The sequence below is a fragment of the Amblyomma mixtum genome, chromosome 10 (genome assembly GCF_055824585.1).
Source record: "Amblyomma mixtum isolate Tamu chromosome 10, ASM5582458v1, whole genome shotgun sequence".
Taxonomy (NCBI): Eukaryota; Metazoa; Arthropoda; class Arachnida; order Ixodida; family Ixodidae; genus Amblyomma; species Amblyomma mixtum.
Window position 1 is genome coordinate 100,185,171 of NC_143021.1, and position 71,287 is coordinate 100,256,457.

The 71,287-nt window shown below is 47.8% G+C and overlaps 3 protein-coding genes and 1 long non-coding RNA gene across 5 annotated transcripts in view; 2 read left to right on the forward strand and 2 right to left on the reverse strand.

The window, feature by feature from the left end:
* Positions 1–36,077: 36,077 nt before the first annotated feature.
* LOC149326532 (uncharacterized) lies at positions 36,078–46,243 on the reverse strand. 2 transcript variants are annotated; one of them, XM_089563959.1, is made up of 5 exons: positions 46,193–46,243; positions 45,689–45,781; positions 38,662–39,457; positions 37,459–37,618; positions 36,078–36,631 (listed from the first exon to the last, which is right to left on the reverse strand). In XM_089563959.1, exons 3-5 carry the CDS (start codon positions 38,914–38,916, stop codon positions 36,228–36,230), a joined length of 819 nt encoding a protein of 272 aa, XP_089420085.1. In that variant the 5' UTR covers positions 38,917–39,457; positions 45,689–45,781; positions 46,193–46,243; the 3' UTR covers positions 36,078–36,227. The 2 variants fall into 2 exon arrangements, 1 of the variants encoding a protein (XP_089420085.1); XR_016286442.1 differs by lacking the exons at positions 36,078–36,631; positions 37,459–37,618 and having other exon boundaries at positions 38,767–38,903.
* Positions 46,244–50,153: 3,910 nt separating this feature from the next.
* Positions 50,154–53,880, reverse strand: LOC149326533 (uncharacterized). The gene is made up of 2 exons (XM_089564606.1): positions 53,673–53,880; positions 50,154–50,236 (listed from the first exon to the last, which is right to left on the reverse strand). The coding sequence occupies exons 1-2, from the start codon at positions 53,878–53,880 to the stop codon at positions 50,154–50,156; spliced, it is 291 nt and encodes a 96-aa protein (XP_089420732.1).
* A 3,017-nt stretch (positions 53,881–56,897) lies between these two features.
* LOC149326534 (uncharacterized) lies at positions 56,898–58,980 on the forward strand. Its single transcript, XM_089562695.1, has one exon. The coding sequence runs from the start codon at positions 56,945–56,947 to the stop codon at positions 58,931–58,933; it is 1,989 nt and encodes a 662-aa protein (XP_089418821.1). The 5' UTR covers positions 56,898–56,944; the 3' UTR covers positions 58,934–58,980.
* Positions 58,981–70,715: 11,735 nt separating this feature from the next.
* Positions 70,716–71,287, forward strand: part of LOC149326535 (uncharacterized) — a 3,884-nt gene continuing 3,312 nt past the window's right edge. Inside the window, exon 1 of the long non-coding RNA XR_016286415.1 lies at positions 70,716–70,913. This is a non-coding gene — a long non-coding RNA (uncharacterized LOC149326535). The remainder of the gene's footprint in view (positions 70,914–71,287) is intronic.

Below are 71,287 nucleotides of genomic sequence, written 5' to 3' on the forward strand. Positions count from 1 at the left end.
CTCTTTGAGGCCAGCATCTTCTTTCCTTTTTTCGGATAATATTCATCGCACAGCCGCCCTTGTAACACGAGAGATAGTAGTGGTGAAGAACACAGAAATCATAAGACAGGACCTAAAAGTATCTTCCTACACCATGATCAAAATTCCACCTACTCTGAATGTGCAGTACCAGTCGCCTAAAGTGTACCTTGATTGAATGAGCAGCGCAACAAAAAGAACCCTACTCAATACTAAGGAAGAAACCAGCAGGTATTTCTCGAAACCCGATAAGTTGGAGAAAATCAAATTAGTTGAAAGTATTTTGTCGTGTAACATATATTGAATACGTTACTTGCAAAAACTGCACCTTGTGGTGTTTAACTTCCTGAAACCACACCTAGGCGGCGGGAAGCCGAGAGGAGGCGTCTAGATTACTTTAGAACGCCGGACCTTTTTAAAATGGGGTAACATTGAAATTTACGCTGGTGTTGTCGTATTTAGCCTCGACGGAAATGCGACCGCAGCAGCTTGTATCGAGCCCTGACTTGGTAACATGTTCCTTCTTACGGCGTTTTTAAGGGCGTTATTGTAATCACTATTTCCTAGTCTAATTATGCAGAGTGACAATGAGCAATTATGTCTGAGTGCCGGCATATAACGCCTGCACAACAATCGGGCACTGGCCTCACGATAGCGTCCGTGCGAGAATCTGGGACAACTGCCAAACTCTGAGAGAGGAAGGGTCGTTCGCCTTTGGGACGTTGCTGAGATGAGTGTGTTTTCGGGATACGGCGGCCAACCCATAAGGCGGTTTGCAGGCGATCAAGATGAGGAGCAGTCTGGGCTGCAGCCCAGACTTCATTTTTGGTGCAGTAGGTGCACCATGGAACATTTTGTGTTATATGGGGCTGAAATCACATCGCCGCGGCACAGAATGAGAAGTGCCGGGCTCCTTGGGCCTACAAACAGATTAAAGCCGCGGAGTGCTGCCGAAGCGAAGCGAGACGACAAAAGCATTCAAGGGAGCAAGACGGAGTTCGACTAAACAACACTGTGTGGAGCCTGTAGAAATTCTTTGAGTAAAGTTCGAAGCTCAGAGCAACCTGAAGAAGGATTGGCGTCAACTGCATGCCCACCAGTGGCTACAAAGCGAAGTTTAGTTCTGAATCCAAGAGTGCACTGTGACGATAATGCGTATTTTGACTACGCCAGGATGGCACGAAGCCTCAGCGAACAAACAGGGGGCCGGATCGGACACGAAAACCGATGCAACAAAAGCAGACACCTCCGTGTAAGCTACGCTAAGAGCGATCACTTGGCTGCTGTGGAAATTAGGGTCGGCACGGCGCGGTATAAAACAAAATTAGTATTCACAGATTCAAAAATGCCTATCACTGCCTACCCCACCCTTGGATACAATCTCTGCAGTTCTGGAAGGAAAGCCATAATAACACGATACTAACCGCCCAATACTCCTCTGCACTTTATTAGTGGGTCCTGGCATCAACCGTATCCTCCAGTGTTGAGTTTAGACTGCATCTGATACTGCAGAGGGGAAGGCACCTTGTTGTGAACGCCGCACACAGCTGTCAGCAGTTTGTAGCCCGAGGGAGCAGTAGCGCCTACACCTAGTTGGCCGCGCTTTATGAAATGCAATTTTTTCTATTTGGAAATCTTTTAATTACATCCATGCAAAGCAGTGGTGGATACCAGCAAGACCCATATACGTCTGCCCTTTGAATGCACTGCTCGACTGAGCGTCCTGACAATGCGGGTACTGCTCTTTCAGACGTATGGGTTGTACCATATGGTCCGTAAATTCTATACATTATTCAGCGACGAAGTACGCACGGATGGTGCAGTAAATAGAAATCTGGTGGAAATCATTTGTGGTAGAGCCGATTTGCACGAAGGCAATAATAATAATTAGTATCTACACAAATGCAGCCTGGCGGCTTGAAAGGACAGTAATACAAGTGCTCCAGAACCATCATAATCGAAGGGAACGGCGTCCTCTTCGAGCGACCAAACCTAGGGCAATCGCTGTACCGACTAGGATAACCTGGGCACCTAGAGGCGTTACAACGGAAGGAGTTGATCGAAAATTGGAAGTGGGAAAAGTCCTTGTTCAAATCGACAGTGGGCTACTTGCAAGGTGGTGTACACTATTGTAAACCCCATTTCAGCATCGATCTCATTTTAAAGCCCTAATCGACAGCATTGGCATCAATATTTCTTTTTGCAGCTCTCCTTTGTCAGGATTGTTTAAAACTAGAAATAAATCCGCAGAGACAAGCATTTAAACAGGCCGTAGAAGAAAGGGGCTGCAAATTTGTGTCTCTTAATTATCCGACCTGCGCGCGCTTCTTTTTGGAATGAAGTATGCAGTGTAATTTAAGCCTATTATTTTCCACCTTTGTGAGTCAGCGTTCGTTCGGCATTGCTGCGCAGCGTTGCTATCGCGTTGCATTGCACGTGTGGCATATGACTAAGTATAAAGGCGTCGCCAAAGCTGCACGGCGGCCGAGCAGGGGGGGGGGGGGGGGGGATAGTACATGGGGATAGTGGGATAGTGCAAACTGTGCTGCTCCAGCGAGTTCTTTGGCCGCATATTTCGTTTCCGTGCATGTGGTCTGCGCTTTGCAGTTGCGTTAACCTGGCTGCAGTCCCTTACTCGCCCACTTGAGGCACAACTTATGGAAGGGGTCAATAAAAATCTCCGATAGTGCTGCCACTACGTGTCGCTGCTAGCTGTCATGGGGCCCGAAAATGTAGCGGGGCAAAACTGCACACGCCGTATCAATTAGCGACGTTTAAAATTCCGTCACTCGAAATTTCGGATTCTTCGGAAGTGAAATGCTGTACCGTTCTTAATTTGCTGCACTAGACATCGCGTGCACAAAAATAACAAATTCTGACACAGCTTTCAAAGCGAGATTTGCCGCGACGCTTTGAAGCAGGATTCTCTGCGCACCATGCTTTTGCGCGTCAAGAGCATATATCTTCTTGAGCCACCTTAAGCTTACTAGTAAGTATTCTGATTTTATGCTACACTAGACGACATCTTTTAATGAAAAGGCATTTAGACTTCAACAATTCTTACTTAAATTCAGTAATACCATTTGATCACATTCACGGCGTATAGGATATTATGCACATAGTATGAAATGAGGTGCAGATGCAGTGTGCATTTTAATGGAACCTTCGAACCGTTTTTATAATTTGAAGAGAGAGATGAGTCGGATGGTTGGTTCATGTTGAATGGTACGACGAAAGAGCACTGACGGACGGGACGGAAGAGGAACAGGCAGACACATGCGCTCTTCTCCCGTCCCATCCGTCAGCGCCGTTTCGTCATACCATTTTATAATAAAAAATGATAGTAACTTGATTCTTTCCGTGAACTCCTTTTTTTCTGAAATACTGCAAACATGTTGTATGCCAGACCTAGAGAGGGCAAAACTGTATGGTATGATTAAAGGTATAAATTTTTGTGGCAATGGGTCGCTTAAGCAGCGTCGGGTGCTTTGGCTATTACATCGCTTAGCAGGCACAGGCATTGTACTTTGTTTCAGCATCACATATCGATTAACCTACCCCTAAGAATACAATGCCACACCACTAGAGAATCTACCACGCAAGGTACTGCTTTTCTGTCGTTTATGTCCTGTTCACATGACCAAATATGCTCGTCTGGTCCCTAAACTTTACGTTCATATACCACAAAACATCCTCCTCCCTTCTCCCTCTCCTGGCGCCCCCTTGCAATGAAGAAGAGCAAGGGCCTATGCCTGAATGCCTTATTTACGGCAGTAACCCACAAGGACAACTGACCTTTTAAAGCAAATGATCGTGGATCGTGGAAGCAACCCATAAGGTAGCATCTCTGATTTTCGATCTCTTTGCTCAGCATACAACACCCTTGCCTGGTAAAGAAACCAGAAGTGTCCTGAGGTAGCTAGTTGTCCAGAAGAAGTAATTGCCTTTTCAATCGCCATCAAAGACCCTTATTAAACGCTGCGACATACTGCTTAGTTTGAGATGGTAAGAGAAGTCATCAATTACATGGGAACAACATGTGCACAGAACGACTGCGAAATAAATGCTATTAGAGTCCTTGAGTTGCTGGCCCTCTGTCAGCGTTCTACCTTTGTAGAAATAATGATGACCTGTACATCCAACGACGAGGAGATTCATCGGTTCCTGCGTTGCACCAATTTTTAGTCACCTTCTACTAGCTCGTCGCGACCGTATACTGGAACAATCACCAAAACTTCTTTTTGGGATAGCAGGTGCATTTTGAACCTAAGAAAAGCAGTAGCGCTGAAGCATGTAACCACAGAAGAATGAAGAATAAGATCGAAGTGCTGACTGTCAACTGAATGGTATTGATGGAAGGCACAGACCTTTGGCATGTGCAACCAAACTTTCGAGGGATTTTTTGAAACGCGGCGTGTCGACAGTGGTGTGTCGGACAGCCGAGCGCCCTGCGTACCAGCCCCGCGTTGCGCGTGTGCGCGTGTGCGCGTGCGAATGGTGTGTGCGAGGCAGGCACGAGGAGCGGAGAGCTGACCTATCAGTAAACCGAGGTGTAGAGGAAGACACCGCAGCAGAAGTCTGGTCATTCAAGCGTGGAAGTGGAAGCTGTGGACGTTGGGTCTGTGTTGTCGGCGACTTCCCTTGAATCATCGAAAAAGACCATTGAGTCCCATTCAAGCGTGGAGGTGGCAGCGGTCGGACTTCGGGTCCGTGCTGCAGTGGACTTTGCTTGAATCAACGACGCAGGCCTACTGCGTCCCTTTCGAGTTTGGAAGCGGCAGCAGATGGATTGTTGGTCCTTGCTGCCGAGGCTTCCATGGATAGGCTGCATATGCCTACGGTGTTTTGAAACACCGTCGACGGTACCTGGCTACGGGTTTCCTGCTGCAGCTGCCCAGTTCTTGGGGGCGGCTGGTAGGAGTTTATCACCGTCTACCGTGTCCATCTCCGCTCCTCACCTCCTGGCTCTCTACCACTGCTTCCCTGGACGCAAAGCCACTGACGCATTGCAAGTCATCAACCCGCGTCTGTGCTGCCTGCAAGACATTCCCGTTTCACCCATGGGACGCTTTGTAGCCGGTGAACTCTTTCCTTTTATCCGTAGTGTTGTACGCGTGTCTAGTGCGTTTTTTTCTTCGTGTTTTCGTTTTTTCTATCGGCTCCTTTCCTTTAAAGTATAAGCACGGCTTCGTTTTGTTTTGTTTGATTCGTTTGCTTTCTTCTTCGAACCTGCACGCAAAAGCGCTCCCCTTCAGCACAATGGGACGCGTCACCCAATTCGCGACTACCTTAAATAAGGCGAGGAATAGGGGTGGAAAGGGGGAGACCAAACTATCGCTAATGATAACAGCACGCGCAAGAAAGCAACCAGAAACACAAAAACTCAAACTTCAGCTGCTTCTAAAAAGTAGACCTCTGCTGCGAAGAGTTATAATGACAGAGAGCTGAGGCAGCTGCTGCTTATGTTTCCGGGTTGGCATGCGTAGTTTTGTCGCTACTCTTACCTAGACTCCTAGTTTCACCCATCCGAGACACGCAATCTCTAAACTTACCTGCGCACCGAGATGTGCGTACTTGTTCTTTAATTGACTTAATCTCGGGCGTGTTCCCCCAGGCGCTCGTTGATGCAACGCCTGGTTTCACCGTGATGAAGCTTCCCGCACGTTACGGGAACGGCTTAGACCACTGCTGCTGAACACCTCACGAACGGAGTGTCATGTCGTATCTGACATCCAAGTTTTTTGGAGCCGCTTTTTTTTGGGTGCATTTTTGGACACGACATGACACTTTGTTCGTGAAGTGTTCAACAGGAGTACTATATGTCATTCCCATGATGTGCGTGCAGTTTATGCAGGCGAAACTGGGTGTTGCATCAGCGAACTATTGGGGGACATTTTCATTGGACCGGGGTTCGACTCGATATCACCAAGCAGTAGCAAACGTCGCCACAGGCAGAAAGCGGCAGTAAGACAGCGCTTGCAACAATCGGGGCCCACTAAACTACAGCAAGACAGACATTGCTATCACGAAAGCGTGCGACAGTGCGACAGGTCCAGTGCAGTCCTCGGAAGACGTTCTCTCTACCTGTTTGGATACTGCACTTTCACCTTCCTCATTGGCAAAGGCCTCCTCGCTGCTCGAGGATTCACTGGGAACGGCATACTGGTTTTCACTGTGTATGCTCTCCTCAGATACAGTTACATTGGAGATTTCACACTCAGTGCCACTTGGCCACTCTTTCTTGTGATCTGCACTGCAACGTTCAGATGTGTTGCACTGGGACTTCTCTATAGAGGTCCGAACTGCTTCTTCGTCCTCAGGCGGCTTCCTTACTGCACACTCTCACTGAAGCGTCAGGTTGGCCTTCTCTTCCGTGCATACTACCTTGATAGTAGCTACACTTTCACTTTCCTGAAGAAGCGACACTCCGGTCTGGCCTTCACTCTCTGTAATCTAAGCTGCAGGAGCGGGCTGTTGCAGAACCAAGCTCTGACCTGTAGAGCAAGCTACAACCTCTTCTGTGGTTGTTAGAGAATCGGTCTCTCCGCTCTTCCTCCCGACGTCTACGGTGGAAAGCTCCACTGCCTCCCTGACGTCCTTCAAACGCCGAACTTCAGCAAAGCTTCCTCGAAATGATTGCTTTCTTTTTTTCAAAAGCTCTTTCGGCCGCTTCTTCTGTCTTTTTCCGTTTCCTTTCTTCTTCTTCCCGTTTTATTTGCCTCCCCTTCTAAGCGGCTTCTCTAGCACGCTGTCTTTCTCTCGCAGCGGCTTCTCGAGCGCGTTGTCTTTCTTGTTGTTTCCTCTGCCGTTCTCTCTCTCTCTTTCTTCTTGTCTCCTTTGCCATTCTCTTTCTTCCTCTTCTAGAACCTCTTTCCATTTCTGCTACACCCACTGAACAAGTTCCGCTTTCTTTAGACCTCCTAACTCAACTATCTCCTTCAGATTCATTTTGAGCTGAACTATTCAAATCCAGCACATAACCTCGGCTCTGTGAGCCTGTTCTAACCGCTTCAGCGTGGCACTTCACAATATCGCTCTGCTGCTAACGCTCGTTTATGACCTCTTCGAAAACTCCTTCCGACTCTTTCTCCGTTCTCTGTGCTTACAAAGCACCAAACGTCCTGTCCGCGGACACCAGTATAAATGTAACCAGTTCGCGCACTTTAGCATGCGTTCTCAGACACCCTTAGAGCGCGTGGGGGGTAGCGGTCTCGGACACAAAAAAGATGCCTTCGACTCAGCGTTGCAAGCTAAGCAGAGACCAGCTACCAATTGACAAGAGGTTTGGTCGTTTGGTGCCCAGCTTTCGCCGGCCGCAGGCCAGAGAATGAGTCGGAGCGAAAGGTTCACAAACAAAACAAACTTCGTTCAGGAAGAGGGCACAGTAGCTGAGAGAATAAACACAAGTTAAAGACATCCTAGTCCAAATCAGGAGGAAGAAATGGGCTTGGGCAGGGCATGTCAAGCTAAGGCAAGATAAGCGCTGCTCTTTAAAGGTAACGGAGTGGATTCTAAGATCAGGCAATCGTAGCAGTTGGCGGTATAAAGTTAGGGGGGCGGGGGAGATCAAGAAGTTTGCACGGATACGGGGGTCGCACCTGGCTAAGGGCATGATTAATTGGAGAGACATGGGACAGGCCTTTGATCTCCAGTCTTTGATCTCCACGCTGATGATGATGAGGCTTAACGCCCCAAAGCAACTTAGGCTATGAGGGACACCGTGGTGGAGGGCTCTGGATAATTTCTGCCACCTCGGACTTTCTAGCCTGCAATTACATTAAAAAATACACGGTCATTATCATGTTGCCTCCACCGAGACGCTAGCGCCGCATCCGGGATCGTACTCGGGCCTTTAGGCTCAGGAGTACTCAGCCACCAGGCCATCTTTTAAGTCCAATCAAATGTTACGTATACCGTATTTACACGTATATAATGCTAGAGCAAGTATAACGATGAGGCAGATTGAGACCTTGAGAAAAGGAAAATATATCCATATTCCCCTTAAAATGCGATAGCAGTTTCTTCAATACAGTTATAGCCGAGGCGGCGAAAGGGGCTTGCAAAAATGGCGAGTCAACTGACACGGCCATATTATTGCAGAGGCAGAAGCTCACAAGGCTGCGCAACATCTTCCATCGGAGCAAAGCATCTGACTCATTAATGCACGAGGACCACCATGCATTAGCAACCGCCTTTATGCCCGCGCCACCGCTGTTAGAAGTTTATTGCTGCCCACTACTGTGCCTTTTTGGCCTTTGTTCATTTTCCAAAACCACTTAGCTGTTGCTCTAACTTCTCTTTCTCAAAGTCCCGCGACGCATTCGTTATGCGTTCATGACCACTTCCTATTTAGCCGAAATGCGCCCGCTGGCACGCCGCGCGGCTGCAAATGTGTAGAAAAGTGGGCAAATAGCAGCTGCCGACACTCATTTGCAAGGTCGCTGTAGGCTTATTAACTTTCCAACCTACTACTTCTACTTTCCAGCCCAAAGTTTAAAAAAAAATAATGAGCCATAATGCTTCCTCTACTCACAGTGGCATAAAATATGTAAAGCTTAATATTTCAAGCTCTGACGTTTACCCATCGGAATACACAGTCTATCGCAACAACTTTCCTAACCGAATACACACTAGGCCTCTAGATTGTGTTGATGCCTGCTCAGAGTCAATTTGGTGCGTGCATGCTCAGCTCAGTTCTCCTTTGGAGACAACGCGTTCGATCGTACTAGAGCATTCAGAGAGAGAGAGAGAGAGAAAAGGACGGAAAGGCAGGGAGGTTAACCAGGCGATGCCCAGTTGGCTACCCTACACTTGGGGAGGGGAACAAAGGGGAAAAAAGGAAAAAGAGCGGCAAGGAAATGAGTCTTCTAAGTGACCAGCGACCACTATGTCACAGGGACAGAGGGCGCGCACTGAAAACTTAAAGATTATAGGCGGGAATGCAACCCCGAGTCCCTTAGGAAATTCAGGAGCGCTTTCACCGCTTTCCGTTGTCTGGAAGGTTGTGTCCAAGGCCCCAGAACGTTAGACTCTGTTAAAGGACGCGAGTCCAAGCGGAGCAGAGAAGCAACTAGGCAACCGCGCTCTCGCTCAAAACGAGGGCAGTCACAGAGGAGGTGGCTGATCGTCTCGTCACAACCACACTGGTCACACGCAGGAGAGTCAGCCATTGAGATGAGATGGGAATAGGCGTTTGTGAACGCCACTCCCAGCCACAGGCGGCACAACAGCGTAGTATCACTGCGGGGGAGGCAGAATGGTATATGGTGTTGGAGCAAGAGGTTGAAGTGATGCGAGCGGGGTGTCCAACCTCCAGGGGCAGACCACAACGTTACAGTCAGGTTTCGGGCGAGCAGTTGAAGGTGCCTTGCTGCGTCAGCTCTTGTCAGTGGTATGCGGACAGTGTTGGTTGTCTCGTTGGCCGATCGAGCAGCATCGTTAGCTAAGGCGTTACCAACAATGCCGCTATGGCCTGGTACCCACTGGAAGATGATTTCATGGTCTTGTTCGATTGCCTGGTGATGCAGATATCGTATCTCCGCTCTAAGTTGCTCATGGTCGCTATGTCTCAAGGCAAATTGAAGACATTGTAGGGCAGCTTTTGAATCGCATAAAACAGCCCATTTTTGAGGTGATTGTTGTGAGATATACTGTACCGCCGCAAGAAGTGCGGCCAACTCTGCTCCAGTAGAGGTAGTCCGATGCGAAATTTGTTGGTGAAGCGGCTTTACAGAAGCTAGGGTCTTGTCCGGCTCAATCTGTTGGCATCCGGACGGTTTCAACCGTCCCGTTCATAGATTAGAGTTTGGATTACATACTAATCTCCCGTCTCTTAGCTGTCTACGCATGGTTTATAATCTGCGCAGCACAGGTTTTTTCATACGATTCCAATGGGTGCCCTCTCATGTAGGTGTCATGGGCAACGAGATGGCTGACAGCCTAGCCCATAAAGCGCTGTCAGGTAATGCATGAAGAAAACCTCCTCAAGATGCCAAGAGGCTTCTAGAAACTGTGGTCTGTCATTTCAGTACCCTGTGGAGCTCGCCCAAGCAGCGATTTGTGACCAAGGGGCTAAAAATAGTGCAATCGCATTAGCTGGGGCTCCGCTTGCACCTCTGCGCGGATGTGTAAGACGGGCCTGTCATCGCCTCTTCTGTGTTGCACATTTGGTGTGTGCGGCGAATAGAACATTATCTTATGGGCTGTCAAGTGTACAGCACGGAAGGGTGTTTGTTCGTTGCTCTCAAGAAGACAAGAGCCCCTCCCAGTTCTCTTCAGGGCATTATCTACCCGCGCGGAAAACAATCATTTAGGAAGGAGTGTGCACGCCCTCTTTTCAAGTTCCTGCATGACTTGGATCTGGACTCCAGATGGTGACAGCAGGAGTTGACTTTTCACTTTTATTAGTGATTTTGTTTAGAGGAATGCCGATGAGTCATAAGTCAGGTATGTTCCTGATTTGGGGAACTCATTTAACATTTTAGTGTCGCTACGATGGAGCAATTGCGAGCAGAATCCGGAAGGCTAACCCTCCTACACCTTGCACCAACCTGATTTTCAGTTTCGTGCCAATTGCCCCGCCGGGGTGGGTCAGTGGTTACGGCGCTCGGCTGCTGACACGAATGAGTCGGGTTCGATCCCTGTCGCGGCGGTCGAATTTCGATGAAGGCGAAATTCTAGAGGTCCGTGCACTGTGCGATATCAGTGCTCGTTAAAGAACCCCAGGTGGTCGAAATTTCCGCAACCCTTCACTACGGCGTCCCCACAGCCTTAGTTGCTTTGGGACGTTAAACCCCAATAAACCAAACCAACCAGTTTCGTGACAATTAAAAACGTTAGAGATCACTGCGGCACCAGCATTAGAGAAATGCGTAAGCATTGGCGATACCTTATCGATACCACAATTGAATGTCTTACATAATCTTCAGCATCTGCCCATCAGAATTTTTAAACTTCGCGCCACGCTTCGTTTTCAAATTTGGCTCCACGTGTTAGCTCCGCCCACACTTCTGGTCACGTGTGGCACACTTCCGGTGTTTTCAAATTTGGCGCCACTTTTGCTCCACCTCGCCCACTTTTTGTACATTTTTGGCTTTAACTAATTAACTTAATAGCCTATCTCACCCCCCCCCCCCCCCGATTTCCCGCACTAGATTTTTCGATGCTCTCTCCTGTGGTACCAATCTTTTTGGCATAAACCCGTTCGTTCGGACGTATCGTGCGCAGAAGCTCCGCCCACTTTTTGGACATATTTGACTCTAATAATTAACTAATTAACCCGACTCAACCCCCCCACCCAATTTCCCATACGAGATTTTTTGATTGCCTATCGGATGGTACATTTTTTTCGCATAAACCCATTCGTTCGGACGTACTCGTGCCTACAAGCTCGTGATGACACGAGAGAGAGAGAGAGACTCTTTAATGAAATGCAGAGAATTTAGCCGGCGTTTAAAAATCGCTGGCAGGCTACTATGCGTAGGAAGGGGAATTTGGGAGAAAAAGACAGAAGGAGAGCAGCGTGGAAGAGGTAAAAAAAAAAACCCGAAGATAAAATGCGGCCATGAAATGGGTACTAAGGATGCAATGGCGAGTATTGATGTAACCTATGGAATGATGGAGCGCATAGTCCGACAAATGGGCTGACGAAGTTCACTGCATGAAGAATGCATGAAGGTAACGTGCAAGTGTCTTTAGAGCTTATCAAGATGTCCAATGTCTTTTAAATATGTAAAAAGAAAGTTCATTGCAAGTCTCTGTTGCCTGAAGCAGGCTAAGGGACCTAAAACTTTGTCTATTGTTAGGGGCACTGGGCAGAGCTTCTGCATGCAATGTTCATAGTACGCACGCTCGTTAGCATACGCAGGGCACACAAGTAATATATGTTCCACAGTTTCTATAGAGGCACAATTGTCACAATGCGGACTGTTCGTTTGTCCAAAACGGTATCGCAAGCCGTTTTTATATGCAGAATTCAGACGAAGTCGGTGATAAAGTGTTTCCAGTTGTCGAGGAATTCTGGGTGAGAGTCTTGATCTAAGATGTGGGTCGATTGAGTGAAGAAATTGGTACTGATGATGGCACGAAACCGCAAACTTAGCCATACAATGCTTACGCATTATTAATTTTGAGTGGAAACAGCCTTACTGTGGGCTCGTTTTAAGGCCGGCTACGTTCACTAGTAAACATCCTGAGCTTGTCCCGTTAACTGTCCACTCTGGCTTTCGAAAAATCTCATTACAAGGCGGCTTTAATTTTCCAGAGATTACAAGAAACCACCACTATCAAGATGAAGGTAGTCGTGCCGCACTTCATCTGCTCGTGTGAACTTGCAAATGATTAAATGCTGCTGCATTGTGGATTTTCCAACGAGTTTTGGGTCAAATGACTGTCATACTTTAACTCTGTTCTTTTGTAATCCAAATGATCTAGTAGAGAACGTAGTAGCCACGCCCACGTCTCTAATTAGTGATCACGTAGAGAAGTAGAATTGCCGAAGAAATGTCCCAGGAAAGGTGATATGTAAGAAAAGGGCAAATGCGACGCCGTAATTAGGGCGGTATATTCATTTTTTCCTGTTTTCATAGATCGTTCAAATTTCTGTCATGCAGGCGAGATGTGGAAAACGTTGTCTCTGGAAGTGCAGGTTGCCTCGGGGATGCTTATGTCGTCAAGCAAACACCCGGATAAACCATGGAACAATAAAAGGCTGCTCGAGTCAGAAAGATAGCTGTAGTTTACAAAAAAAGCTGCAAAATAAACAACCTGACTGTGCACTCACGCCTGAAGATCTCCACTACAAACCATAAGAGGGAATTAAACGCGACAAAGAGCTTGCACCTAACCTATCTGGCAGACAAGCTAAAACCCACACAAGCAAAGTGTGGCTCTTTATCAAAATTAACAAAAAATATGTTTTTAGACGAGCTGTTAAGAACGGCGAAAATTTACTGAAAAACGACACAACACTAGTTAGTGTTTCGCTGTATATTTTCGTTCCGTCTTCTCCGTTTCATGCTCGGATGCAGTCACAAAGCAGCGGGGCATTACCAGATATAGTTCTAACCCAACAGGACGTCACAGCGCAGCTGCTTCGTGATCTAAATACGCATGCACTACTAGGCCCCGACGGCATATCCAACCTTATATTGAAGCGTTGTTGGGATCACAGTAGTCATTTTTGGTAACATTATTCAAAAAGTCACTACAGCCCGAGAAATTCCCTATGGATTGGAAAATGTCCAATACACACTCCTTTACAGAAACGTTACAGATCCCTGTGGCGATCCGCACTGGGGGAATGCGAAAGCATGGACGCCTGTTCCACACTTGTCGCCTCTCTTTGCTTCACTTGACACAGACGCCACGTCTATGAGCGCATACGCGTAAACGCGCACGCAGTGACGCAACGATATTCCGTACCATTCGACTCATAGCAAAGGAAAGCGCGCAGTTGACGGAACAAGGCAACGACTGACGCAAAGCAGAAGCGCCCGAAGCAACTTTCCCGAAGCCCGAACGAACTTTCTAAAAGGTTCATCCATCGTGCCACCGTTCACCCCACCCCACCACGCCACCGCCATCTCCTCTGACGTCACGGTGACCCCATTTCAACGATACGGCATCACCTCACGCGTTACCATGAGAAACAAGTTTTTTCGCCGCCACCGCCTTTGCAGTCATTGTATCACTTTTTTTTTTCGGAAAATTCATTAATCGCCTCCAATCACTCCACATCAACCAAAGTTTTCCATTTCATTAACTAAGTTAAATAATCACTTTATGACTATTTCAAATCTTCATACGGCCTGGCTGTGTATTTTTGCACAATTCTGACGTCCACGGCTGTTTTGACGGTCACCACTCTCTCGATGTGCGGGACTATTTCGACGTTTAATTGACTTCTTCGTCTCTAATTGATTAATTAGTAACTCCACATGAAGAAAAATAGACTTGCAGCCACATTTTTTCATCCTCTATCACATGCGATTCTTTTAGTCATATGTCATCCGCGAAAGACGCAAGGCCTGCGGGCATGTTTTCTGTCCACTTTCTGCGCACTAGAAACCCCAGATTTTGCCAAGTAATTCTTTCGCATTAAGAACTGTGATCGCAGCGAAGGGTGCAGTTACCGACCCATATGACTGACTTCAGGTTAGCCGCGATACACTCGACCACATAATCTACTCTGCACTTACAAAGCATCTTCATATTAAGTTCTTACACCAGCGCAGCACTGTTTTGGAACAGGGTTGTGTTCAATGCAGCAGAGTTTATTCACGTCAATGCCTTGGGTATTGACAATTGTTTCCAAATGGACGGAATTTTGCTGGATTTTAAGAAGGCCTTTGAGGTTGTGCCGCACCACGTTCTGCAGAAGTTACCCTTTCTTGGTCTTCCAGACTGCTTATTTGGCTGGTTAAAAGATAACTTAAGCGGACATCAGCAGCAGGTGGCTATAAATGGTCGTCACGCCATAAATGCTGCGTATGTTTTATCTGGAGTGCCAAGGTTTCTCTGCTCGGATTCCATCCATATTCATCAATGATTTACCAGTCGGTCTCAGGTTCATTATATCAGACTATATGCTCACTGCGTTTGGTATTTCTTTGTCATGTGGCTAGTTTATTTGATTTGGTGAAAAACTGACCTTGATAAGGTTGCTGACTGCTGCTTTAAGTGGGGAAGGATATTAAATGTATCCAAGTGTTATCATGTGATGTTTACTAAGAAACAGAAAAAATATTGGATTGTACGTGTTAAACCATGAAACTATCCAAAGTTTAAAAAAGGTAGAACATCTTGGAGTCATGTTAACACCAAACCAAGACTGCACAGCCTTCATTGACATGATAAATCTGAAAGCGTTCCGTATTTGTTTTTAAGCATGAAATGCTTTTAGCTCCCGTTGGCGGCTGTGTGGTGACGTCACGCCGAGACCGAGAGCCATCATCCGGGCACTGAAATCCACTCATCCGGGCGTTGAATTCCACTCACCCGGGCTCTGAAACGAGAACATCCGGGCACCGTACGAGATTCAACGAGATTCAACGAGACTCTCTAAGCCCTCCTACGGGACCGGCATACAAGCGCCGGTTGCTCTCCAAACGAGTCACAAAAAATAACTGCTGCCAGTGTCTTCTCAATGTTTATCAAGATATCAGTCGAGCTGTGCATTTGATAATGCACGGAATTATAATTTCCGATTTCTAATAACACGTGCAAAAAGCACATACATGCCACAATACACTTAGTTGTCATACGTGATCTGTTAGGGGCTTTGAGAGAAGGCCGCTTAGAGAAAGAGGGGAGCTCCAGGGCGAGAAGGGCTTTCGGCTGAAAAACTGCTTTCGCGCGCTCCCCAAGGATGGCGCTGCGGTCCAACACTCACGCATGTAAAAGACCGGCCGCAGGGCCTTCACGCCTTTTCCCCCTAAGGCAGATGTCTACACGCTCGCGGAGTATTTGAACGCGCTGCATATACATACTTGTCAGGCCTGCGTCTCGTCGTGTCCGCGCACGCTTCTGCATCGTCCTGGATTTCAATGCCGCCACCGTCACAGCTGCTTAAGCCGAGCAACGGAGCCTGTGTTAGGCCCGTAAACATTTCATGCTTACTCTACTCTAGGTTACGGGAGAGGCATTTTTTTTTCAGAAGAAATTTAAAAGTTCTTTTCGGGAACTGAAAATTGCATGGGAGAAATGTCAGGCAAGTGTTGGAATATGCTTGCGCAGCTTTAGTCCCTTTCACCGGTACTCCGATTGGCAAGTTGGAAAGGGTACGAAACGCGCGCAAGGTGTATGGCCAAGAAGTATATCTTTGGTATAAAGAGCTAAGAAATTGGCGACAGTATTGGGTGGAAGACTGTCTATCCGGAAAAAAATCTGCAGGCGAAAGTTTTGCATAGTATATACAATGATTGCACCAGTAATAATGAAAGCCGCTATCTAAACCAGCCACACTACATATCAGAGAGAGTAGAGAAGCAAAAATGATTTACAGCAATCAATTCTGTATTGTTGTCTTCAAGAATTCGTTTCGCCTAACACAATTCTTTAGAGGAATTATCTTCCAAATGATGCTGTTTGCGCACCTAATTTTCAAAAACTACTTGAAGGTGGAACTTGATGAATCTTATATTACGTTACCGTTGATACTAACTAGTTGTGAATCATTCCTTGTTTTCTTATCTTGTGCTACTTGATGACATCTTCCTAATGATGACATCTTCCTAATGATGCTACTTGATGACATCTTGTTAAATATGTGCAATTCATTCAGCTTATCCCAATTAGTGCTGCAGCCAACCCGTGGCAACAACGTTTTGGATTTATTATTCACTAACCAACCATCGGCAGCTTGTTCTACCCTTGTAGTGCCCGGTATCAGTGATCACAGTTGTGTTTTAGCGGAAATGAACTTTCAGTATGTTAAACTTGAAGACTGTGGCACTCGGCGCATTTACAGTTACCGAAAGGCAAACTTCCCCGAGATAGCCCGCGCACTTGAATCCTATGTCGATGTGTACGAAACATTGTCTGATTCACTCAGCGTTGATGAGCTGTGGCGCACACTGACAGCCAAACTTTTTGATTTGCGTGAGCAGCATGTGCCGTCATGGGTGATGACGAAACGTCGCAGCAAAAGCAAGCCATGGTTCACAAAAGCGCTGCGCAGAGTCGTTGAAAAGAGGCAACAACTATATGCGCGCTTCAAAAGAAATCCGTCGGAAGATAACATGGATCAGTTAAAAAAGATTACAAAGGATATGAATGCTTCGGTCAAAGAGGCTAAATTTACCTACTTTCAGTCTTTCGACATGCGTATCCAGGATCGCCCTAAAGAATTTTGGCAGTACATAAAAAAAAACAGAAAGGATGAATTGTCTATCCCGCCACTCGATCACAACGGAAGTATCGTTCATGATAATCTGGAGAAAGCCAAGTGCTTTAACACGTTTTTCAGCTCAGTTTTTTCTGCTGAGGACAGCAATAGTCCTGCCGATTTTCGCCTTGCCTTGAACTGTACGGAACCCATGGAGAACATTGAATTTGATCAGCGAGGAATTGTGTCGCTCTTAGAACGCTTAAAAGATAACAGTGCCACCGGTCCGGACGGCTTACCCACGATCCTGCTCTCTTCTTGCGCTTTTGCGTTGTCAAGGTACCTTCAAATTCTTTTCACAAAGTCATTACAGGAAGGCTCCTTGCCTGATGAATGGAGGCTTGCTAATGTTGTACCTATACATAAATCGGGACCTAGGAATGTTGTTTCAAATTATCGACCAGTGTCCTTGACCAGTGTATTATGCAAAGTTTTAGAGCATGTGTTTTATACTAGTATTATGAATCATCTTAGTATACATTCATTATTAAATACTAATCAACATGGCTTTCGCAGTGGTTACTCGTGTGTCACCCAGCTTACCGAATTTGTACATGACCTGTCAAGTGCTTTAGATAAGGGATATTCTGTTGACTGTATTTTTCTAGATTTTAAGAAGGCCTTTGACGTTGTATCACATTCCTTATTAATACAAAAATTATACTGGTACAACATAAATGAGAACGTTATTAGGTGGATAAAGGAATATTTGAGCGTTAGGCGTCAATGTGTTGTTGTCAACGGGAAACAATCGCATGAGGTGGCTGTAACATCAGGGGTGCCTCAGGGATCCGTCTTGGGCCCATTACTGTTCATAATTTACATGAATGACATCTTTTCAGGTATTTCTTCATACATGCGTCTTTTTGCGGACGATTGTGTATTGTATAGAATTATTAACGATAAAAGTGACTGCGATGCATTACAACAGGATTTGTGTAAAGTGGCCCAGTGGTGTGAGAACTGGAGAATGCATATTAACTTACAAAAATCTGTACATATGTGTTTCACTAAAAAGAAGGTTCCCCATATTTTCACTTATAACATAAATAATAGCAGACTGCTTTCAGTGTTGGAATTTAAATATCTTGGTGTATATTTAACAAGTTCAATGTCTTGGCATCGTCACGTGCATTTCGTTACTGCCAAAGCCTGTCGTGTTTTAGGTTTCCTGCGACGTAATGCTAAACTTTTCCCTTTAAAGACTAAAGAACTGCTGTATAATTCAAACGTTAGAAGCATACTTGAGTATGCTTGCACAGTCTGGGATCCGAAAACCTTGCTTGACGTTCAAAAGCTAGAAAGAGTTCAGAATTTGGCCGTTCGTTTTGTTTTCAATAACTATGGGCGATATTTTAGTGTAACGAGCGCGAAAAAATCATTGGGTTGGGACTCACTTCAAAAACGTAGGAAAGTACTGCGTTTAAAATTATTTCATAATATATTTCATTCTAGAACTGGAATAGACAGAACCAAATATATAGCCAACCCTGATTACGTGTCTTTACGTAGAGATAATTCACTTAAAGTTAAAGAATACAGGTGCCGGACTGACCTTTTTAAAATGTCTTTTTTCCCCAAAACGGTTTCGGAATGGAACAAGCTGCCTGAGGAAGTAGTGTCCATATTATCAAATGATTCATTTTCTTCCATGCTGTGACATTTTTTTGTGTATAATAATTCCGTGTTCTTTCTATCATTGTTATCTTTTTTTTGTAACCACCTGCACGCGGTGGCATTTGTGTACTTTTTCTTCTACCCCCCCACTGTAATGCCAGCCAATGGCGCTGTGGGTATGATGATAAATAAATAAATAAATAAATAAATACCTTCATTACGTGTGACATTATATGCAGTAAATCTCTAAAAAAAATACCTAAAGGGCACTGTACGTACTTTGAACAAATAAATAAATAATTTGCTTCAGGGAAATCGTAGTAAGTTTTATGAATGAGCCCTGGCAATTAAAATTATTGTCGAACTTCATTCCCGAGGTAAAGATGAAACTGGCGCAAAAATATGCTTTGAGGCAAGGGAACTAATTTTACTCGCAACTTACATTTGGTGCTGACGCGTGACACACAAGAGCGTTCGAAGCACACATTTGGTTTACACGAGCTTAGCTACGACACTTCGAGTTGCCTTCCAGGGCACAAATTTGCCTGCCACTCTCTCATAACTTCAGCAAGTTGGGCTAAGGTGCCGTCGGCAGGTCAGACAGCGTCAACCCGACAGCGGGGTGGGTTGACTCAATCCCGGGTCTTCTTCGGAAACGACAGTTCTTATCTTTTATCCCTGGGATTCCGTATTTGCATGCCGAAGGCACCAGAACATGCCCTCGGGATTCGCCGATTTCGTATACCTGCAGGTATGATTGCTTTCCTGTCGCACATTCGAAAATAAATTCCCGCAATATTTATAGAAAAATAAACCTTCCCCACAAGTTACACTCGCTTGAATTGTCAAGATGGGTGGAAAACGAGGTCTCAAGTAAAGATTTATGAACAAAACATTTCCTTTTTCAGGCGAGAAATATCCCTTAAACAATAGAGAAATTCAAGAAAACTTGCGTAGATTAACACGAGGCGGAGGGAGAAACACGCACACACACACGAGCGCAAGGCATCGGTAGCCCTTCTCATAAAAGAACTTGATTTCCTTCGCATTCGATAACCCCCTTCCGTGTTCCTGGCTTCTGGGCATTTCCGCTTAGTTCCGGTATGAACTGTCATGTGCCTATTACTGATGCTATACTTTCTGCACCGATGTGCTCCCACACGTGTTGCACTAGATATTGTACGCTTGCGCCCTTCCTGCTTCATAAGGGGTTGTATCGTTTTCGAGCATACAGTTGCAGGTTTGCGTTCGTGTGTGTGTGCGCGTTTCTCCCTCCACCTCGTGTTAATATGCGCAAGTTTTCCTGAATATGTCACTACACCAACTGGCGTAACGTTCTCCTCTACAATAGAGAAACATCGTACCTCAATGTGAGTCAAAAATAAATTGCTATGAGAAAACATTTTTATTTTAGAGCGCGAGCTCCACTGTGCCAAGTTTCGTCGAGGTCATCGGGTGTTGCAGTTTGACCTTCAGCAGGAGGAGAGCTGGAGGTCAGGCTATGACGTCAGATCACGTGATTCGCCGCAGCTGCAGGCACCACGCCACTGCCCCAACCGCGGACAGCCGACCACAGCTTCACCAGATGTGGTCTTGTAAATATTGCAAGTGGCTTTGCGTTCGCTTAAAGAAGGTGAAGGCGCTCTCGAATGCAGTTTCGCCACAGATGAGAGCGCGGCTGGCAGTGTGCGTGAAACGCCTGCGAGGACTTTGTACTGCAGACAGTAGGCTATGTCTGATCTTCCGGCTAAAATGTTACTACGTGCTGCTTCGTTACAGAGAAGACGAGAAGCTAAGCGTGCTAAGCCAGAAGCCTAAACTGAGGAAGAGCGTGGGAAACGACTCGCTAATTGGCTGTTTTAAATCGTGAGAGGAATCAGTGGAGAGCCCAAGCTGCTGCGTCGGCGAGGAATTGTGTAACATTGCATGACAATCCAGTCTAACCAAGCGTCTCCAAGTGTAATGGAGCTTTCGCTCTCTCTTATTAGTTTAGGGGAGTCAAACCACTGCTATTTTTTCATTTCAAAACTTCTGCGCAAAAAGTTGTGTTAGTTGTTTTCGGAAAGCGTTGGCGACATTCGTGCTTCCTTAGCTTATTGAACTATGCACTGTATCAAACATTTTTTGAACCCGAATAGGACAGCTTAAGGAAATGAAAAACCAATTCTGAAGCTGCAGGATTTTGTGCGTATTAAGGCGTAAATTGTATGCTGACACGGTTGAAGTGAAAATCCAAACTACTGCTCGTGGAATATCTAGCATGATTGTAATTACGCTCAGTGGTTTTCATGAGACCTGTTTTCCGTTTAGGCGAGAAAGTAAAATGGTGTTGAAGGCCATCACCACCGGTGATTGAAGTCCCGTAATGCCAGCTACACAACATAGCAGTGGCTCTGCTCAAAATCCTAATCTGCTTAGTGCTCATTGCTTCAGGGCTTCATGTCCAGCATACTTTGATAAAAGTTTGAATGCTGGAATATTTTACAGTACTGTTATATGTATATTGAAGATAATGGCCTATTCTTCCGACGCGTATCAAAATCTTTCTTCTAAAGTTTTTCCATCGCTCGGACCGAGAAGTTAAAACTGCCATAGCCAGCAGCCAACGATTTTGCTCAGATGAAAGACGTCAATAGTAATAAAGTTCAAATACTCTATAGGGAGATATGCGGATATGTTGATGTTGCAGCGAAATCCTTCAATATAAAAAAAAATCTGTTCATAATCTTTCTCGCTGACAAATAATTTTGTCCTCAATTGTTCGATGTAATCCTCAGACGACCTGATCGTAGGCGGCGCCGGCGCTTCTAATATTTCTTCGGGCTGCGGAAAATCTAACGCTAGTTCGCCTAATTCAGTAAGTGCAATACATCCCCGTTACTCCATATACAGAACAATGCTTTTTGCCGTGCCAGTGAAGCATAGAGAGGAGTCAGGTGCGCAGGCATGCTGTTCTAGTGAAGGTGCTCTACCAGAATTTCTTAGATTCTATACGTTGCCGCAGTAAATATAAAAATGTGTTAAACATCTTGAGTCGATAGACAATATTAATGCAGAAAGTTTAGACTGAGTCGATAGATAATACTGCAGAAAGTTTAGTGCAAGTTCTTTGTTTTTCACTAAAAATTGAAATTAAATCCACTTCATGAAGCAACCTGCTACTCGGCGACTACAGGTGTGCACACAAGTAGCGCTTCCGCTGTTTAATGCGACGGCTGTGAAGGCATGTGAAATATCTTCCTGAATAGTCAATGTAGGAAGCCTATGATAGCCAACATGTAGCCACTATCATATAACTCTAGGGAGACTGCTGCCTATCTCGCAGTTTGCCCACACAGCTTTGATTCCAAGATTACCTCACTTCTACTTTTTACCTTTACTCTTGGCTCGATTTTAGTCCACTGCGACACGTTTACTGAGCTGATGCGAGGGTCGACAAAACTGCATCCATCATTCTCTGAAATGTTGCTGGAGCCGGCCACAAACCGAAAGAAAGGACCTTGAACTCATATAGGCCATCCGGCGTCACGAACGCTCTCTTCTCGCGATCCCGCTCGCCAACTTCGATCTGCCAGTAACCGCTTTTTAAGTCCAGCGAAGAAAAGTAGTGCGCGTGCCGAAGCCAGTCAAGGGAGTAATCAATGCGTGGTAGCGGGCAGACGTCTTTCTTTGTAACCTGGTTAAGCTTCCGGTAGTCAACGCAAAATCGCAGACTACCATCCTTTTTCTTAACCAAAACCACAGACGAAGCCCACGGGCTCCTGATGGCTGAATAACACCATCCTGCAGCATCGCTTGGACTTGTTCAGTTATGGCTTCACGCTCCCGCAATGAGACATGGTATGGGTTTATGGGTTTTGTCGAATTCGTCGGGTACTGTAGTCTGTTATGATGCGGTGCTTAGTGAGAGGCGTCTGTTTGACTGCCGACGGAGACGAGAAACAGTCTCGAAACCGATGCGGATGGCCGACTAGGCTTTTCCTATCGGTTGGGGATAAGCCTGGGTTCACGTCGAGGATCAAGTGAGGTGTGCGACAAGTGGACGTTTCGCTCCGGAGGGCAAGGCAGTCATTAATTCCAGCAGTGCCCTCGAAGTATGCGACCGCAGTGCCCTTGACGATGTGTTGCCGTTCTGTCCCGAAATTCGTTAGAAGGACAACTGGCAGGCCATTCCGTAGCGTGACGATTCCTCTCTTGAGGCAGACCCCATGAGAGAGCACAAGCGCAGTGTTCTGTTCTGTTATGCCGTCAGCACTGCACCGGTCGGCACAGATGACGGTAGCGAGGGCACGGGATCACGGAGGCACGGTCACATCTGCGACGATTATGCGTGGTTCGGTGTCAGCTGAAATGCTCTGTACCATGTGACACCACCATCGCGCAAGAAGTCCATTCAAAGGATCAGGTCTTTGCAGCAGTGCGGCAGAACAACAAAAGTGCCAACAAAAGCAGAGTTGGCAATGGCGACTCGAGCAGTGCACCTTCCGACAGGCGTCATGACGTCACCGCCAGCAGTACGAATTTGAGGTCCATCCCATTCTGTATTTACCTTGCTGAGGCGATCCGCGAGGTGCTTGCTTATTATCGAAGAGTCTGCGCCTGTATCGACTAAAGCAGTCACTGGGTGCCCGTCAACGTGAAGGCGGAGGTCGGCGCTAAAAAGTGCACCGGTTTCAGGAAAATTCGGTAGCACAGGATCAGGCTGCGGCGGCATCGGGATCTCGGCATCGCGCTCCAGCGGCATTCAGGGGTCTTCGTTTATATCTGCTGTCAGCAAACTTCCCCCTGAGGTCGCCGCTTTCAGTTTCCCCGGCGCGGGCATGGAGACCGGCACCACAATTCATCTGAGAAAGCCTGGCGGCTAGGCGACGTGATGCGTGCGGGAGACGGGGATCGCGGTCGGTTGGTAGAGGTGGTGCCGTGGGCAGCAAGGTATTCCTGTATTCCGTGGGGTCGCTCACCGAAACGGGTACAGGGAGCGTCACGTTGGAAACCCTGGAGTCCGATTTCACGGTAGCGGCCACGGCGATACAGGTGGCCGCTTCCAGGCAATGGTAACAGAACGGCTGCTGGTCAGAAGTGCGCCAAGCAGCCGCCTTCCGGGCTGGATGACGCATGGCAGGTCTTCGTTCGGGCCGCTGGTAGAATGACGGTGGCGGAGCGGTTGGCGGCGGCGGGTGGTACGGCAAACGTTGCACAAGTGGCAACTCGGAACGGAGAGCCGCGGCGTAGCTCATGGGGCGTGGCTCCGGCATGAGTGGAGGAGGCGGTGAAAATGCTCCGCGAATCTCGCCGCGCACAACTTCGGTAAGATCCGCCGCCGTCGGATCAGACGAGGCAAGGGTCAGTTCCTGGAGCTCTTCAGGGACCACCGCGCGTATGAGCTCACGCAGCGATGAATTGCCGCTGGACATGCTCAAAGAAGCTGAACTGGCGCTTCGCTCACCGCACAAGGAGTCATTTCGGCGGCAGCGCTGCTGCAAGGCCCGCTCAATGGTGGTCGCCACTTTGATGAAGTCGACTACAGTCTGCGGGAGATTTCGGATCAAACCAGCGATGAATTGGTCCTTCACATCTTGCATCAGGTGGCGGAGCTTCGTGGATTCAGCCATATCTGGGTCAGCGCGCCAACAAACGGGTCACGTCCTCGGAGATCATGGCAACCCTCTCATAAGACTTTTGTACACGAGCGTCCAGAAGGGGCCGCGCACTATCCCGGCGGTCCTTGCTACCAAAGGCGTCCCGGACCTGCTAGCGGAAGGTATCCCAGATTTGGATATCGACCTCCCTGTTTTCGAACCATGTATTGGCTCCGTCTTCGAGGGCGAAATACACGTTCCGCAGATTCTGCGCAGGGCTCCACTGGTTGAAATCGGCGACCCGCTCAAAACTGGTCAAGCCAGTCTTCAACGTCTTCGAAAGTGACGCCATGGAAGCTGGCTGGCACGCGGGGTTGCGGAAGCCTCAAGTGTGAAGCGCTAGCCTGCGCCATGGTGGTATGCTCACCAGGTCGATGAGTGCGGGCCTCTTTGTGGAGGAGACAAAACTCTGGGACCACTCCCAGGAGGCGGCGGCTGCTGTGGTGAACGGGTGTGCAGACAAGCGGTAGCTGGTCGGGTCTCGATGACCGGCTGTTTGGAGGGGTCCTGGGCATGGGACGTCGAGCCCGCAACCTCCACCGGTGTCACGTAGCAGTTGCTACAGGTAGAGCCGCGTATAGACGGCGGCAGAGGAACGCCAACACCGAGAAGATGCGATAGCACACCGAGACGGCCAGGGTGGAACGTCCAGTTTCGTCTTCTTCAGCAGCGAACAGCGCGGCGCACGAGCTGCGTGCCGAACAGCCGCCGAGCGGCTAATGTTGTAGACGCGGCAATATTAAGCAAGCGCAGAGCGCCCATGGATGGCAGCACAGAGAGAATCTGCACAAGAAGGCAGCGTTGGATACTAAAATGCGGTCTCTCTTTTCTTGCACCGCAGTGCGGCGTCTTCGTTGCATAAAGGATAATAAAGTGGCTGTTGCCAAGCCAATATTGGTTCTGGGGAGCGGTTTATTGGCACGTTCGAGCGCCGGTGACGAAGACCCTGGCGCAAGAAGTCTAGGAAACAGTGAGGCGAGAGACCGGCACACAAGCGGCTTCTCCAGCACCAGCCTTCGACGGGCCGCGCTAGCGCTTCGTCGTCGTTGGTGGCGGTGCTGAATCATCTTCTTCATTCTAACTGCCCCGGCGGAAAGAATGAGCCATCCTTGCGACTCAAGGCAAGGAGACGACGAGAGGGCTGTAATAAGGCTTCAAGCGCCTGACATGAACGACGTCGCGACCACGGCGGCGATGGTCCAAAGAAGGTGTCACTGGTTCGATGATATAGTTCACTGGTGACGTACACTCTAATATGCGGTAAGGAACAATGTGCTTGGCCGAAAATATGGACGCAGCCGGAACAGAGAGCCAGACCAATGATCCAGTGGAGAAGTGTGTAGCGGGCGTGTCTTGATCGGACTCATGTTTGCGGAGTCCTTGACGTTCGGCGGTGAAGGAGCGAGCCAACTGGCGGCACTGCTCAGCATGGCTGGTAATGTCAAAAAGGGAAGTATATTCTGAGCTGTCGGGGTTGTAGGGACGGATTGTGTCCAGCATACAGGAAGGCACGCGCCCGAATAAAAGAAAGAATCGGGAAAAGCCGGTGGTTGCTTGAGATGCGGTGTTATATGCATATGTCACGAACGGAAGGACTTGATCCCAATTAGAAACTGTCGGAGCTACTGTACATACATGCATACATGCATACATACATACATACATACATACATACATACATACATACATACATACATACATACATACATACATACATACATACATACATACATACATACATACATACATACATACATACATACATACATACATACATACATACATACATACATACATACATACATACATACATACATACATACATACATACATACATACATACATACATACATACATACATACATACATACATACATACATACAAGTTTTATTCTCCACAAAGAAGTGGAAGGAGGCGGAGGGAAAAGCCGTACATTTGCGGCTTGAAAAATCCTCCGCCCCCTTACAGTGTATACAGCAGCAGAGTGGGGCAATAAACAGTCGAACAATAAACAGTCGAACCATAAACAGTCGAACATAAACAATTGAACATAAGGATAGATCTGTGCGTTCATTCACACAAAAAAAAGAAAAGTATGAGTAGCAAAATATTTATACATATTTGGAAGAGACATATTGGATACATCAGCGGCTTTTTTTTCTGCAGCATTCAATAATCGCGGAAGATTATACCGGAGTGTTTGTTGTCCATAGGCAGTGCGACATTTTGGAATTTTCCATCGTTCTGGAGTTCTGGTCCTGTAGGTGGGATAATTGGGCCTTAATTCTGCCATTTCAGTAAAAACTGTACTCTTTCGTTGGACGCTTAAACGGTACTGCCTGCATAATTTGTATTCGTATATATTTCTTACTTTTAATAAATTAAGCGAAGCAAAGATATGTGAAGAAGGTGCTGTGTATTCAACGTTTTCAATTATTCGTACTATTTTTTTCTGTAGCCTTTCAAGCTTCAACAGATTAGTTTTCGTTGTTGTTCCCCAAACTAAATGAGAGTAGTTTAGGTGGGAGACAAAGAGAGCGTTATAGACCATTAGTTTAACTTTTTTTGGAAGAGTATAGCGGTTGCGATTTAAAATTCCAGTTATGCAGCTCAGTTTGCTGATTATACTATTTACATGATTATTCCATTGTAAAGTTGAATTAAAATATACCCCTAACACCTTGACAGTATCTACCACATCAATGGCTGCGGATCTAAACATTACGGTTCCTTGTAACGAAATTTGTTTACTTTTTGGTCGAAAAATTACCGCCTTTGTTTTGTTTGCGTTAAGTTTTAAATTATTGCTGGAAGTCCACGAGTCCAATTTGCGCAGAACATTATTTGCTTTCGTTATTCCTTCAGCTTCAGAACGTGATGGCACCAAAGCACTCGTATCGTCGGCATATATAACGAACTTGGTATCTGAGCAGATGTGTACAATATCATTAATGTACAAATTAAATAGGACAGGGCCTAAAATGCTACCCTGTGGGACTCCTGAAATTATTTTTTTGCTGTGAGAAATGAGACCATTTATGTCGACATATTGAAATCTATTTGATAGGTAACTTTTGAGCAGAGCCAAAACATGTCCCCGTATACCATAATGATGCAATTTTTCAAAAAGGATAATGTGACTAATATTGTCACGTCGGTTTAAGACGCGCTAACGCTCAAGGCAGTTTGGAAGGCTCCCAGGAACGTCCGGTGCCGAGTCCGACGGTGGCGAACTTCGTCCTTTTCACTTAATGTCCTCACGTCGTCGTCTTCAGTAGCGCTGGCGTCATTAGCCCCCCCGTTCGAAAAGCATCGTCCCGATGCTAAAAGGAAACCAGCGTCAGAGGGAGTGTCACGGTGTCCTTGCGTGATACGGTTTCAGGCGAACGACGTGGACCACCTCGGGGCGCGCGTCGCTTCGTGAGCGTGGCGTTGGATCAGGAATGACTTCATAGTTGAGATCGCCGATGCGCCGCAGGACTTGGTAGGGGCCGAAGTAACGACGTAAGAGCTTGTCGCTGAGTCCGCGACGTCGGATTTGGGACCAAACCCAGACAAGGTCGCCTGGGAAATATTCGACCGCCCGTCTCCGCAGGTTGTACCGTCGGGCATCTTGGTCCTGCTGAGCGCGAATTCGCACCCGGGCTAGTTGACGAGCATCCTCGGCACGCTGTAAAAAGTGGGCAACGTCGGCATTTGGGTGGTCGTCGACGTGGGGAAGCATAGCGTCGAGTGTTGTGGTCACCTGTCGTCCATAGACGAGACTGAACGGTGTCATGTTGGTTGTTTCCTGGACGGCGGTATTATAGGCGAACGTGACATAAGGCAGGACTTCATCCCACGTTTTGTGCTCCACGTCAACGTACATCGAAAGCATATCCGCGAGAGTCTTGTTCAGACGTTCGGTCAGGCCGTTCGTCTGGGGGTGGTATGAGGTCGACCTGCGGTGGCTCGTGTGGCTGAATGCAAGGATATGCTGCATGAGCTCAGCAGTAAAGGCAGCTCCTCGGTCAGTAATGAGAACCCGGGGTGCGCCGTGGCGCAGGACGATCTGAAGCACAAAAAATTTGGCCACCTCGATAGCGGTTCCACTCGAAAGAGCGGCTGTCTCCGCGTAACGCGTGAGATAGTCTGTGGCGACTATTATCCACCGCTTTCCGGAGTTTGATATGGGAAATGGGCCAAGCAAGTCCATCCCGATTTGTTGGAATGGTCGGGACGGCGGGTCAATGGGCTTGAGGAAGCCGGCGGGCTTGGCAGGAGGAACCTTGCGGCGCTGACAGTCACGGCAAGAGCGAACGTAATGCGTAACGTCGTGTCCAAGGCGAGGCCAGTAGTATTTTTCGCGAATCTTGGCTTGCGTTCTAGTGACGCCAAGGTGGCCGGACGCAGGTTCGTCGTGGCAGGCATTCAAAATTTCGAGGCGTAGGTTCTCGGGCACGACGAGCAAGTACTCGCGACTGTTAGAAGAAAAGTTCTTTTTGTAGAGTACGCCGTCACGCAGGCAGAGGGAAGACGAAGCTCGCCGGAAGGCGGCAGGTACTCTGCCACTGGCACCTTCAAGATAATCAATGACGTCTCGAAGGTCCGGGTCGGCGCGTTGTTGGTCAGCAAAGTCGGTAGAGTTTAGGGCGGTCACAAAGGCGTCGTCGTCCGCAACGTCGTCAGGAGCTGGTTGTGCAGGGGCACGGGAAAGGCAGTCGGCGTCCAAGTGCTTGTGGCCGGATTTGTAGGTTACAGAAATGTCGTATTCCTGCAGTCGGAGACTCCATCGTGCAAGGCGCCCTGAAGGATCCTTTATGTTGGCCAGCCAACAAAGTGCGTGATGGTCGGTCACTACTTTGAAAGGTCGACCGTAAAGGTATGGTCGAAACTTGGAAATTGCCCACACGATGGCGAGGCATTCTTTTTCGGTGGCAGAGTAGTTTGCTTCGGCCTTAGACAGTGCACGACTTGCGTAGGCAATTACACGATGTTGATTTTTCTGGGCCTGAACTAGGACTGCACCCAAACCAACATTGCTAGCGTCGGTGTGTACCTCAGTGTCAGCATATTCATCAAAGTGCGCCAGAATGGGTGGTGACTATATAATCGAAGGCTTGGCTAAAATCAACAAAAATACCCATAACAATACATTTCTCTTCAAACTGTTTTAGAATATATTCCTTATGGTCCAACAGCGCCAGCTCTGTAGACCTGTCCCTTCTAAAACCATATTACGAAGTAGTTATAATATTATGCTTGCTGCAGAAGCGCGATATTCTATCTAGGATGATTTTCTCTAGACCTTTCGAGAAGGCAGAAAGGCAGGACATGACGATCATGTCGCCAAGAGTCCGGTTGAATCGTTCGGTAAGGCCGTTGGTTTGGGAGTGGTGAGCAGTAGTGGTACGGTGGACTGAGTGGCACGCATCGAGAAGCTGGACAACAACTTTATACAAGAAAACAAGGCCGCGGTCACTGAGAAGTTCTCGCGGAGCGCCGTGACGCAGGACGAAGTGATGAAGAAGGAAGAAGGCGACGTCGCGTGCAGTAGCCGCAGGTAGGGCAGCGGTCTCAGCATACCGATTGAGGTGGTCCACGGCGACTATAATCCACCGACTCCCGGCGGTCGTGAACGGGAGCGGCCCATATAGGTCGATGCCCACATGATCGAAAGGGTGAGCCGGGCACGGTAATGGCTGCAACGGGGCAGTCGGGGGTCGAGGTGGCGACTTCCGCTGCTGACAGGCTGTGCAGGAGTGAATGTAGCGACGAGCGAAGTTGTACATGCCCCGCCAGTAGTACCTCTGGCGTAGTCGTTCGTAGGTTTTTAACGATCCGGCGTGAGCGCTCTGAGGGTCGGCATGGTAGTGTGCACAGATCACAGACCGAGGATGTCGGGGAATCACGAGGAGCCAGCTTCGGCCGTCCGGACGATAGTTGCGGCGGTACAGGAGATCATCGCGGATGGCAAAATGGGAAGCTTGGCGACGAAGGGCCCGAGGAAAGGAGAATATAGAGTATGCACGAAGGACATCGAGCAAGGATGAAATCCATGGGTCCTGGCGTTGTTGATTGGGCATGTCCAAAGTAGTGAGCGCTGCGAGTAGGGAATCATATATGGGGGAAGAGGGCGCAGGAGAGGGCAGTGGCGAGCGTGACAAGGCGTCGGCGTCGGAGTGCTTGCGGCTCGACCGGTAGACTACGGTAATATCAAATTCCTGAAGATCGAGCGCCCAGCGGCCAAGGCGTCCTGAAGGATCTTTGACGGAGTCCAACCAGCACAAGGCGTGCTGATCAGTAACGACGGTGGATGGGCGGCCCTATAAATATGGGCGGAATTTCGTGAGAGCCCACACTACGGCCAGGCACACCTTTTCAGTTACTGTTTAGTTCGACTCTGCTTTGGTGAGAGCACGGCTGGCGTACGCAACAACGTATTCAGAAAATTCGGGCTTGCGCTGGGCCAGGACAGCACCGAGGCCTATTCCGCTTGCATCGGTGTGCATCACAGTAGGAGCACTGGGGCCATGGTGCCGAAGAATAGGGGGTGAAGTAAGAAGACGACTGAGCGCAGCAAAAGCTCCATCGCAAGCACAGTCCCACGTAGACAGGTCCGCGGGACCATTGAGGAGTTTCGTAAGGGGCGCGACGATTACAGGCGAAATTACGGACAATGCGCCGAAAATAGGAGCAGAGGCCCACAAAATCGGCGCACCTGTTTCGTAGAGGTCGGTTTAGGGAAGTCAGCCACAGCACGGAGTTTGTCAGGATCAGGTAGAACGCCATCATTCGATACGAGGTGGCCGATTATTGTCAGTTGCCGAGCGCCAAAGTGACATTTCTTGAGTTTAAGTTGAAGGCCAGCGCGGGTGAGGCAGCTCCATATCTGGCGCAAGCCCTGGAGATGCGTCGGAAAATCGGGCGAAAACACAACAACATCACCTAAATAGCAGAGACAAATGCTCCACTTGAGGCTGCGCAAGATGTTGTCCATCATTCATTCGAACGTGGCGGGAGCGTTACAGAGACCGAATGGCACTACGGTGAATTCATATACACCGTCAGGGGTAACGAATGCCGTTTTAGGACGGTCGGACTAAGACATCGGGACTTGGCAATAGCCGGAACGGAGATCCAGAGAGGAGAACTCGGCGCCTTGCAAGCAGTCAAGGGCGTCGTCCATACGGAGTAGCGGGTAGACATCTTTGCGCGGAATTTTGTTGAGCCGGAGATAGTCCGCGCAAAATCGTATTGTGCCATCCTTCTTTTTCACCAGGGTAACTGGGGATGACCAAGGACTGGCAGATGGCTGAATAATGCCGCGTTGCAGCATGTCGTCCACATGCTCAGCGATGAGGCGGCGCTCGGGAAGTGACACACGGTAGGGGCGCTGGCGGAGAGGAGTATGAATACCGGTTTCAATGTGGTGCTGGACAGTGGTCGCACGGCCCAAAGAAGAGGACTCGTGGTCAAACGATGGGCGAAATTGGTTAAGCAGGGCAAGAAGCTGCGCGTGTTGAGCTGTGTCGAGGGCGGGGTCAACAGAGCGGTCTAAAATGTCCGAAGGCAGTGGGTGATCGCGAGTAGGGCTACTTGGGGTGAGGGCAGCGATGTTGGGACTGGAGGAGGTCACATCGGTGTCCAAGGAAAAGATAAAGTCCGCGGTTTCAAAATGACCAACGCACTCGCGCCACAGAGCAGGGGGAACGCAGAGAATGAGGTGTTAGAGACGAGGATTGCGGCAGCACCGTGGTGAATGTCGATGACGGCGAACGGAAGAGAGAGAAGTCGGCGAGAGGCAAGGAGGGGGGAATCCTCTAAGAGAACGGTGGCGTCAGAAACAGAGGCGGCGCACACAGGGACGAGCACATCACTCGCAGTGGGAATATCGGTGTCCTCGGCAACAACAAGCTAAGCACCAAAGCGAATCGGAGGTTCATCGAGCGGAGAAAAGACATCCGCACGGGCGCAGTAAATGACGGCGCTGTGGCGGGATAGACAATCCCAGCTAAGGATGACGTCATGGGAGCTTGCGCGGAGGACTAAAAATCCGACATCACATAAAACATCGGCGATGACGACGCGTGCTGTGCAAGCGGCATAAGGGTGAACAAGCTCGGCGCTAGCTGTACGGAGAGAGAGTCCAGAAGATGGGGTGGTAACTTTTCGAAGCGAACGGCAGAAGTTTTCGTTCATTACAGAAACGGTGGCCCCAGTGTCCACAAGCGCAGGTGTCGGGACGCCGTCTACAAACACGTCAAGAAGATTCGGCGGTGAAAGGCGAGGACTTAAGCAGGGCGATGAGAGCTCAGTTCGTGCCCCAGCAACTGCGGCTGCTAGTTTTCCGAATCGGCAGGTACGGTGAGACGCCTCATGGGCGACAAGGGGCGGCGGCGAGGGGAGCGCGAGCGGTGGGAAACGTAGGGCTGTCGACCAAGCGCGCGGTCAGGTGAGGTGCCCCGATGGGGTGGTTCGAATGGTGGGCGAAAGGTGCGATTCGTAGCGGGGTAGTCCGGCAGGGGGTGCAGAGGCGCAGGCAGAGTACGTCGACAGAGGCGCGCGACGTGGCCTGGAATACCGCAGGCGTAGCAGATAGGTCTGTTGTAAGCCGTGCGCCAAGGATTGCAGGCAGCGGGCGCGAAACGGTGTCGGCGAGCAGCAGTCGCGGGCACCGCCGGAGGAGCGTATGCATAGGCCTGCGGCCGCGGTGGCCTTCCGACAGCGTCGGCGTAGGTGAGAGGCACGGGTGCGCGCGCAGGCGGCACGGTTACTGGAGGATCGTAGCTCAACGGGGCTGCAACAGGGATGGGTTGGATCGGGAAAATACCGGCCTGGGGAGCCAAAGTAGCCGGTTGCCGAAGACAAGGAAGTGCATCGGCGACCTCCTGCGTGATGGCATGCCGGATCTCAGGACTGGGGACGGGTGGTGACGGATGTTGGCGGCATAGGAGCGAGAGTAGCCTGGCGACCTCGTCCCGCACGAAGTCTTTGATGGTAGCGAGTAAGTCATGCTTGATACCCAGTCCGGAGATGGAGTCGGCAGCAGGTGGGGGGGGGGGGGGGGGGGGCGACGAGCGCAAAGGCGTTGTTTCCGCAACTCGTCGAAACTGGCACAGGGTATACACCGAGACAACGATGGTGGGGCTCTTCGCCAACAACATCTGAAAAGGGTCATCGCCGATGCCTTTCATGATGTGCTTGATCTTGTCAGCCTCGGTCATAGCCGGGTCAACACGCTTGCAAAGTCAACTACATCTTCAATGTAGCTGGTGAAAGTCTAATCCGTGTGCTGAGCTCGGACACGCGGGCTTTGCTCAGCGCGCAGTTTCCGCACGGCGGGACGGCCGAAAACCTCCGCAAGTGTGCTCATTAGAACGGCCCAGGTGGGAATGTCGGCCTCGTGGTTCCGGAACCACAGGTTCGCGCCGTCGTTCAGGTAAAATATCACATTGGTGAGTTCGACGCGGTCGTTCTAGTTGTTATGGCGGCTCACCCGTTCATACGATTCCAGCCAACCTTCCACATCTTGGTCACTGTGGCCGCTGAAAACAGCGGGGTCCCGCTGCAGGACGGCACCGGAGCAGACGACTGGCTCCGACGGGGGGGGGGGGGGGGGGGGGGGGGGGGCTGTTGACTGGGGGGCTGCTGACTTGCCTTGGACATCGGGATGGTGCGACCGCGAAGGTCCACGGTGATGGGGAAAGGTGAACGCAGCAACCTCGACCAAATGTAGAGCGGTTTATTGGCACGTTGAAGTACCGACGACAAAGACCCTGGCGCAAGAAGTCTAGGAACCAGCGAGGAGAGAGACCGGCACACAAGCAGCAGTTCTCCAGCACAAGCCTTCGACGGGCGGCGCTAGCGCTTCGTCGTCGTTGGTGGCGGTGCTGAATCATCTTCATTCCAGCTTCTAAGTTGAGCCCAGTCTTCTCAAAAAGGCAAGGTTTCTACCGTAGATAACAGACCTGATATCTAAACATGAGGTTTGAGCGTGCGTCTGTTAAGCAACAATATTAACAGGCTTCTGAAGGCGGTAACTTCGGTTTTTTTTAGTGAAAACGAGATCCATGGAATGAGCAGTTTTTTATGGCATTTAATCTGGCCTGCCCAAGTGAAAAAAATGTCTTTGACTGCTCGCGAAAACCAAAAGAAATCTGCGAGGTTAATAATCTCAAAACTTCTTTTGAGCACATCGCTTGCAACAGAGATGTCGACACCTAGGAGAGCTACCCGTACCCTAATATGTAAGCTTCTGGCACGTATATCAGGGAAAAGCATAAGGTCAGTAGAAATCTATGTCTTAAAGCCTTTCTATGGTGCGCTTAAGGGGGAAGAGTTAATTGCTGCCAACCTCAAATAGGCGCCGTTCAAAGCGAAGAAACTCTGCCCAGAAGGAAGAGTGCATGTGAATGAAGATGCAAACTGTGCGTACTTTGTATTGTGAGCCTCCGCTTCGATGAACGTTTTTAGTCTAGGACAGCCTGGCCCTAAGTACGCGGTCCTAATAAATGCGAGCGACGATGGCGATGGTGAGTACATACATGTGAAAGAAGTAGAAGTTCGCACATCGCGCTCACACAAATTCCACCGGCAGTAAAGCGGCCGGCCTAGCCGCAGATATGGTAAAGGGGCGACAGGCGTATGGTATGGCTTCTTGCGTGACAGGTGAACAACCTTTTCAAAGCGTCGGCGACGATCGGCACTGGCGTGGGAAGCGGAAACATGGTAGTTGACGGGTGACATTGGATGTAATACCGTGTTAGGCCCAATGAAGCGATGAAGAAACTTCTCGCGCAAGCCAGGGGTGCACTCAGGTCAGGTGTCCAAAAGAGAGCTTCACCACCGGGTTCAAAGGAGACAGTACGATGGTGCTGGTCGTAGAGGTGTATTCGTTCTTGATGGGCGACTTCAGTGTTGACGCGCGCAAGATGACGACAGTGGGCCATACGAGAAGAAAACTGTTCGCCCAGTGACGTGGACGGATAGACTGCGGCGGAGAAGCTGGTGTCGAATACAAGAGAAGGCTGGCAGCCGTAAACCAGGAATAAAGCGCTGTAGCCTGTGGTGCGCTGAATAGCAAAATTATATACAATGGTGACGAAGGACGGTAGTGGTGTGGACGGGGTTGTCAGTGTTGTGTAGTTGACTTGCCATGTTTGACGAGGTACCCAGGCAGCACAACAACATTGGTCGAACGTCGGGCAACTGTTGGCAAAAATTGGCACGAACATCGGTCCTACACTGGCATTTGGGCCGAGCGCTACCACTTCACACATTGGCCCTACTTTAATGCCAGTTTTGGGCCAACGTTCAGCCAATCAAGCGGTCAACGCAAGACCAATGTTCGTTCTGCAGCATGGGCCAGCAAAGGTGTCATACTGGTATCCAACTTTCAAACATTGGTAGCCAGCTTTCAAACATTGGTAGCCAACTTTCAAACATTGGTAGCCAGCTTTCGAATAATGACATCCAGCTTTTGAACGCTGGCGCATGCAAACCCAGCCGCTGGCTACTGACCAGCATTTTCGATCGTCTTCGAAAGTAACCAGGCTGCGTGGCTGGCTTCTTGCATGGATTAACAAATATATGTAGGGTAAGAACCCTAGGATCTCCTCACCGTCCAGAACTCAAGGTTAGGGAATTAAGGATTCCCTTATACAACTGTGATGCAAACTATGCACCCTGGTTACTTTTCGAAAATATGGTACAATTCCACCTACCAACCCACAGGAAGGTAAGCAAGAAATGAGGCAACCAAAAGTATTCACAAAATAAGATCTTTATTTTTTCAACACGATAGCTAGGCGGGCGAGTTGGTGATACATTTCAAAAATAGCAGCGCGAGAAACGGGGACGAGGGGTAGAAAAACATAGGACAAGCACTGATCAGGACAGTGCTTGTCCTGTGTTTTTCTACCCTTCATCCCCGTTTTTCGCGCTGTTATTTTTGAAAATCTTTTTGAAACGTGAGGTGCGCTAGGCAGGGAGGGCTAGGGGTTCGGAAGGGGACAGGACTTTGGATGGAGTGCCGGGCTCGTGGTGAAGTGGGGTGCCAGGCTTGCGGTAGGGTGCTGTGCAGGGTTCATGGTGGGGTGCTGGGCAGGGCTAGTGGTGGGGTACTGTGCTTGGGTGCGAGGCAGGGGTGGGGTACGTGGCAGGGCAAGGGTGCGGGACAGGACTGGTGTGCGCGGCAGGGCTTGGATGGGGGCAAGGACTGGGTGGGAGGCAGGACTTTGGGTGGGATGCTCGATTTGGGGTAGGGTGCCAGGCAGGGCCTGGGGTGGGGTGCAGGGCAGGGCGAGCGAGCAGGGGAAGAGCCAGCGCTGGGCTGGGTGGCTGCCGAGACGGCAGGTTGGAGGGGTTGCCTAAACTCCTCGGCATACCTCCTCTTCCTGCCGCCTCCTCGGTCAACTGACCCCGGCAGCCACCTTCGAATAAATCCCAGTGCTTCAGCCTGGTCAACCCCCTGCTTCTCAGTAATCGCACCTGTGTAAAACAAGTTTACATTAAATACAACATTTAGGGGCATGCGACAGTATTTTCTCAACATCAAATACAAATAGTTTAGCTAAAAACCAAACTGAAGAGGAATCAAACTAATATTCACTACTTGTTCTAATATTCGTACAAAATGAGAATCGTGCCAAATATAGCATCAGTGACGGTGCTGTGTTACAATACTAAAGGCTAACCTCCCAGCAGATAAAAGATGCAACCCTAATCTCCTCTAAGTGGCTGTAACATGAAGTCAGCATATTACATCTATAAGCATAACGTTATATGTACGGGCTATTTTTGACTAATGAGAATAAAATAGAGGCTGCACCTGTGAACAAAACATGGGTGCCTGCTACATATGAGCCATAGCCTCAGAGATCTGCCATCAAAGCATGGTTTTCCGAGCTTGCTTGAGCCCCTATGTGCCGTCCAGATTTCAAGGCCATGTACGAGTCCTGTGTATACTGCTACACAAATGGACCATGCTGTGGCACTGAACTCTTCGTCCCATGCATATGAATTGCGTCAGAATGGCTCATGGCATTGGTGTAGGCGCCGTTTTTGAAACAGCTGAAGAAAAATGCAGCAGGTCTTATTTGAACATTGTGCCAATTATTTGAAAGCATTCCAGCAGTTGACAACATTATGAACAATTTTGAACAAACAGTTTTGATTCATTTGAATAATCCCACACATAGGAGGGTGCTCATTTCACTATTCAAACTGCTGGAATATTTGCATACTCTTGAAATATGTGGCAGCACGTAGTACTGTCTACAGGCAGCAGAAGAATAGAAAATAAAAATGAAATATACCTGTCGCCACCTTGCACAGCGTCATGTTGATGAATGCCTTCTTTCCCTTCCGTCCGTGAAGGCTAAACTGCTCCTGCACCCTCACACCCATGATGTTCGTCATAATATTCGACCCCACCTCCCGCAAGGACCGTCCACCCAAGCGGACCAGGTTCCTCTGCTACAAAAATATAAGAAATGCAACACGACCTCTTTTTGGTCATAACACTGTATCTTCAACCGTAGTAGCTACCTGTCAGCACCAAACAGAAAACAAAACAGAAAGGAGACGCAGTTCCGCTGAAGCCCCAGCGAAGCTGAAAAAAAAATGCTTCATAACCAAGTAAGTGTTTATAACCAAATCATGACATGCCACTCCCTTTCTTTGCGAGAGGCTAAAGACCTAAACGAACACTGACACGTGAAGCAGTCAGTGGGGAAAGAACAGTATTGCACACCTTTATTGCGAAGACTTTAAAAAATTTTCTCGCCCCAAACGCTGGCTCGTTTATACTGAAAATGTGCACTGAACTTGGGTATTGCAGGTAACTTTTGACTCGTAGTAAGTTTGTCAACAGTACTTGCCGGGTTCAGCCGCACATGATGCAAACCCGTAATCGTTCGGTTCGAAACTGATGAACTGAAAGCCGGCAACCCTAGGTTTTTGACAAAATGGTGTTCGTGGCGCCATCTGTTGTTTACGGAGGAATGCGCCACGACACAAAGTGTGTCGAGATCAACATCACAAGCTGCGCAGGTCCCTCGACGGCACCACTGCCGCCCTTCGTGGCAATCTGGCGTTGGCGGCGGCTTTCATTTCGTGGATCTCGGTGCAAACGATTACAGAGTTGCATTATTTGCGGCTGATTCAAGTAAGTATCATTGCAAAGCATGCTATGGGACAAAAGTTACCACAGCACACAGCTCTGTGCCCAGTTTTACCCTAAACGAGCCAGCGGTTGAGGCGAAAAAATGTTTTGAAGCCTTCACGATAAACATGAACAATACCGTATACCTGACCAGAAAAGGTTAATATGTATATTCACATGCCACATTAAGTATGGATTATGGGTAAGAAAAGCATCATTACTAACCACTGCATCCAACTAATCTTGGCGGGTGACTTATTTGTTAATAGAACTAGGAAAAACAAGCACAAAACCGACATACATTTGTTACTGGTCACTGCAATCACTGCAAAAAACTAAACAAACAGGAGATTACCACAGCAGCGGCCACGCCCGAATCCCGAACTGCTGCTTCCGCTACCTCCAATTCTTCCAGGGTATAGGCAGGTAGGGTGGGCAGCTCCACACTTGGGGCTGAAGGGGCTGAAGCGGGAGCCTGAGCCCCGTTCGCTGCCTCCAGCGCCGCCAGCTTCTCCAAAATCTTCTCATTCTGCTGAGAATTGTGACGCAGCTGCTGGCGCACCCCCAGGAGAAGGTGCAACACCCGCAGAGTGATCGCTGAAACAAACATTTAAGTCAGAGGAGGCTTCTGCACATCAGACAGTGACACATCCACATACAGGATAACCTCAATAATTCGAACTCTGTTGGTTCGAAATCACGGATAATTTGAAGAATTTCTGCAATCCCATTATTTATACTGCAAATTTGATCATATAATTCAAAGCAGCGGCATGCACTAGCCCGGTTATTTGATGATCTGAGATGCCATGCGAGGATGTCCGATCCTGATTTTGCCACAAACTGATGAAGTGACAGCCACTTCCAGCCGCGAGGCAGCGCTGCAAAGCATTGCCGATTAGTAATGCCGATGCTCAATATGCAAAGCACCCCAGTCCCAGTACTCTCAGCAAAAAACGAATCAGCTACGACTTGTGGACCGCTGAAGCATGCGCCTTCAGAGGAAAAGACATGTTATACTGCAACGCAGGCGAGAATACCAGCTTCCACGTGACAGGCTCCCCAACGCTTCGTCAAGACATGGCCAAACTAGAGGCAGTGGTGTGCATGCTTGTTGCTCATCTCCAGCCTGGTCATGGTCAAGACAGCACCTAGAAGAGGTGCTGGCATCAAAGAACTTCCTGCACCTAACATCGTCAGTGTGTGCTTCATAATGCGACCATTCTGATGTGCCCGCGACAGGTTGACTCGCACGCAATGCCACCCTGCGCCGTTTTTTTTAGTAGTGTGCCATGATAGGAGGGTTAGGTCAACCTTCAAATTAGGATCATTCTGAAATTCGGGATCAACCTGCACACAGAGTTAATCTATCTAATGGTGTCTAAGGTTGTTTGGACGAGCAGCAGGTAGTACGCACCCCGTGCTGGTGCCTGTTCACCGGCAGGATGCATGGGGCTCCTTACATAAAAAAAGCTGCTAATTCGCATGCTAATCAGTTCCTCTGACGAAAATTCAAGTTGTGCGCTGTTTACCCAGCTCATGTGCGCTGGCGATCACTTCCTTGGACAAGGGGTAGGTAGTACAGGGACACATTTACAACCGTTAATATCCAGGGTGTGCATCGCACCGCAGTATGAAACTACAGAATCGTAGTTTAGTTTGTTGCTTGTCATAGAGGCCACATGAGAGTGTGGAACACCGCTTTTCTGCTTGTTATTTCCAGTGGCTTCAGACTGCTGTCCTTTTAATTGCGTAGTTACACATTTGTCGCTTTCAGTTTCGCGTGCGCCGCGATGCCATCCAGTGGGAAACTACAAAACAAAATGCAGCGGTGGGACAAAGCATGCAGGGCTAGGATGTGCAATGACCTTTTTTGGGGGGAGGGCCAGCAAGGGCTAAGAGCTGGAGAGTCAACCTTTCGTAGGTAATTATAATGTAATCACAAAGGTAGCATATTCTTGCAACAAAATTTTTGTCTGCGTCCATTTTTTTTTTGCTGCGGTCTGTTAATTCGAAAACCCGGTTAATTAGAATATTTTTGCAGTCCTGATGACTTCGAATTAAATTAGGTTTCACTGTCTATGCCAGTGATGCTGCGATCATTGTATATGTTGTGCCCTCAAAGTGCTGATATCTAACGCTAATGCTAAGTGCTAATAATTGCCATGTGCATATATATGCAGGCCTCAACCAGTGCGACCCTCTGATTGCTTAGCTTGCCTCGCATTCGACCAGCGTCAGTGTTGCGCTAATGATGATTATGATGGGATTGTCACGCCCTTTGTAGCGAGCAGGCATTTCACAATGCGCTGACCACTGCCTTGACATGGCAGAACCAGCAAGGACAACGCTGCCACTAAGAAGCTTTGTCTGAGCCAGCTGTAGGCATATTTGTGCCGGAAACAACCTGCGTGTTTCGAATTTTTGTTGTTTGGGCACTCAATTGCGCCAAACACACTTGAAGCACTCTATTTACCGCCACAGTTTCGAATTCATATACTATAGTCACACTGATGATTTGCCTTGCTCCTGCGGGGTGCCGAAGCAGCAATAATGCATACGTCCTGTCTCTCCTGCACTGAAACCTGCTCTTATCGCCTTACCTTAACGCCACCGAGACAGTGGGCTGCATATCATGCTCTCATGTGCGGAGCAAAGCTCGGGTGCGTCACTGGTGTGTGCCACCCGAGCACGATTTGGCCCACGTACCCATGTGCACCCACTAATCATGAAATGAACCACGGGAGATTCCAGCCAGCAGTTGTAGCTGCTCTGTCCGAGCTAGAGAGCTTAACTACGATGGGGTATATACAGACATCAGTCTGTTTTACAGTATACATATTGCAACCAAGCACTATCCTGGCGATGCTGGAATGCACTACAACTGGCGCCAGGAGCAGGAGTTTCACCTTATTTTAAGCTCAGCAACTACAGCACGCTCCAGTGCAGGAGCAATGTGCTGCAGGAGAGATGTACAGGGAGCATGCATTGCTGGCTGCATTGGCGCCACGCAAAACAAGGCAGAAAATAAATGGTAACTATATGTCGTGTCCGGTCGCTGTGTTGAATGCAGCGAAAGACGCACACGGTACTTTTAGACTTCGTTTATTTAAAGCCGATGAGGGTGCGACCAGCGTCGACCGAGGCAGGAGCCGAACTGGCCGCCCGAAGAAAGGAGGGAGTGGAGAAGCGTCCACGGCAGGGAGTGGCTTCCCAGAACAGGAGGAGGGTGCGGGGGCGCACCGTGGGGGGGCATCCGGCGACAGCGTGCGACGAGGGGCAAGCGGTCGTTAGGAGGAGGATGCGAGTGGTCGTTAGGAGGAGGATTGAGTGGTCGTTAGGAGGAGGATGCGAACTGTCGTTAGGAGGAGGACGCGGGGGCGCACACACACAAAAGCAATAAGGGGACACAACACTTCCTTCCCCCTTAGAAAGTTGCCTGGTATCGTGCAGGGGGTCGGCGCTCACGCGTGGAGGCGCGCTGGCTTTGTGCGCTCGGGGGAGAAACACTTGTAGGCTGGCTGTTGTTCGCTGTGTCTCCTGGGTCTGTCCTGGGCGAAGTCTCTTCTTCCGGGAAGAGGTGCCAGGCTATGTGGGAAAATGGTGCACGTGTTCTCTCCGCTGGCGGACAGCTCTCAGACGGCGTCGTAAATCTACGCAGCTGGTTGAGATGTCGGCGTGCTACTGTGCCATGTATGTTGACGAGCCAAGAGCGCAGGCCTATGCGTCTGACAATTGTAGCTTCCTCCCAGCGTGGCTTTTTCAGAAACTGTCGGGCGAGGACGCGCTGCCCCTCATTAAGCGTGCCGCAGCGCGGAATTGCTTTTTCTTCCCGGAACGTCTCTGCCTTTGGCTCGGGGAGGATGGCTGTGAGCTGGGTTCGCATTTCACGCTCGAACATCATTTTCGAGGGGGTCTCGCCTGTTGTGCTCTGAACCGTCGTGTGCTGCTTGAAAAGAAAGCGCGCAAGGCGGCGCTGCAGCGAGCCTGTCTGATCTCTTTCAAGGGCGCGTTTTAGCTCGGCTACGTAGCGCTCGGCTTGTCCGTTTGTCGCTGGGTGGTAGGGGGCCGATGTAACTGATGAGATCCCGTTGTCGCGATAAAACTTGAGGATCTCCGCAGACACAAACGGTGTTCCGTTGTCCGACACTACCTTGCGCGGCAGGCCGAACGTTGCAAATAGTGATCGGAGGTTGTCAATGACTGCTGCCGAAGTCGTCTGTCCCATTTGCCTTATCTCAAGCCACTTTGTGTAGGCATCTACGACCACAAGGAAAGTGCAGCCCTCAATTGGTCCTGCAAAATCAATGTGCAGTGTGTGCCATGGTGTGTCTGGCTTTTCCCATTCTGGGACAGGAGCTTTCGGCGGGGCGCTCCGGCTGCTCTGGCAAGGCTTGCATTCTCGCACCACTGTTTCGATGTCGTTGTCAATGCCAGGCCACCACATGTAGCTTCTGGCACACTTTTTCATTGCAACGATGCCCCGATGTCCGGCGTGGATGAGAGACATAGCTTGTGCGCGTAGTTCTCTCGGCATCACAACTCGGGACCCAAATATGATGCAGCCGCGATGGGTGCTCAACTCTGTAGCTCGCCTGCGGTAAGCGTCGAAGTTGTCCCCTTTGAGTTTATGCACGTTGCCTTGTTGAACAGCTGTGTAAACTAGCCGGAGAGCTGCGCACTTCTGCGTAGATGCTGCAACTGTGCCTGCTGTAAGCGGAGGTTCTGGCAGTGCTTCGAACATCAGAACGTCTCCTGGTGGAAATGGTTCGTCAACAGTTGCGTCTAGTGGCAGACGGCTTAGCGCATCGGCGTTTTGATGTTTACCAACCATGTTCTGGCTCGGCGTCTGGTGTATGCCGCATATCATCACGCCTAGTGGAGAAAACCAATTTCTCCCTAGAAGGCTTGATCCTGTGCCCTTCACAACAAGCAGAGGTAGCGTATGGGTCTGGCCGTTGTAGTTAACCTGCACGTTGGCAGAGCCCAATAGTGGCAGATTCTGTCCTGACCACGTTCGCAGGTGCGTGTCGTCTTGTTGCAGGGCGGGTGCGTCAGATGGCCATGAAGTTCGGAACGTGTCCTCACTGATCAGAGTACAGGCTGCGCCGGAGTCCACCTCGAACTTAATCAGCTGGTGATGTACGCTTACTTCTGTAAAAATCTTCGGTCGCGTGCCGAGATTCATGGTGTTCAGGTCGTACAACACAGATGGTGTTGCTGATGTTGTTCCATGGAGATCAGATAGCGGCGTATTCTCTGAGGCGTTGACGCTGTGATTAGGCTGGGAAGGTGACTTTATCTTGGCAAGTCTCCGTTTCGTAATGCATGCTCTTTCGATATGCCCTCGCTTGTGGCAAAAATTACACGTGGCTGACTGGAATCGACATCCCTGGGGGTTGTGTTGGTCGTCACACCGCCAGCAGCGTTGTGCCTTTTTGACCGATTTTACAACAACAGAAGGCTTGCGCACCTGGTTGCTTGTCTGGTGTACCGGCTCGGTGTTCCGGCGAATCCCTCTCTGCTGGTGACCGGCGCTCTCCGCTCGAACGGCGATGTCGTAAGCTTTGCTGAATGTGAGGTCCTTCTCAGCGAACAGGCGCTGCTGCAGTGACTCGTCACTCAGTCCGCACACAAATCTGTCGCGTAACATCACGTCCAAGGGAAGCATGGTGGTGTTAGCAGAAGAAGCTGCGTCTCCCTCCTGCCCGGTAGCTGTTGTCGACAGCGTTCCAAAATTGCAGTCGGCAGCGAGCTTCTTGAGCGCGGCTACGTAGGCGCTCACAGTTTCTCCTCCCAGTTGCTCTCGTCGTTGGAAGCGAGCCCGGCTGTAGACCTCGGATGGCCTTGGGTCGTAGTGCTTTTGCAGCGCTTTTACGATGTCGTCGTAAGACACTGCCGCTGGTGTGCTTGGCTGAATAAGGGCGCAGACAGTATCGTAGGTCTGCTCCCCGCACAGCGTCAGCAGGTTGGCCCTCTTCAAGGCTGGGTCTGTGATGTTGTTAGCTTCAAAGTAGAACTGAAGGCGTCCAACCCACGATGACCACGATGAGCCGTTGAATTCTGGTATCTGATTGGGAAACCCTCGCGTAGCCATGGCTTGTCAATAGCGTTGCGTAGCGCGGGTCGAATCCACTTTCTCGTCGCCACTGTCGTGTCCGGTCGCTGTGTTGAATGCAGCGAAAGACGCACACGGTACTTTTAGACTTCGTTTATTTAAAGCCGATGAGGGTGCGACCAGCGTCGACCGAGGCAGGAGCCGAACTGGCCGCCCGAAGAAAGGAGGGAGTGGAGAAGCGTCCACGGCAGGGAGTGGCTTCCCAGAACAGGAGGAGGGTGCGGGGGCGCACCGTGGGGGGGCATCCGGCGACAGCGTGCGACGAGGGGCAAGCGGTCGTTAGGAGGAGGATGCGAGTGGTCGTTAGGAGGAGGATTGAGTGGTCGTTAGGAGGAGGATGCGAACTGTCGTTAGGAGGAGGACGCGGGGGCGCACACACACAAAAGCAATAAGGGGACACAACACTATATCAAACCAACCGAAAACTATGGTGACATGTTGAGTGTTTCGAGCATATTTGGTCGACAGAGACACGCGGTCGAGTTCCAGCGGCAACAAAACTTCGAAACACACTGGATATTTGCTGCAGAAACATGCCTACAGCTGTCCCAGATAAAGCAAGGCAGCAGTCTGCACATTCCAAAATGCTCACTCACTACAAAGGGCCCAACCATCAGATCATACTATCAATAGTGCAACACTGACACCGGCCGAAAGCAAGGCAAGCAAAGCAATGGGAGGGTCGCACCGGTTAGGGATGTGCACATGCACCTGGCGATTTTAAGCTTTCGTCTGGCTCAGTGAGGCAGTGCTAATACAGTTTTTTCTTGTGCAGCACGCTCCGTTTACTTCTGTTTGCACCAGTACCGAAGTGGAGAGACCACGCAAACAGACAGAACTACGTGCCAGCGCTTTCTCACTGTGCAGCACCTGTTTTCAAGATATGGATATGGTACCCGACCAAATATGTTTGTCTGCCCACACACTCCCTCCAGGCACGCTCTTGTACGTCGAAAAATCAGTCATCTTCACTGGCGTGGTCTCTCCTCTTTTGCTCACAACTGTGAATTCTGTAGGAAAGCCAAGCATGCCAGTGCTGTCAGTTCCCCTCCCAGCTCCCGCCCTCGTTGCAGTACAGAACTGTGTGTGATCGGCTCTATGTGTTCCAAACTCTAAGTCCAAAAAAAAGGGAAAAAATGCTGCAGCGAGTGTTTGCACCAGCAGCAACTATTCATAATGCACAAATTTTGAAACCTGGCAAATCAAGCATTAGTACTCCAAAAGGTGACACAGATATATGAGTAATGAAAGTTAAGAGCCTCACGATCAGCGGCGGCCTGATGGCTGGTGGCCTCAGCTTCTGCAATGTCCCCGTGCTCCTCTCCCTCCTTATCCCTTTGGGCATTGCAGAATGAGGCTGAAGGAAAACAAGAAATGCAGCATTAGTGGCAATGCAAACAATGTGAAAAACTGCAATTAACAACAGTGCTACTGGTAAATGGCAGGTGAACTTTCCAAGCTTCCTTTGGCAGAACTGAGCAGGAATAAGTGCAAACTTAAACGGGAGGAAAGCGTCAGCACACTGAACACTGTTTTTGAGATGGAAAACTTGTCCTCATCTGCAATTTGATGAAGGCGCTTAACTACCTCTTGTTAAAGCAGTCAGCATATGGAGTCCTTCCTCCCTCCCTTAGTTCAAATTCACACTTCTCTCCAACACTTGCCAACATAAAACATGAGCACACTTCTGACAAGAAAGTGAGTGCCAAAAGGCTGTGTGAAAAGAATTGAACTCTACAATTGAACACAAAAATTAGTGATGGCTTACGGGGCGATGGCAGTTGAACCGGAGGCTCCAAACGGGCAGCCAATTCATCCCCTAAAGAAGACAGAAGGCGGGAAGCATACACGTTGCACATTACAAGAAAGAGGATCTTCGACCAAAATTTGTGAATGAATTCACTTATGAAATCTTAAGGAATACATATGTTTATTGCAGATTCCAAAAATGCCATTTGATTACATGCAAAAATAAGCCTGCCTCCTTATGTACTCTTTAGGTACTTTAGGTGTTTTAGGTACTCTTTTTTTCCTGATGTCATCGAAATGTGGAATGCTTTGCCAGTTGAAGTTGTTGAGCAATCGGACGTGCACAAGTTCGAACGTTCTATCGATATTTTGTGTCGGGGCCACCCAACTTGATGTTATGAGACATGAATTTTTTCTGTTGTACATTGCATTTGTATTCCCTCCCTGTAACGACCCTCAAGCGAGGGTCAACAGTATCAATAAAATAAATAAAATCAAAATAATACAGTAAAAGCTCGTTGTTTCGACCCCCCTGAACTCAGAAACCCGGAAAATTGAAACTGCCAACTAAGACTACCCGCCGCGGTGGCTCAGTGGTAAGGTCTACCGAGCCGGAGTACCCAGGTTCGAATCCGACTGCAGCGGCCACGTTTTGATGGAGCTGAAATGCAAGAGGCGCCCGTGTGCTGTGCGATGTCGGTGCATGTCGAAAATCCCCAGATGGTCGAAGTTATTCCAGAGACCTCCACTACGGCATCTTTCTCTCTCTGTTCTTTCACTCCTACCTTCCTCCCTATCCTTACCGCACGGTTCAGGTGTGAGATATATAAGGCAGATACTACGCCATTTCCTTTCCTCAAAAACCTATTTACTACTTAGTCCTGGCCAAAGGTGCTTTACCGTATTTACTGAAATGTATCGAGTTTTTTAACCAGAAGTGAAAATACAAAGTCCGCCCTTGCATTATAATCGAGTATAATTAAAAGAAAAATTTACACTATGCCTAATTTATGCAAATGTTTGTTGAAGGTGCAGGACAAGTTAGTCCCAAAGTTCAGGAAACGAAAAAAAAAGAACAAGAATGAAGTTAGAATACCGCATTGGCTTACCAACAGAAAGTCTGAGCCACAAGTACTTAGCTGAGGCGGCGGCACGGCACCTCACATATCAGAGTAGCAGCAAAGCAGCGAGAACCTATTCACCAGAGATGGCTCCCTAGCACACTGAGCGCAAATTCCATGCACCTTCCAGAGGAAACACAGTACAACACACAAGGTTGTAAAGGCCATTGTTTTGCTCTCTTAAAGTTCAGTGAACACTATAACACCTGCAGCACCACTGATGTCACAAGCTAACGCTAGTGATCAGATTCCGGAGCACGGAAAGCTTAATGCTGCTGTTGCGCCCGAAAAGGTGCCCTCGCTGCTCTTCTCCGTTCCTGATAGACTTTTCGCTAGCATCAAATTCACGAAATTTTACAGCGGCTCGAAGCGTTGGATGATAGCTCTTTTAAATGCTGCCAAGGACGACCACTGGCATTCGGAAGGCTCACCCTCGTGGTTGAGACTGCGAGAAGTTTCAGTTTTGAAAAGAAGTTGACATAGCGACAGCATGGCGGGAATCCTTGATTATCATATTGGTCTTATCTGATCTTTTTCACTAGTCTCATGACAAAAGGGGCACGCAAAACTTTCCCGTGGTAACGCTGGTAGTAACTCCTGTACAGGCACGTCCTTAATGTTCTATGAAAATGAGCCACAGGAAAGCCATTTCTTTTTTTTATACTTGCTAGTAAATCTCTGTCGAACTTCAGCCTCGTTTCTCACATCACTATCACACACTCTTTTTTTCCTGTTTTGTGTACACAAAGTCGACCACTGTGTTACTATCGTGGTCGCGTTACATTTGAGTAAATACAGTATGTCTATGGCGCCATACCGATGATTAATTCAGATGCTATGGGTATTGCCCCGGTTTATTTGAACGGGCCCCTGACTGAAGGCAACATACAGGGGTGGTATAATATAATGATTCCCAAACCAATCCCAATCCATTTTTGAATTTCCCCATTTGCTCATTGGTTGTAGAGACGCCACGCCCCTCATTCACTCTTGGTTATTTGTTGAAGTCTAGGGCATGGTGTCACTCCAGTGAATGGCAAAGGATGGGAAAGTCAAAAGTGGAACCAATTCAGGAAGGAATTGTTATATTATATCGAACCGGTATGACTGGCATGGCAAGATGAATTCCATGCTGCAGAGTAGCTTTCGAGAGTAGCTGAAACTGTGCGCTTGTCATGTGCCATTTGCTGTTTGTGCAGTGAAGTCTTCTCACCGCTGACGGTGCCACTTGTGAGGGGTTTGACACAGCAGCAGTGCAGCGCACCGTGTTGAACCGCACAGTATGCCAGGAAGGCCCTTGTGATCTTGAGCAATTCTACTTAAACACTCTCAACAGTTTGCCCAAAATAAATCATTAATGGAAACATGAAAAACTAGTCAGTGCCAAGCTGTTATCTGAAAAGCTGGGAACCCATCACCCAGTCTTACAAAATAAGTTTATTGTCATAGAAGAACTTCTGAAGTTTTTTCAAGGTCATTAGACATTTAAGCTATTTATGTTCTTGGTCCATTGAGGTTCAAATTAACAAGCTTTTACAGTATATGCAATGCAATGTTGTTCTCATTGGCTTTAAAGAAATCTTCACTGCAGGCAACTTACAAAATGCATACCACTGCCTTGTAAACAATGCAATACGAGTAATACGTCACGCTGGCTGTCATAAAATTTCTGTCAAGGTTTTCAAGTGGTCAGTTTAGAAATGAGAAAGGAAGTTCTTGGTTCCATTTCCACAAGTTATGCGATTAGCAAGGTGATAAATTTGCCCTTATTATATTCCTTGCTGTCACGACAAATGAATGACATCCATTTAAGCAAGTTTGGAGCAGTAAAATAATCTTAAAAGCTTCAGACAAAAAACTTGCAACATAGTAATCATATGCGCAAGGGCTTCTTTTACATAGCATTAAATGGCATAACTGGAATCGGCACACAGAACCACATGTTCCATGAAGATCTCGTAACTGAGACTTCATAAATACCGTATTTACTCGCATAATAGGCGCACCCAGAACTTTGCACTTGATCAATACTGTATTTACACGACTGCAAGCCGACGCCCTCCCGCCTCCCCCATCTCAGGTGAAGAAAAAAGAAGACACTCGTGCACATTCCACAACCCGAGCTTATTTTAACAGCTGGACTGACTACTAGTCCTCACTGGAGCTACTGCCGTCGCAGCTGCTGCGGACCCACAGCACGTACAACGACATCGCATGGAACAGCCACACGCAGTTTACAGGGATGCTCACTTTAAATGTCTGTTTGGAAAGCTTCATCTCCAGCTGGAAACCTTCCCGACTTCAGCCCACGAAAACCACGGCACTTGGAGTCACATACGAAAATTTAGGCACGCCCAGTCGCAACTGCTGCATTTCTCAGCCACGTCGATTTCAGGACCGCTGCACACTTCCCGTGTTTGAGAGCAAACTCCCAGCCGTGTACCTATTAAGGTGCTTGCCCATTGTGGAAAAACTGCACCGCTCTGCAGTGGCACACGAAAGCTACAATTACAATAAACTAACACGCTACCACAGATCCCATGCTACAGTGCCTAGAATTCTAGTTGCTGTACCCGTGCCTTCGGCAGCCACAAAAAGCTTTTTTTTTTATTTAATCTTTCCTTCGGGAGACCATGGTAAGGCCCTTACACGTGTGCGTTTATATGGTACATTCAGTTTTAAAGTGCGAGAATGCGAGACGAAAAATTTTCTGAAATTTTACCCCGAGTTAGGCGCACCCTGAACTTTGAGCCAGACCTTCTGAAAAAAAAAAGTGCGCCTATTATGCGAGTAAATATGGTCATTCTTTTTCTCTGAGATTTTCTTCCTCCATTAATTTATTTATAAATTTAGATCTTTTCAATTACCAGAAACTGCAGAGCTCTCTGCTGCAGAGTTGTATTGGTATCGCTTGACTTTTCTCTCTGCGTTCAAGTAGGTGCCTGAAAAAAAGGGAAAATCTCAGGTATGCTGAAAGTGGCATTTTCCACAAAATCAAAGGACGTGGCAGTGACACACCGACAGACATGAGACAGTACTCGCATGAGGCAGTACTCGTACAGAACACAAAAGCAAAAGCCTGGGCTCTTGCTAGGTCAACCCCTGATTAAGACACATCTGAGTGCAAGCAAAAGTCAGACTACACTTGGACGTCAAAAAGCATCCAAACGCCTCACAAACACTGATAAAACAAGAAATTACAACATTTTATAAAATTCTAGACATTAATGCACTGGCACAGATGGTATGCTCTTTCAGGTATCCAGTGCAAAGCCTGAGAGGAATGCATGTTTGTGATTTAAAAGAACAGTACAGCCCTGGGGAGAGTACACACACACACGCACGCACACACATGGGCAATGAAGTGCCACATACAAAACAAAAATGAAAATTGTTTTTGAGTAAAGGAAACTGCACAGTAACTGTCTCACATATCTCAGTGGACACCCGACGTTCGTAAGGGAAGGGATAAAGGGGGTGAAAGAAGCGAAGAAAGATAATTGCCCGTATTCCAAACCACTCCCTAAGCTTAGAGTATTTCTTGTAATCATTGTTTCACAGAGATTTGAGCTGGTTGGGTCATATTTAAAACTTTTACCAGCGCTGCAACTGGGGACAGGGAACAAGGAGAGATGGAAGGAGAAGCGCTGCTAACTGCTAGTAGCGCCAGTTGTTAGTAGCGCTCGTCCTTCCGTCTCTCCTTGTTCCCTGTCCCCAGTTGCAGCGCTGGTAAAAGTTTCGAAAACAATCATTGCTTGCTCCAGCTACAATACACAAACCAGGAGCTACCAGGAACAGTTATGTGTGGCTTTATTGTCGTTCCCAAAGCTGCACATAAGATGTGAAAGACAGCGTAGTGGAAGGCTCTGAAATAATTTCCACCACCTTTAATGTGCACTGAAATCACATGGTACACACACGGCTTTTGAGTTTGCCCTAAACCAAAGCGTGAAAGAGAAACTTATTGCTGCATGATGCCTGTGACTAACCTCAAGTTCAAAAAAAGAAAAAGTGCACTACATATTGATGAGTTAAACTATCCACAGGAATCCGGCACATCTATGATCAACTTTTCTAACATTGCTTTTCTAAAAGAGATCCATGATTGGGCTGGTGAACAATAACATCGCTGCAGATTACATGTAGTCCGCATGCTTTCCCCATTTTGCATTCAAGTATTACACAAATACTCCTCAAAGCGACAACTCTATCCAGTTTGTTTCCTATTTTAGAACTGATTTTTATTCGGGAGCAAAGAACTTCACTTATTTACAAGGACACCGGATTGAAAAATTTAACTTTTTTCCTCAACAGACCTCATTGGAACTCTTAACATGAAATGGCAAAAAAGGACTGATCACTGTTTGAAAACGAAACACAGTGCAGCCCAGCCCAAAGCATCTGCCACACACTGTTTTGGAATTCAGCTCATCTATTACGCTCAACTCCAACCACTTTTTGAAGAATAAAAACCCAAGAAGGAACTGGCAATGGCCTATACATCACTCGCACATGTTGACAGTTCAGGCTCGCAAAGCAAGCACTTGCTATATTTGAGAACGCCCTAGTCTGGAGGCATAGCTGTTTACCACTGTGATGCAGCTTGATGTCTTAATTCAGTTTACTTTAAGCACTATGACAAAATAAAAGGTGCATGTGCTTGGTCCTTTGTAGCTTGAAAAGCTCACGAGACCAAGTCTACTATGTTTCCAACTGCAAATTGAAATGTGTGATGGCACCCATCCTTACAAACTGCATCTGCCAGAATGCTGCGCTGAATGTGATGCACTCGCATCGCTAAATTGCTTTGTCTTCTCGAGAAATCACTTCACTTTGCAGATGACAAGTCCTTGTACAGCTATGTATAATTACTTTACCAGCAGATGGGTGAATGGCATAGCAACAAAGCAGCTTGCATCAAAGCGTGTCATCATTCTTAGTGAGTTAATTTACAGCCTTTTCATATGTTGCTACTGAAGTAAAACTTTGTATTCGTTCAAACTCACTGCATTCATGCTCATTTTGTTCCTGTAAGACAATGATTGCTTTGTTTTCTTTTGTGCTATGGTTTCACTGCTTACGACAGCCGTACGGGGCTTGCAAAAAGTGAGGTAGTGTTGAGAAAAAGAACTGCATAAATGAGGATATGATCAGCAAAATTTTGGCAACTTTCAAAACTATACAAATGAAAGCTCAAGCTGAATGTTTCCTGGGGCTGCTCTGAACTGCGTCGAAACCTATAGTGCAGCTCAAGCAATGTTCCATGCTCTGTGGATGGAGCGTGCTCGCTGCAACAGCATCCCACTTGCTATACTGTCAGTAATAAGGGAGTAATTACTCACTGGCATCCACCCACACGCAGCCATACGGCTACAAAGGAAAGCTGTACAGCTTTCTCAGAAACTTCGTATTTAAAGTAGTTTTTCTTTAACTACGAAGTTTCTGAGAAAACTGTATAGCTTTCCTTTGTGGCCGTATGGCGGTGCTTTGGTGGATGCCAATGAGTAATTACTCCCTTATTACAAATTTACTCCACCTTGGGGTATTCCCCTAAACATTTGACCTATACTGTCAGTGTTTACAGCAATGGAAATATGAAGATGTCGAGGCAGTAGCCTACATAGTTGTCCATGACCCGGCATCAAACAGGGTACCCAGTCGAGGTTTGAGTTTATAATCTGCATGTCCCTCCTTGAGAGTGGACATGTGAACATTCACTGCACTGTTGAGCACACAGCTATCGAGAAAAGCTTGCCTGTACATTGCTGTGCAAAACAATCTCGACGGCAGAAGGAAGAAGAGGCTTAAGTGCCTCAGTAAATGTTGTAAACATAGGTATAACTAGAAAATATCCTTTCCTCCGATTATTCATTTTTCAAAGCATTTTTGTTGACGACCTGTATGCACAACAGCCTTATTCCTGTGCACTGGTTCATGATAACTGCAGGCAAACTAGCCTTTTTGCCGTATGGCTATTCCTTCTCTTTAGCAGCAGACCTTTCGATTCTTGCTCTGCAGCCCAAAACACCTCAAACAGCCATGGTAAAGCCAGAGACACATCCACAGACCAGATCTCGCCGTCTTAAACCCTTAAACTATGATCCTTGGGAGCAGCAAGTGTTCTCAAAAAGTGGCGGCTTCCCATCCCCTGGTTTCGAGATGCAACATTCATACTGCCCATGTAGAGTTAATGCAAATTAAGTAAAGACAACACTTTATACATGTAGTGGGTGAGAATGCATCCACCCTCTTGCTTTCGCAGATATGTGACAAAGCAGCAGCTGGGAATGAAACTTCTCGGCAGGCAGTGAGCTTTCCACAACAGCAGACTCATCATTTATGCCCTCATTGCATAATGTCTATAAAGCAATTACTCACGGCTCCTGGCGACAACAGACACAGGAAACTGTTGCCACTCGCCGTCAGCAGAGGCTGGGTCAGCCTCCTCCTCTGCCAGGCGGAGGACGTCAACTCCTCTTGTGACAGGCCACTGGCATGAACAGTGGTCTTCTGACAGCCACGTCAGGGGGACAGCTGCCACACTGTTTTCCTCTGGAAACCTCACCACAGCAAGGCGCTTAGGCATGCTGCACAGAGAAGAGAGGGTTCAAAAAGGACGGCTGGGAAGCATAAATTTCACACACACTCGCAATTCGACATGCCGTTCCATACATTGCGCATGCAACGCTTCAATGTCAGTAGCTGAACACATCCAACTACTCGCCTATCAATGGCGGTGCACGAGGTTCCCAAAGCGACATCGGCGCGGGACGCCGTAATGGAGGGCGCCGGTAATTTCCGATATCTGGGGGCCTTACACGTGCACTGGCATCGGACAATACACGGGAGCACTGCGTTCGCCTCTATCAAAGCGCGGCCGCCACGGCCGGGATCGAATCCGCGTTCTCCGGCTCAGCAGTCGAGCGCCCTAACCACAGAGCCACCGCGGCAAGGCTCGCCTATCAATTAGCAAAGGAAACGTGAACTGCCGCGGAATTATGCCTTAATGCAGCACTGAACATAGGAACTCGGCGACACATCAAGAAAATACTAGAGAGAGAAGCTACGCTACATTTTACGCAATTACTGTCGCGTATAGGAAATCGTGTTAAGAGGTAGGGGAAAAAACATGCCTAATCGCATTTTAGATCGCTAAATCACACAACTGAAGCAAGAATTCAGCGCCAATGAGAGCAAATACGACCGTGACAAGCTACGCCATTGCACGTGGCAACCAAGTCGCGTGCAAAAATTCGCGTTTGGTGCTAGTGGAGAAAAATAAGCCCAAATCGCATTTTTCGGCCGTCTCTAGAAAACGCTCACAGCAGTTCAGTAGAAAGGGCTTGGCATGCATTCACTGTTATCGCTCCAGCGCGCACGGCTGCGCTGAGCGCGTAGCACCTTCTCTTTTTCTTATTAATTCGCCTCTCAGTAATTGATCTGCACGGGGAAGCGATAGGGACCCTGTCAGGACCTATTCAACAATCCCGCGCAATTTTCTTCCGAATTTTGTCAGTGAATCTTTGAGCAACTAACCACAGGTATTCGACAGAACACAATCACGGCATTAACCTAACCAAAGCAGGCGACGTAACAGAACAGCAGGTATACTTACGCGAATCGACTTTACGGCTCGCACGATGATTTCAAATGGGGATCTTCCGCTTGAAAAACACGTGCGGGACAATCGAACTCGCACGTGTGGAGCGCGGACAGCACGTTGAGATCGAGGAAGAACACGCGTCATGGAGGTCTTTTTTGAAAAAAAAAACACATTGAAGCGTACCGTTGACTAGCGCCACTACCCTCAATTTTTGGCGTATTGAAACTGATGCGTAGGTAAAAAGCCTTACAATTTTTTCCCTCCCAACGAAGCGGCCACAGGCGACAAACAGAAAAATTTTTAATTTTTTGTTTTGCAAGTTCTTTATGAGAAGTTTTAGCGCCACGGTGGTTCAGGTACACTGTGGGCTCAGGTGTATGGTCACAAGTAAAACTCGTTGGAGGGTACACTTCTGAAAAAGATCGTCATGATAGGACAAAAAGGTCACTGGAAGTAAGGTAGCAGATGCATATTTAGTTTCCGCATTTCCCCCGTACCGAGGAGTATGCACCCGGAGTATACTGAATGTTACGAGACACCAAATGAAATGCGAATAAATGTATAACGTACGGCGGAATACGGTGACAGGGACGCGATGACAGCAGTACTCGTGGACAATAAGCTAGGAGTAAGAGCGTGCGCGTCAATTCGAACGAGGCTTCCAAAGGAAGCTGAAGAAACAGCAATGACTCAGCAACTACACGCAGTCAAATATCGAAAGTCGTTGTTCGAATCTTGCAGCAATCCCCGAGCCCATAAGGCATATGTAGTAGCTCACGATAAAAACGGTGGGCACGGCACTGCCCGAGGACTTACAGCGCTTTCATCCAAAGTCCCGCAGGAGGGACAGCGAGAAAAACTAAAAAGTAAATAAGAGGCACCTACCACACTGTCTCTTCCACCGTGACCTACCATAAGAAAATTGATTAAATCTTTTTATTGCTATCACGATCCCTTGATCTGTGACCTATTGGGAGGGGGAGTAGAGCAGAAAAGTTCACATGTGGTGGTCCACGCTGGTGGCGCGCGCAAATGAAGCCCAGAAGGACTGAACACTGAACAGAACAGACGCGTCCTTGGAGCGAGCGGAGTTTCGGAGAATCTTGCACAAGATACACCGCAGTAGATATCAGAATAAATATCCATTATGTGTTGCATGCATGGGCGTCACAAGAAATAAACCTACCACTACTACACAAAAGGTTTCGTTTATGGTTTATGGGGGTTTAAAATCCCAAAGCGACTCAGGCTATGAGGGCCGCCGTAGTCAAGGGCCCCGGAAACTTCGTCCACCTGGGGTTCTTTAACATCGCAAGTACACTATACAAAAGGACGCGAAAACATGCAGGCCTGCACGATGACGCGCCTTTGCCAGTGCCATGACTGTTGCCCTAATTCATGACAGCAGCCTTTGACGGTTATTGCAACATTCGTCCCCACGTTCACACTTGGCTATTCGGTGCACAGGAAGCGCGGAACGACAGGACCTACCAACGGCGCATGCAACGGGATTATGTCCAGCGTCACCATATACCGGCGTATATGAGCTGCTAAAACATATTTTCGCCGTAACAACCGAGCACTTCAACATTGGGAGAAAGTGCTGTCCAGCAGACCGAGAGAGCAAGAGATAACTGTCCTGAAGAGCAATTAAAGGAGGTGGCAGAATCAAATGGGGTCCTTTTTAAGCACTCCACCCACGGTCAAAAACCCTCTACAGTTTTGATCATGAATTCATTTATTAATCATTTATTGATGAATTCCACCTTCCTCTACGCTGCTAACGTCGCTGCCTCGCTGCTTTGGCTATTGCTGGCGCTCTCCTCTTTTCCTCTTTTGTCGTTTGTCCCTGCACGCGGTCGGTCCTCGTTCGTGGTCGTCGTTTGTTCGACATTTGGGACTGCTTGGAACTGCGCAGCTTTATTTCAGCTTCGCGATGCCATCGAAGTGGCAAAAGTACCGCACCGTGAGGAAGCAGTATCTACAAATCTTGGAGGAACTCGGCATCCCTGAAGTCGCAGCCAAGCCTTCCCCTGCACTCCCTCCGATGCGACGAGGTTGCGAAGAAGCCCCCTCGGAAGACTTGTGCGGCATTCCAGGCCCGTCACCCTCAGGATCAGGGGCAAGCAAGCGGCTGAAAATGCAAGTCGGCGCCGACGGTGCTTGCGCCAGCGGCAGCGGACTAGCCGACGAAGTAGACTCTCAAGGAGGACGCTTGCCCACATCACGTTTAGAAGGCGGCGCAGATGAGGGTGATCGTTCAGCGCAGAACAGCCAGTGCAGCGACTCTAGCGAGAGTGACTCAAATGACAGTGAGTCAGATGACAGCGATAGCAGTGAAGTAATGCCTGCTGATGCTGCATCCCCAGTCAACCCAGCGGGCAGCCAGCAAAGTGAAGCTTTCTTTCAAATGCCTGTGGAAGCAGAGCTTTCTCCAGCACAAGAATTAGCCCTCATTGCAAGCAAGCATAATATGACTCACACATGCCTTAATGATGTCCTCAATTTTTGCCACCGGCAAGGGATCGCAGGCCTTCCCAAAGACGCAAGGACCTTGATGAAAACCGAAAGAAAAGCCAACCTGGAGCACGATGGGTCTTTTGTGCATTTTGGCCTTGCGGACGGAATTGCACAGGCAGTTGGGCATGGACCTGTGCCACAAAATGTCCAGCTTCATGTGAACATTGATGGACTGCCATTGCATAAAAGCACCCAGACTGCGCTGTGGCCTATTTTGTGCCGTGTTACCAACATTACCGCTTCTGCACCTTTCATGGTCAGCGCATACTGTGGTGCAGGGAAACCGCCGTGCCTTGCAGACTACCTGGCCCCATTCCTCAAAGAAGTTGACCACCTGACCTGTCATGGACTGGTCATCAAAGGAAGTCATGCGAATGTTACTCTCGCTGCTGTAATCTGCGATGCCCCTGCTAGGAGTTTCGTGAAAGCCATTACTGGCCATAGTGGCTATCACGCATGTGAACGCTGCAGTCAGAAAGGGTGCTACCTTGAAGGCAGGCTCACGTTTCCTGAGCTGCATGCACCGCAGCGCACAAATGAATCATTTCGTTCCCAGGCAGACGAGCGGCACCACACTGGCGTTTCGCCATTTACATCTCTAAATATCGACATGGTGGCATGTTTCCCAACGGAATACATGCACCTCGTCTGCCTGGGCGTGATGCGGCGCCTTCTCAGAAACTGGGTCTGCAAAGGACACGCAGCAAGGCTGGGCAGAGTTCAAAGGGCTGAGCTCAATAACAGGTTACGAGAAGCAGCCACAGACTTCCCCAGCTTCTTTCAGCGGAAGCCGAGGGGAACTGAAGAACTGGACAGATGGAAGGCAACGGAATTTCGTTCATTTCTCCTTTACCTGGGGCCAGTTGTGCTGAATTCTTTTTTAACAAAAGAGCAGTACGAGCACTTTGTGATTTTTCATGTGGCTGTACGCATACTCGTGTCGCCAGAACATCATGCAGCACTGAACGAGTTTGCTCGGGACTTGCTCATGTATTTTGTGCAGGAGTTCGGCAAGCTGTATGGACCCAAGCAACTTGTCTACAACGTTCATTCGCTTATTCATCTGCCACAGCAATGCCTGGACCATGGGCCTCTGGACAGCTTCAGTGCTTTCCCATTTGAAAGCCATCTTGGGAAAATGAAGAAGCTGCTACGGACGTCCAGCAAGCCTCTAACGCAGCTAAGCAGAAGAATGTCGGAGAAAAGACTGCTGCCACACCATAGCACGCAGAAAATGGAGAGGAGTGTGAAGGTAGGGGAGTGCTACCTTGTAGAAGATCGCCCTGTTGTCATCATCGATGTGTATGAAAATACTGTCAAGGCTGGCATTTTGCCCAATGCCAAGGATTTTTACAAGACCCCACTCCCCTCATCAAGGCTGAACATTTGGCGCTGCCGTCCTCTTGGCGATGAGATGATGACCTGGCCCCTGTCAGACATCAAAGAGAAGGTCCAATGCCTGAAGTTGAGATATAAGCGAGGGCATGTCATTTTGCCACTGCTTCACCTGCACTGAAAGCCAGAATTGGTATTGGCAGAACCTTTGTCATAAGTTCGGTTTGGTTTATTGGGGTTTAACGTCCCAAATTAATTCAGGCTATGAGGGACGCCGTAGTGAATGGCTCTGGAAATTTCCACCACCTGGGGTTCTTTAACGTGCACTGACATCGCACAGCACACCGGCCTCTAGAATTTTGCCTCCAAAGAAATTCAACCGCCGCGGCCAGGATCGAACCCGTGTCTTTCGGGTCAGCAGCCAAACGCCGTAACCACTGACCCACCGCGGCAAGCCTTTGCCATAAGTAATATGTTCCGTATGAAGGGAACAGCTCAAAGTATGCATCATTCATCTTGACTACCTGGGTTTGGTTTATGTGCACTGACATCGCACGGCACACAAGCATTTTTGCATTTCACCTCCATCGAACTATGGCTGCTGCTGTTAGGATCAAACTTGTGTCATTGAGATCAGCACAGGAATGCCAAAGCCACACTGCTTCTGTATTTTGTATCTATCGAAATGCAGCACAGCTTGCATGTGACTTGTAGCTTTGTGCTTAGTAGCAGGATGCCACTACCATTCAGACAGCTAGCAGTTGTGCTGGCATAAGCCACTGAAGATATATGACACAGCTTTGGAGTCATCCTTTCTGAGGTGCATGCACCAAAATGTGTGCGCATGTACCTTTCTACATCGACATCTCCAGCCCTGAAGCCTTTGAAGAAACCTTGCCTGGCGCTGCTTTCATCTCTGAAGATAACGGCCCTTTTCGGGGCCACCCAAAATCTGCTGGCAGGGCTGCAGCTGCGCCTCTGAAAACCACGTGCTCCTCTCGAAAATCATCTCAACTCAGTAGTGTACTACAGAAAGCAGACTAGTATGGGGTATAACTGCTTGAAAGCAATGTGTAAATGAACTTTATTGCAAAAAGTCACAACTGACTAATGTAGAGCTTGAACATGAGATAGAAGTAGTGTGCTTTAAGTAAAGCCTCGGGATGTAATTTTCTAATGTCCTTTTACGTGAGGAACCCATCACTGCTCCCTGCACTCCCCACATGCAAAAATATATTTCTGCCAGCAGTGTGCAGGTCACTGCTGATGTAGAGCAAGGGCAGTTGTTTGTATGCCATGCAGCCCTGGCCTCATGTCGTTAGGCTATGGCTATTTCTTAAGAAGAGGCAACATCCAAAGTTTGCGCTTTTCTCACTGCACCTCTTTCAACAATTCTGTGCGCTGTTGGTCTCGTATAAGGTCACTCCCATTCTTCTATGGTGACATGCTGACATTAATGCATTGGTAGCAAAGTGCGTCAAAGCTTGGGGAGGGACTATTTGAGCGAGTATAATTTGGGAAAAAGTGTTTGCTCCAGGCTCTCGTTATAATATGACATCTTTAAAATCATTCACCTAATCAAGCAAGATATAAAAGTCGGAACTCACTGCATACCTCTCATACTTCACAGCTTCAGGACTGATTGCCTCATAATCATAATCATTTAATGCTTCTGAAAGAAAATCATACCTTCAGGGCTGGTTGCCTCCTTGCCATAATCATTGAATGTTGTTGAGAGAAATTGAGGCCTGTAAATAGTGCGGTTTATTGAAGTCCCTGCTTATGACATAAAACAGACTATTTACCCGATTAAAACTGTTTGACTGCAACGTACAACGACAGCTTTCAGTCGAGAAATATGAAAGTGCTGGTACTTTGTGAACACTATGCTTCAAAGCAGAGGTGCTTGTGCCATCCCATTTTCTAGAAAGAAAATATTACATGATTTTGAATGAATAGAGGAACCCGCTTGATATGCCTGTAAGGGCTAGCGAGTGCTTCGATTCTAGCTCGTAAACTGAATTTTCTGTAGCGGCTGTCAGACTACATGGTGACTGGCCAGCAATGGTTGGTCAGTCTAGCATGGCACATGGCCAGAGCCTCATGACTTAAGACCCCTACTGAAAGAGTGATAACTTGAAAACTTCTTGATAACTCAGCTGTTGTTATGCCCCGTAGTCACCATGCCCCGTACCATGCCCCGTAGTCACGTATTTTTCATGCCCCCTGACAAAGCATATGACAAAATGTGTCTTGGAGCTGGCGTAGTGATGTATATTGCTTCAGTCTTGAACAGCAGGCTGGAGACCAGGCGGTAGGTGACAATGGCATAGGTTCTAGGAATAGCAGGGGAGAGCTATTAGTAGAGTTCGCAGATAGAAACATTTTACGGATCATGAATACCTTCTTCCGCACGACAGAACAGGAAGCGGACGTGGAAGAGCCCCGTTGGTGAGACTAAAAATGAAATAGACTTCATACTGTGCACTCACTCTGGCATCGTAGAGGATGTGGAGGTCCTTGGAAAGGTCCGTTGTAGCGACCACAGAATGGTGAGGTCTCATATTAGCTTTGATTGGAAGAGGGAACGGAGGAAACTAGTGAATCAGAAGGCTATTAACGAGTTAGCATTAAGAGGGAAGGTAGAGGCATTCAGAATATCACTGCAGAACAGACTTTCAGCTTTAAATGAAGAAGACAACCGTAATGTTGAAACAATGAACGGTAGTCTCACAGCTATCGTTACGGAGTGCGCCGCAGAAGTAGGTGGTAGGATGCTTCGACAGGATACCAGAAAGCTACCTCGGGAGACTAAAGATCTGATTAAGAAACGGCAAAGTATGAGGACATCTAAATCCACAGACAACTAGCAGAGCTATCGAAGTTAATAAATAAGCAAGGTAGTCGACATAAGAAAGTTCAACATGGAGAAAATCGAGCATGCTCTAAAGAATGGAGGTAGCCTAAAAGCAGAGAAGACAAAACTAGGTATAGGTAAAAACCAGATGTATGCGCTAAAAGACTAAGAGGGCAATGTCATTAGCAGTATGGATAAGACAGTTAAAGTAGCTGAACAGTTTTACACAAATCTATACAGTAGCGAATGCAATCAGAACATTACTGAGAGAGGCAGTTGAGGACAGCAATGGGACATCCCGCCAGTAATGAAGGAGGAAGTAAAGAAAGCCTTAGGAGCAATGCAAAGGGGGAAATTTAAGCAGCTGTTGAGGATCAGGTAACAGCAGATTTGTTGAAGGACGGAGGAGAGATTGTGCTAGAAAAACTAGCCACCCCGTATACGCAATGCCTTGTGACCTCGAGCGTACCGGAAGCTTGGAAGAACGCTAACATTATCTTAATTCATAAGAAAGGAGACGTCAAGGACTTGAAGAATTACAGACCGATCAGCTTACTGTCCGTCGCCTACAAGGTATTTACTAAGGTAATCACTAATAGAGTCGGGACAACCTTAGACTTCAGTCAACCAAATGATCAGGCAGGCTTTCGTAAAGGATACTCGACAATAGATCACATTCACACTATCAATCAGGTGATAGAGAAATGCACAGAATTTAACCAAACCCTATATATAGTCTTCATTGATTACGAGCGCAGAATATAACCAAACCCTATATATAGCCTTCATTGATTACGAGAAAGCATTCGACTCAGTGGAAACCTCTGCTGTCATGTAGGCATTGCGGAATCAGGGTGTAGAAGAGTGTTATGTGAAAATGTTGGAAGATATAGCAATTGCACAGCCACCATAGTCCTTCATAAAGTCAGCAATAAAATTGCAATAAGAAAAGGTCTCGGGCAAGGAGACACAATCTCACCAATGCTATTCACCGCCTGTTTACAGGAGGTATTTTGGGGCCTTAAATGGAGAGAGTTGGGGATAAGAGTAATCCACGATTTGCTGATGACATTGCCTTGCTAAGTAACTCAGGACACGAGTTGCAAATCATGATCAGTTAGACAAGCAGAGCAGAATGGTGGGGCTAAAAATCAAAATACAGAAAACCAAAGTCATATTCAAATGTCTCACAAGGGAACAACAGTTCACAATTGGCAGTGAGATGCTGAAAATGGTAATTAAGGCAGGTAGGGGCCAATGATCCGGATCATGAGAGAAAAATAACTAGGAAAATAAGAATGGGATGGAGCATATATGACAGGCTCTCTCAGATCATGAATGGCAATTTAAGAATATCTCTCAAGAGAAAACTATATAACAGACAAACGTAATAGGGGACGGCAGTAGGTTAGGTGGGCGGATGAGATTAAGAAGTTTGCGGGGATACAGTGGCGGCAACTGACAAAGGACAGGGTTAATTGGAGAGACACGGGAGAGGCTTTTTCCCTGCAGCGGGTGTAGTCAGGCAGATGATGATGATTGTTAGTGCATGGCAATAGTTGAAGTTTTATTTGTGCTTACTATATTTAGGCACACAATTCATGCACTTGTTCTTCAGAAGTTAATGAACATTTAAGCACTATGATTTCTTGCATGGTCTATTAGCAGAAATGTATATTTTGACGAACACAGTAATGGGTTCGTTTATGATGTGAATAAATACAGCATTTTATAGTAAGACTAAAGGTAACCAAGAAAGTTTAGTTCAGTAAGCCTGTTCATCGATACATTGTCCTGCTACAATATAGCTGACCAGGCAAGATTCAATTCTCGGAGCTCAAATGAGTGAATGCATTTCCATCAAATCTTCTTTCATCCTCCTGCAGTGGTTGCAGAGAAATCAGTTACTGTTCTGTGTATGTAACATTGTGTGCTATTTTCATTATTGCTGTGATATCACACTTAAACTAGGTAGATCTGTAAGAGTATTTGTCCTTGGCCATTGATGAGGCAGTAAATTCAACACAAATTAAATCAAAGGTTCGTGGCTATTCAGTCAATAAATTTAGGTGCTGCATAATGGATAATGAAGTTCGAAAAGACTAGTGCACGGAAGAAACGCCATATACTCCAAATTTAGGCCCCTCTACAAGATAGCACCACAGCACCAAGGTCTCTATGGCACAATTTCATGATGCAGTATGATATATTACTGAGCAGTAAATTAGACTGTAGGAAGAGGTGCCTTATAACAGCACTGTTCGTGAATGTCAGTGGTTGTTAAACATATCACATTTTTCACATACAGGCTTTCGTTATTGCTGACACTTAAAATGATGTATTGCAGAGTGAAAAAAGGGGTTAAAAATTAAAAATGCTGCTGAATAGGTTGTTTTGTTACCCTTCACACTTCGCTATGCTTCACTCCAGCAGCAACAGGTGTTCTGATCTGGATAATCACATATGCAAGCAAGCCTGGCCGTGTCAGTTAGGTATGAACATATAGGGTGTTTCACTTAAGACTTTACACAATTTTTAAAATAGGCTTTTTGAGTTAGAAGAGTGCTATTTTGGCATACCATCGTCAGCGGTGTAGGACATCAGAATGCAGGTAAGACGTGCTAACTAGCAGGCTGGTTAACTAATATAGTTATCTTTTTAACTATTAATGTTAGGCTCCTTAATTAACAAATTCTGTCTACATTATGCCAAAATATACGTGCTTTCGAGAAGCTTGCAGGCAAAGCAACCTCTCCATTGTATGCAATTGGTTGAAATGGCCAAAATTTGTTGGGCCACAGTGCCGAGAGTAACCGCGTTTTCAAAATTCTAAAAACTTATATGGATATTAATTATGGTGGGCTACACGCCTCTTAAGTATTAAGGTGCCTAAGAATTAAGAAGCCTCTCTTCTGATTAGTTGTGAATTGTTGGTGTAGGTGTGGTTGTGAATTTTGAACCACGCAGGTTGGTGGTTCGCGTAAACTGGAACAAAATGCCACAGTTTGTGGCAAGGTACACTTTGATCTGAATATATGTTGCAACTGTGCACCATTATCCCACTACCTCACTGAGGAACTCACTAGGAATGCATGTGCAAAATGTATTTTAGTGATTTTGTACGCATCTCAGTTAAGCATGCAGTCTTAAAGTTCACCATTTCGTGCCGAGTTTACAGGTTGCTATTCTGCACAGTGAGCCATAATGCACCTGTAATACAGAATGCTGTGCAATGGGTCAAGTACGTGCTGTAAAAGACCATACACGATAAATTTTGTGGTGCTGCACAAGGCGACTCGTATGCTACCTATACTTGGATGCCTTCTGAATCCCGTCAGAAGTGTGCTGTTGAAATCTTAAAGGTGCTCTGAAATACCTTCTGAGGAGAGCACATCAACTCTCTGAATTGCTGCACTTTGTTGTCATGAACACTGGAGCCAAATAATACACTTCTGCACACAGTCGAGAACCCATAAACACGCTCGAAAGTTGGCGAGCCCTTCCCAGCTACTTTTTCATACTCGCAGCCTCCTCCGTCACTCGCACCTGTGTATACATGTTAAGAGGTGGCTATTGGTTAGATTCTTTCGGACAACAGGCAGCCACCATGAGTGCAGCCAATAAGCGGCGTAGCTTCAGCAGGTCTGGAAGCTCTGGCCCCGGAGGTGAGGCCGGAGGAGGTGCATCGACCTTCCAGCACGCATATAGTGATGAGAGAACAAGGAAAGGCACGAAGACACTGAAATTAAAATTTTGACTGTAGATAACTCGGCTTCTACAAAGTGCGTTGAGAAAAATTCTTGCTGGACAATATTCACGAAGTGGCATGCTTTAACAGCCTAGGCATACTGCAACTTTATCAGAGCCCCTTTCAGAGCTCCCTTATGGCACACTGGTGATACATCACACTATATTTTTCATATTCAAATGCGACATGTCTCATGCAATTAGGCAAGGAGAGAAGGTACATTTGCTTACGTCTAACAAAACCTCAAGATCACAATGGTACAATAGAAATGAAGCACTTGTTTCTTAACAGTGGTTGGATGGACAAATATAGTAATGAGGTATCAGTTTCAATATTGTTTCAAACGACCAACAATATCCAATATCAATATAACTCAAACATCTATGCCTGGATTACCTAGGTGATGTTACAAAAACTGTGCCACCCTCCAAGACAGGTTGCAGATACAAAATGTGCTTTCTATCAAAATACTGAATCACAGGTTAGCAAACAGGCCACAAGGGCAGCTGATAGTGCATTAATGATGTATCCGAGGAAGCTGCAAGAGAACAACAATTACGTGCATCATCTTGAAGAGTGTTGGGATGCGAAGACCAAAAAAAGCGCACTCTATTCCTCCTATGGTACACCTCAGCCTTTGGCACAGTTAGTGTGGTCCGCTGTCTGAGATGATCCTATTCCATGGAATCGCATATATCTGGCGTGTACTCCCGCTGACTTGGCGTAGCACTGTATATATATGCGCTCAACATTAGAGTTGAGTGTAGAGTCACCCCAACTGCCCTCAGCGACATTTAATGCTTTGTAGATACTGCAAATTTTTCCATGACGGCGCATACTGTTGGTGGCTGAGTGAATTAAGGAAGCCAGGCGTGTCTGTGCAGCGATGTGCAAGTGTATAAGCAGTAAACTTAAGGCATACGTAGAAATTTTAAGCACAATTTTATTAGCAGCATGTTTGTATAATACGTGTCGTGTGGCACGCCCATTGCCACGTTCAACGCACCTGTACCTTATATCGCGGCTTATTGCAGCATGCAAGGCGATGGTTTCCACTCTACCAGTGAATGTGTCATTCTCATGCGCTCGCAAGGTCACTTGGGCCTGGAAGCCATCACATCACGTTCATAACACCCAACTGCAAGCTGTGAGATGGAGTAAGTGCAAGCTATCTGATGCACTGAAGGGCTGCAGGCATGTGTTTGAAACTTGCCATTCCAAATTAAAACATTCATATATGCTTATTCTCTTCTGGCTATTTATTACAGATATGCAACATGCATGCTTAGTGAAACAGTTGTCTTTTCCAAATTACATTAAATTGAAATGGTTCAATGAAATGAATGGTACCTGCTTTCAGTAACAGCCAGAAATAGCCTAAGCAAGGAGTCATGCATGGCAGACATTGTCAGTGATGAACAAGAGTGAATGACACCAGCTTAGGAGATGGGTAGTCATTATGGCATTTTACGCTAAATGGTATTTCGTGTGCTTGCCGTGTTCTCCTAGAAACGCGTCCCATGTGTGGAATTAGATGTTTTCATATAGCGCTGTTCGGTCGGCAGGTTGTTAAAGTTTCCCGCCAGCACTGATGATCAGAGCTCTATATATCCTTCAAGTTACTTTGCACAAGAAATGAAGGCTTGTTAATGCAAAACATCGCTGCGCGCAGCGACCGGCAGCGAAATTTCTGCAGCCTTTCACTACGGCGTCCCTCATAGCCTGAGCCGATTCGGGACGTTAAACCCCACAAACCAAACCAAATCGAACACCTTGAGTGAGGCTGAACTCCACGTAGCCGTACATGCACAATATTTCGCGGGAATGCGCGAGAATGGCGAGCGACGGCGCCTTCGTGGGAGTGTTTTGCCGTGTCGCTTGCCTCGTCGCTCGGTTATATGTATTCCTTTTCTCGTGGCTCGGACGGAAGTAAAATTTTAAAGAAGAGAACGATATGTCTTTTGGTATCGGAGGGCTAATAACATTTTGAGCGGGCTACGGGCGGGCTGCGTGCGGGCGCACTGCAAGGCGAGATATACAGCTGCAGGTAAGGGCGAGCTGGTGTGCTTCAGCGGTCTATGCAGGATACTCGCGGCGCAGCTGTTTTACAGGCACATATACACACAGATTATGGGAATGTTTACCAAGCCGGAGATGCTCAGGAACCGAATGAAAGCCCATGGCAGTCGGATGCCGCAGCTAGCATGATCGAGGCTTGCGCGTTTGCAAACACAGCCGCGGAGGCCACGGCTTTCCTGAATATGCTGCCACGGCTAAAGCAGCCGCTTCACGCCTCGACGTCCTCGACACGTAATTACGTTCCTCGTGCACAAGAACTTCCTCTGGGCGACGCGATCTGCTGACTTCGGTTTGATAGAGCTTTTTTTTTTCGTAACTATATTCCTCTATCTCCGACTGTGCAATCGAAAAATACTGGTTGTTTAACCAACTCGTTGTGTGAACGATTGGCGTCAGAAGTGAGTTTTTGATTACGCGAAGGTACAGTGTCGGGCTTTAATTATTAAAAAAAAAGGCGCACTGGGAATCGAACCTCCTATACCTGTCCTTCGATTAAGGTTCAAATGTCAACAGCAGCGCACAGCGCGTTGCATACACGTAAACAACCACACCTGTATTTCCAGAAGTCACATTTCAACAGCTTAATTCTCATCAAATGCATATATATACGGGTAGCTATAGTGAAATACAGGACTTCGATCGCAATTCTCCTAAACGCATTATTGCTGCTCACAATGCGCAACCTGAGTGCAGCTTTTCCAACGGAATCATGGGTAGCAAATTTGCTCACAAACTGCAAAAGTGTTCGGTTAAAATATAATAATAGATAAAACCAAATCTTTGAACTAGAATGTTTTAGCGCGTTCGAAAATTATGAACTGCCGATATGGTACTCGACAATAAAATTAATTTTGAACCCATTTTAATGGATGACACAATGTTTACCAACGTTTGCCAGTATACTTTGAACACTGGATAAGCGGTGGCAATCCTAGGCCAATATAGCCAGCTCCCGGAAATGGCATAGCCAATTCTGGCAAAGAGTGGAACAACACTGGCTAACATGGCCAATGATAGCCAGGATTCGATGATGGCACAGCCAGCAATGGCAAACAGTGGGAAAATCCTGGCTAACCTGGCCCATGATAGCCAGGATCTAATGATGGCTCAGCCAATACTGGTAAAGCGACGGACAACCAGGGCCATTGTTGGATGTGCTAAGGAGTGGCACAACCAATATTGGAAACTCATTGGGAACTCTGGGCCTACTTAGGGCCATGCTTTGCCAACAGTATTCCAATATTGGCCCTCTGTCATGTGCTACCTGGGTAGTGTGCCGCCTTGTCTCCTGCATGCAATAAACGGTGGTTGTTGTGCTGCAGAAAGAGAATCTGTGTGCTGGCGAGCGATTAATAACGCACACTGTAAAAAAAGTCCGTGACTTTACGGAGACTTACTACGTGGAAAAAAAGGACCATATGCATTTTTAGAAAACACGGAGGAGGAGACCGTACTTCAGTTCAATAACGGAGGAGTCGTCATTATTCACCCGTAGACGTTGCAGGGAAGAAAACTTGAACATTCTGTTAGGCAGCAAAGCTTAACACTACACAGCGGTTGACTCCTTCGGCATTGTGTTACCGCCAAACGCATTAATAACTTAATTAACGACAACAGAAAAAGAGCAAAGGTTGTCATTATTTGACGCCGCTGCTTACTTTCATGCCTGCATGATCAATAATAATTTGTTATTGGAAAGGGGGAAATATCTGTCTCACTGTTTCAGTGGGCCCCTGAGCCGTCCCAGCTAATACGGGAACCATCACAGCAGCGTTACGTTTTTGTTTTGGTCAAACGTTAATGACATTGCCGTTAAATTCTTTTTTAGTGCATTTGTCAAATGCTGCAAATGAGCGGAGAGAAGTCACTGGCGCGCTTTTTTAATATTAGCTTCGGGTCAGGGCTGCCCACAGAGCCGAAATACTCCAGGCCGTAGCATCTACTAAGACTTTTGAAAAGTGGTGTTTGGGTTACAACACATTCAATTCGATTTCAATTCTATTTTGCATATGCAATATTGCCTCTGAAATCGATAATTACAACTTGAAGCATTTTTGTTAACTGACAGCCTTTTTTGCACGGTGCCACATTTCCAAGGGGTGCCAAGCGTTACGGTCTGACAGCTGATGTGAAAATGGGCTTACGCAGCACCCTTTCTTTGAAAAATTGGTGCTGAAAAAAAATTTCATGTCTGCTACATTTGCGATCTCTGGGAACGAAATGGGGGAGGCCAGGGGCATGTGCGCAGCCAAGCAAGTTGTGCTGGTGCTCATACACCTTTCATCCTACTCCCTCCTCCTCCCCCGAAATTTTAGAGATACTCGCTTTGAACTCGGTAGGTGCCTTGGGGTCACCTTTATACCCCTACGCCACTGAGTGCGCTGCTGTGGTGGCGGCTCCACTTTGCTTCTCTTTTCAACGACAATTTGCGTTCTTGTGGACGCAGTGGCGCAAGTACGCTTTGACGCACGGAAGACCGATGTGTGAAAGGTAAGTGTAACTTCACTGCTCTGCATCAAACAATTTGTCGTGCCAGAGTCATATTTCACCTTTCGCTGCGAAGACAGGTGCTGTCTCAAGCGCGCACAGCTCGGTGTTCTTGCGTAATCGACATTCCAGGTCCCAGGTATGCAAAAGCGTTGTCACTAGCCCACACGAATCTCGCGTTCATTTAGTACTTACTACGGAATGCCCTAATGCGTGGCGTAGATTACCGAGCAGAGTGCAGCAGCTTCCACAGAGAGAGAAAACTTTATTTTGCAGCCGCTTCCAGCAACCTTCGAAAAACGACCTTTTTTTTTCGTAACGCAAAGATGTTTCTTTCGCTTTAGGTCAATTATAAATACGACTAAACTTTAGCAAACTGATTTAATTTACGCATTGGAAAACAAGAAAGCAGTACGCAGAGAATTGCTCACTACAACTGCTCTTTGAGGCGTCTCGCAGTAGTTACATGCTACTGCTTTGGAGGGTGCGCGCCCAGTTCCGTTCTTCTTCTCCTTGGGTAAAGGTTTCTTTTTTTCGCAGGGGTAGAGGCAGCAGAAAGGGAGGAATGAGCCCATTGTGAAAAGGAACCTTTCCTCCCAGACAGCAGGGGGCACGCCGCGCCGTTCGGGAGAAGGCATCCTCCTCTCCACCTCGGCGTGAATGCCTTCCCCTGCATTCCAAGGTTGACCGTACCATGCGACTTCCTCTATTGTCGACTGTCGCGTTCTTTGAACAAGCCAAGCTAAGCCAAGCACGTTTGGCTGGCGGTGGACGGTGGTTCATTTTGGCCGTTGTAGTCCACGCCGGCGTACGCCAGCCATTGCGCCACTCTCGTCGTTCCAGTCTTCGTTCTACGCGCAACCAGAGTAACCCTCAACTGTTTTTGCGCGCGTCTTACGCCGACAACGTTTCACCGCAGCTCCTGTAGTGGCCCGAGTGGCTCTTCTTCCTGCCGGGTGTGCGGTGCCCGACACAACGTCGGCCATGGCGGTACGTCTCTCGAAGCTCTCGCCTCCCTCCCCATGCCTCTGCCGCGGTTCGTCTCTCTTCTCGACATGTTCTCAGCGCACTCTTCTGCGTCGTCGGATTTTGTCCGTGCTGTGCTCCGCGCGCACCTTAGCGTGCCAGCTCGAGCTTCTGCCTGCTTCAGCCATCGTCGCCTGGATTATGGCCGTGCTGTATTGTTTTCAGGAGGGACCTTTGGCGTGCGCGCCTTTCGCGCTCCTTTCCATTTCACGCGCGCCTTAGTGCGCCCGTTTTCATAATCTAGGTTGCTCATCGGCTGCTCCATGTGCTTGGCTACATCTGCTTTGCGCTCACTTGGATACACTGCTTGCTCGTGTTTTTTGGTAGCGTCGCACACT

Excerpts from the sequence above, each read along its gene's own strand:
- LOC149326532 (XM_089563959.1), bottom strand. The coding sequence starts at position 38,916 with ATGTTTGTTTCAGCGATCACTCTGCGGGTGTTGCACCTTCTCCTGGGG. Across the intron at positions 37,619-38,661 it reads CGGGCGTGGCCGCTGCTGTG|CAGAGGAACCTGGTCCGCTT; the intron begins GTAATCTCCTGT and ends ATATTTTTGTAG. Across the intron at positions 36,632-37,458 it reads GCTGTGCAAGGTGGCGACAG|GTGCGATTACTGAGAAGCAG; the intron begins GTATATTTCATT and ends TGTTTTACACAG.
- LOC149326533 (XM_089564606.1), bottom strand. The coding sequence starts at position 53,880 with ATGCCTAAGCGCCTTGCTGTGGTGAGGTTTCCAGAGGAAAACAGTGTG. Across the intron at positions 50,237-53,672 it reads GTCTGTTGTCGCCAGGAGCC|GCACCTACTTGAACGCAGAG; the intron begins GTGAGTAATTGC and ends CCTTTTTTTCAG.
- LOC149326534 (XM_089562695.1), top strand. The coding sequence starts at position 56,945 with ATGCGACGAGGTTGCGAAGAAGCCCCCTCGGAAGACTTGTGCGGCATT.